Raw genomic sequence first — 71,840 nt, forward strand, 5'->3', positions numbered from 1 at the left:
TTGTTTCGATGCCGGAGCAGGGATGTAAGTTAGACAAGAATATCTCCAGTTGAGCAATTGAGGTGTTGTGTTGCTGGATGTAATAATGAACATAGTGGTCGTCATTTATTCCCGCCATCTGAGCCACTGAAGATGCAGTGGATTACATTTGTTTGTGAAGGGAATGCACCTTCTTATCTACATAAATGCGTCTATGTTCACGCAAATCATTCGTGATCCAGCTTCACCTACAGCAGAAGTGAATATAAGGTTTGTTTTTTTTTTATGAATTTCTGCAATCACCTTTCCTAATAACGTGCTAGTTAGCAAGTTTAGCTGCTAAACCATGGCTAAATGCGGCTAAAGTAAACAGGCTCGTCACTCCACAGAGAGAAGAGAGGGGCGGGGCAAGCAGAGCTCATTAACATTTAAAGCAGCCTCAACCAGAACAGGATGATTTTAGCAGAGCTGATTTTGGCAAGGTAAAAAGGGTGTTGTTTTACACAACCATTGAGAATTTTTAACCAAAGTATATTATAGACTTTTCATTAAGACCATAAAGAATCATATCAACTTGTGGAAAATGGGCATCCGATGACCCCTTTAAAGTCAGCATTTTCAGTCAGCATTTTTCTATTTTCTAAATGCTGTACATATATGACATGATAACCTTTCTTCCTGTTTAACACTGTAAAACTGCTTTGATACAATCGATATTGTATATATAAGCACTATATAGAAAAAAGTAAGATGGATTTGTGACATCTGCAAAAAATGAAAGTTCTTAGAGGTTTTGTCTTTGAAATAACATCCATTGATGAATTGTTGCACTGTCCGAGGAGTAATGTGTATTAAGAAAGTAAATCACATCTAGAATCACATGTTGATTTGATGTTGACTTGAAACAGTGACGATTTTGTTGGCCTTGCTGAATATGCATGCAGGCCTTATAAACTGCTATAGTAGTATATTCTGGCTGCAGCCTCTCATTTCAGGAGCGGGACAAGGACCAAAAGGCCTTGAGTGTAACCCAGATTTTAATGGTGGATGGTAAAAATAAAACAACGTATGTGCACCAGACACCAGAACAAGGACAGCTGATTTAACTCTCTCCTTCCTCGCTGTGCTACACACTGTACCATCACACATGTGCATGGTATTAGTCTTTGCAGTTAATGTGTTTATCATAAATGTTTTTTTTATTCATTTGTTTAATGTTACAAATAAAGTAGCTGTTTTTAAAACAGTTTTGATGTGAAACTAGAGAATTTCACTTGCACAGTGAATTTTACAACTCTGCTGCCATCTGCTGGTGTCCATTATGAGGCTTTTAGAAGGGCACGGAAGTAATTGTGATGAAACACTTGATTTAATGGCATTAAAGTTTTAACTAAAGAAGGTAACAACATATGTACAAGGCAGTACAAGGCAATGAATTCATTAACTTACTGTATAAAACACATGTGACTGCAGTCCCTTGTGTTTATTGTGCTTTTGTGATGTCCCAGTTTCACATTTCAGAACGATAATCTTGTAAATATGATCTATTGTGTTCTGAAATCTTTATTCAGCCTATAATATATTAATTTATTTATACAACCTTTATGGGTTGTCTAAATTGGGATTCTGGAAATGTCATTTTGCCTTTGTTTTCTCTTGTATTTTTATTATTTTTTCACTGTAAATTATATGATGACTTCTTGTTCACCTTCATAAAACTGTAAATTTAACTGTATTTTACTATAAAACTTAAATGTAAGGTTAGATCTATTACAATTAATCACCATATACTGTAAGAAAATTATTGTTAACCAATTAACAGGTTTTTACTGTAGCATTTTTACAGTTTTTACCATTAAAATCACAATAATGTTTTTTACAGTGTGGATTTAGTCATAGCTTGGATGATATAAAAGCTCTGTTAGTGACAAAGTCAAAACCTGAAGTCCAAAGTTTACATACACCTTGCAGAATCTGCAAAATGTTAATTATTTTACCAAAATAGGAGGGATCATAAAAAATGCATGTTATTTTTTATTTAGTACTGACCTGAATAAGATATTTCACATCGAAGACATTTACATATAGTCCACAAATGAAAATAACTGTTGAATTTATAAAAATTACCCTGTTTAAAAGTTTACATACGGTTGATTCTTAATACTGTGTTGTTACCTGAATGATCCACAGCTATTTTTGTTGTTGTTTTTGTTTGTTTAGTTGTTCACGAGTCCCTTGTTTGTCCTGAACAGTTAAACTGCCCGTTGTTTTTCAGAAAAATCCTTCAGTTCCCAAAAATGATTTGGTTTTGCTGCATTTTTGTGTATTTGAACCCTTTCCAACAATGACTGTATGATTTTGAGATCCATCTTTTCACACTTAGGACAACTCAGGGACTCATTCAATTATTCCAGAAGGTTCAAACACTCACTGATGCTTCAGAAGGAAACACTATGCATTAAGAGTCAGGGGGTAAACTTTTGAACAGAATGCAGATACATTTTTCTTATTTTGCCAAAATAACATATTTTTGTTTATTACTGCCCTTCAGAAGCTACAGAAGATACTTGCATGTTCCCCAGATGAAATGAGATTTTACCCTGATCTTCACAATTTTTCACCCCTCAGCTCTTCATGCCTTGTGTTTGTTGTTGTTGTTGTTGTTATTTTTACCATGTTTGGTATATTTTGAAATTATTATATATTGTTCAAAATATATATATTTTTTTTTTGCCATATGGGGATATTCTGAGAAAGATTATTTTGGTTTGTTCACTCTTGCATCTGTTAAATTCCTTAAAACATCCCATACTGAAGGAGGGACTCGAGTCATGGCTAGAGACTTTGAGATGGTCCATTAAGTATCTACTCAAAACACCCTTCAAATCACCTAGCAAACATATATTGAAAAATGCTCAGAACACTGTAGCAACAACATACTGTAGCTGCGTTCTAGATTTGTAGTGGTAAGCATTTCATAGGCAACAGTACATACAGTGCCTTGTAAAAGTGTTCATATCCCTTCATTTTTTTCACATTTTGTAATGTTGCAGCCTTATGTTAAATTGCTTTAAATGACTTTTTTCCCTACATCAATCAGTGCCCATTGACAAAGTGTTCAGAATTATCACAACTTTGTTTTATTACAAATTGTAAAAAAAAAAAAAAAAAACTGGAATAAGTACATTGCATAAGTATTCATGTTAAATTCAGGTTGGATAAAACTGACTTTTTCCCTACAGTTTTCTATAAGCCATACACCAATGATGACAAAGGAAAAACCTGAATTATCAACCTTTGCCCAGATTTATTACAAATGAAAAAAAAAAAAATGCTTTTTTCATACATGATGCTTGGAATTGAGGTTCATCAGACCAGAAAATCTTGTTTCTCACAGTCTGAGGGTCCTTTAAAGGAGGAGTCCACTTCCAAAACAAAGATTCACATATAAGGTACTCCGTGTCATCCGAGATGTTCATGTCTTTCTTTCTTCAGATGTAAAGAAATTATGTTTTTTGACGAAAACATTTCAGCATTTTTCTCCATATAATGTAATGATATGATGCCCTGATTTTGAACTTCCAAAATGCAGTTTAAATGCGGCTTCAAACAATCCCAGCCGAGAAAGAAGGGTCTTATCTAACGAAACAATCTGTTATTTTCATTTCAAAAATACTATTAAAATACTTCTATTCTCAAACGCTCGTCTTGCCTTGTAGTCCTTGAACTCTGTGTATTCTTCCTCAAGGCAGTTAGGGTATGTCGAAAAACTCAGACTGCATTTTCTCCCTCAACTTCAAAAATCATCTTACATCACAGCAGAAGTTACGACCCAGTCTTTGCAATGTGAACATGCAAAGAAGATCAAACAGCCTTAACAAAAAAAAAGGTAAAACAGCAATATAGGACGAACTGCAATATATAGCGATATATCGTGAACAGGGACAAATGTAGTCCAGGCAGAGTAAGATAAGACGAGCTTTCGGCATTAAAAAGTATATAAATTGTATTATTATTTATTAAAATAACCAATCATTAGGCTGGGATCGTTTGAAGCCCCATTTAAACTGCGTTTTGGAAGTTCAAACTTGGGGCACCATATCAGTCCATTATATTGGGAAAAATGCTGAAATGTTTTCCTCAAAAAACATAATTTCTTTACGACTGAAGAAAGACATGGACATCGTGGATGAAAATTATCTGTAAATTGTTGTTCTGGAAGTGGAGTTCTCCTTTAAATGCGTTTTTGCAAATTCCAAGTGTGTTTTCATGTGTCTTCACTGAGGAGAGGATTGTGTCTTGCCACACTGCCATAAAACCCAGATCAGTGGAGTGTTGCAGTGATGTTCGTCCTTCTGTAGGTTTCTCCTATCTCCACATATGATCATGGAGCTCAACTAGAGTGACCATCAGCTTCTTGTTCACCAGTCTAACCAAGGCCCATCTCTATCGAATGCTCAGTTCGGCCAGGAAGCCAGCTCTAGGAAGAGTCCTGGTTGTTTCAAACTTCTTCTATTAAGGGTAATGGAGACTACATGCTTCTGTGAACATTTAATGCAGCAGAATTGTTTATGAACTCTTCCCTAGATGTGTGGTTGATGCAGTCCTGTTTCTGAGCTCTACAGGCAGATTTTTTTTTTTTTTTTTACCGCAGGGCTTGGTTTTTGCTTTGATATGCATTTTTTGAATTCACCACAGGTTAACTACATTTGAGGTGTAGTAACATCTACAAGTGATATGAATGCTTCTAAGCTAAATTTTAACTGTCCCAGATAAGGGTAAAAATACTTATGCAATAGAATGAATTAAGTTTTTTATTTTTGATAAATTTGCAAACATGTTGTTTTTTTGCTTCGCCATTATGGTGTATAGAGTGAAGACTGATGTGAAAAAAAGCAGTTTAACATAAAGCAGCAACATAAAACTTGAAAAACAAAATAAATGAAGGAGTACAAATACTTTAGCAAGGTACTGCATATTTTTGTCATAAATTTAGTCAGTATTGAATATCAAGCAAAGGAGAATTTATTCCAAATCAAGACTGTTTCTCTTATTCTTCAGAAGACTGATAAACTGATCCAGGGTCATTTTGAACACATCTATCATGCTTGTGCAGTGAAGGAAGGCCTGTGCTTTCTGCAGGGGCTCTAATGAGGACGCAGAGACGGGGAGCCGTGCTTACCAGAGGCAAATTAATATATGTAATCTGTTATGCAGCGCAATGTGACAAGACAAGGACATGTAGTGCTCTAATTAAAGTGACCTTTTCCCACAACTCCTTGAAGCACAGGTCATCTCTCATTAATGCCTGCTCTGGCACTGAGCTGTAATTCACTACACATCCAGAAAAAGATTTTTTTTTCCCTCATGCCTCTGTCATCTATTACACGCATGTACTAAGGCAGGAATATATAATAGGAGAATGCAGCGGTGCAGCCACATATTACATTTTTTTCCATTTAGTTCTTTCATAAATAAACATTTCATTTAAAGCAAAAGGAAAAAAAAAAACTTATTTGAAAATCAGATAGAAAGACAGGACTCTGTACTTGAGTTTTTTTTTTTTCATAAGGACATTTCATGAAGCATTTCAAGTGACTATCAAATCAGAGATCACAGTACAATGCAACACTATACTGCAATATTATATTATTATAATATTGATTATATAACCATATATTTAAGGTTTATAGCATAATAAGCTATATTTAAGCTGAATACAAGAGACTCAGTTAAGAAATTCTCAATGCTTAAGATAGCGGACCTTCACTGTTGAGCAAAACAGAGCTCCAGTGATAACATATTTTGCAGGCTAAACCAAAAGTTAGCATCATCTGGGGTTTCCTTAATAAAGAGCCTATAGGATTTTTCCATTGCTTTTTGGAATACAGTCAAAAATAAGCTCTGTCACCAACAAAGGTTGGTATGTTTCTTAGATATTTAGTTCAAGATAATGTAACTTTTATGAATTTTGATATCTCAATACATCTTTAAAAATAAAAGGCTAAAGTTTATTTATGATTTAATGCCATACCAACACCAATGGCTATATTCATGGCAAAATAAGCAGTATTATTATTACAATATCCTTCAATCCATTGCTTACAATAGTTTAAAAAAAAAAACAACCTACAAAATATACATATATGTACTAACTATAATATCAACAGTAATGACAGTTATATAGAATTTTTCAATTTAATGCATGATCAATTTGGCATCTTGTATATGGGCCATTCTACAGAACTGTTCCAAATTCCAGAGTTGGAAATGTCTTTAAAATGTGTCTTTTCCCACAAATATTGTATGTATGCAAACTGAATAATATCCAAGGTACAATTAATTCTCATATTGTATTTTCAGAAAGTTATTTGTCCTCTCTCCAAATTTGTCACTACTGAAACAATAATATATAATTTAATAAGAAACATTATATTGACATTAAGTTTTTGCTTACATCTTCCTTGCAAATTTCTAATAAAAATTGTTGAGAGGTAACTTTAGTAATTTTTAACAATATTTAAAGTGTAATTTATGAAATGTGTTGTATTTTGAATCTGATTATTTGTAAAAGGCAAAAAGTTGATCATACTAATTTAAAACTGAAAGAATTCATTAGTTTGAATATACATTGAACCAAAAACCAACAACATCTTAGTTGATAATTCGGTATACTTTATTTTTGACAAAACGCATTTTCAGTAGTGACAGTAATGCTTTGGTAGCGACGACATCGCATTACAGAATTTTAACTTGCATACTAAAACATACTAAAATACAAAAAAAATTGCATAACTGTACCAAAAATTTTGTTTATTTCCCCCAAATATGAGGATTATGTGTTCCCTTTTGTCACTACCAAAACAAGACACATAAATATTTTCTGTTCATAAATGTAAAGGGGTAGTTAAAATCAGTCTCAGCCAATGGACTAAAACATACACTGTTTTGGTAGTGGCATGAAAATGCGGGACATTTTTTATTTATTTTTATTTTTTTTACATAAAGTTCCATAAGTTACAAAGATTTATTTATTTATTTTAAGTTCACCTTTTTAAAAAAAAAAATTGAAAAGATATTTTTAAAATCAACAATGGAAGAAAATGCCAAAAAAAATGTTTGCACAAGGAGTCTGACAACAGCCAGTGCTCCACACAGAGATCCGATCTCACCATCATCCAGTCTGTCTCTGGAATGACGTGAAGAAACAGAATAACTGAAACACACTAAATCCAAAAGAACTGTTTCAACATCTCCAAGATGTTTCAAATAACCTACCTGCAAAGCTACCTGAAAAACTCTGCACAAGTGCACATAGGGCAAAAGCTACTTTAAATGCAAAGGATGGTCACATCAAAGGCTGATTTATTTTAGTTAATAGAAGTTCATTGATAAAGAAAATCTATTTATGACATTGTTTTTGACAGCATCCTCATTTTATGTGCCTAACTATCTAAAAATGTTAACAGTACTGTAGCTTTGTAGGTATAGGTCTCTTAAAGCATCTTGGAGATGTTGCCACAGTTCTTCTGGATTTAGTCTGTCTCCGTTTTTTCTGTTTCTTAAAACAGACTGGATTGAATGATGGAGAGATCAGATCTCTGTTTGCACAAGGAGTCTGACAACAGCCTGTGCTCTATACAAAAATCTCACAGAATTATCATAATTAATGGCAAAATGAATGTTTAGAAATGTAAACTGATATTTCCTACTGACACACTACAGCAAAAGACCGACTTTAACTGACTTTAAACCATTTTTAGCTGATAAAAATAATAGTGGCCTAAGACTTTTGCACAGTACTGTATATATATATATATATATATAGTTCAAATTTAGCAGTTAGGGTTTAGGACATCCACCTCTCAAATGCAAGTACCCACTAAATGATGATTTTCTAAATATTAAGCTTACTGATAATTATATATAATAATTAACATGATTTTGTACTGGACTCATCTCATAAAGGATGTATGCCATTTAACAACAACATACTGATTCGCCATGGGTTTTATACAAACTACCGTTTAATGTCACCAAAAGATTATGACAAATCTTTCAATATTTCTTTAAAATCTATTCAAGTTGTAGTGTTTGAGCTAAAATAAGGCTGTAAAATTGGACCAAGTAGATGAGTTTTCCTGTTTGGTGTGATGATGTTTAATGTCCCTAATAGCCTTGGTATGCCATTTAGACACTTGTTAGCAACTACCTTTTTCAAGACTAGAAAAAAAAAATGTAACAAGTGTAGTACTGATGTATTTTATGTTGTAGAATAATACTTGAAAATGTAGATGAAAATGTTTTGAGCTTGCGTTAAACACAGACCTTATTTCAGGCATTTAACAACAACAAAAAAAACTTCAAAAATAACCTGAGTCAATTGGGTTTTTCATTGCTGCAGCACTCTTTTAAAGCCAATTTGCCATTTCCATGGTAACAGTGACTTCTCTAAATAGATCTCAGTTCAGGAATGTTGGAAGTGTAGCACTGAATTGAGAATTTGGTAATTAAAGACATTTTTTCCTAAATAAAGCTGAAATAACGCTAACATTTCTGAAGCTGCAGAACTCACTGAAGGTCTGCAAGAAATTAACAGTTTCTCAGGATTTTACTTTCAACCTGATTTTATTCTACAGAATTGTTTATTGTCAGTTAAATCACACAAGTAACACAGATTTGCTTAAGAACATCCATCTTTATTTAGAAATGTAGATGATCTGAATGTAAAATGTAATGTACATCTCTCAATACAAAAAGGTATAGTAAAATAAACAACAATCTTTAAAATGCAGAATTTGAACAGCACACAAGAAAACCTCCGCAGGGTCTCAAAGGCCTGATGCCTGGATGAGCAACCAGCTTCAGTGATGGTTGGGAGGCAAGAGATCCGGCAGAACCTCTGAGCCACTGTGTCAAGATTATAAAGAAAATCCCCACATCCACCCACCAGCGCAGTCTTTGATATTAAATCGACTGGCTTCTTTACGCATTAGTTACTGCAATGGAGTTCGCTAATCAGAGGTGCGTTGGAATATTTTGGCATGTTTATGCCTCCCATCTAAATGTGCTCAGCTGAATTGCTATATGGTCCACATCAATATCTGATCAACATAAATTCCCAAGTGCAAATCCCCTGTATCTTTATTCTCAGTACAGCTGTTTTCAGAAGAAAAATACACAGTGTGAAAGTCACAAAAGTTTGCATCATAGTCAAGCCGTTATTGCTTACAATGAACACTTTTGTGCTCTAGTTAGTCGAAGAGCTTACAGTACCAGGGCATGTTTTCCATCCAATGAAATATCAACTTAAGATGAGCTCTAGCAGAGAGATCTAGAAAGTAGGAGCAGGTTTGAATGAGGATGGAGGTGAAGAAGTTTTACCCTGTCTTCTAGGGGTCGCTACGGGCTTTGTCTTGTCCCTGAAAGTCACCTGTGCTTGGACTGAGCTCGGCTCTGTAAGCTGTGGAAATGGGCTTCCCTCAGGACACGGTTGATTTGCTGGTAGGACAGCAGGTCCACGGGGTCTGACTGCTTAGAGGCACTGTGGGGACTGCAGGGCCCGAGGCCGTTGGGGGGCCCGATAACGTCCACTCCATAATGGCTACTGCTGCTGCTCCCTGCGGCGTGATCTGGACTGCTGATCCAACTGCTCTCGCTACTGGAAGACTGCAAAGGACCGTAAGATTGGGTTAGAAACATCGATCTTCACATTAGCGACGAAGCATTGTAGCAGCTAATGGAAGCAGAATATGGATGTTTCAAGTATTTGTTAAAGAAGTTCACTTCCAAAACAGAAATTTGCAGATAATTTAATCACCCCCTCGTCACCCAAGATGTTCATGTCTTTCTTTTTTTAGTCATAAAGAAATTAAGTTTCTGGAGTAAAACATTTCAGAAATGTTCTCCATATAGTGGACGTCTATGGTGCCAGATAGTTTGAACTTCCAAAATGTAGTTTAAATGCAGCTTCAACGGGCTCTGATTGATCCCAAACGAGGAAGAAGGGTCTTATTGAGCATAATAAATGGTTATTTTCTAAAAAACAATAAATAAATAAATAAATAAATAAATAAATAATATACTTTTTATCCTCAAATGCATGTCTTGTTTAGTTCTGCATGTACTCTGTGTATTCCGGTTCAATACAGTTAGGGTACGTTGAAAAACCCCCATCTCATTTTCTCCTCCAACTTCAAAATCATCCTGCATCGCTGTTTTACCTTTTTTAATTTATTTATTTATTTTTTTTATAAGGGGCGTTTGACCTTTTCACACTCACTTTATAAGCACTGTAGATTTTAGAGTTGGAGGAGAAAATGAGATGGGAGTTTTTCGACCTACATATTGACACGAATTACACACAGCAGAGATAGACAAGACGAGCATTTTAGTTTAAAAACAGGGCTCGAAATAGCGAACATTTTGGTCGCATATGCTTTCAGATTTTAATCTGTGCGACGTCAAAATATATTTGGGAGCATTTGTGCGAGTAATTGTTGTTATGCGACATGTTTTCATTTCTTTACAAAACTTTCGCTAATTATTGCACAGTGAGCTGATACAGTGAGCTGTTCTATCCAACATACATAACCAATTACACTTCATCCTTACATTCTTAACTTTAATAAAGATTTAAGATATTAGCTGTCAATCACTCACACTGCGCTCCTCTGGATATAAATCAATTCCTGCGCTATAGCCTATTCAAATTTAACGGAGTTCACCTCAACGAAAGCAACAGATATGCGCTGCAAGTTATTCATTATCAGCTAATTTCAAGATCAATGACTGCAAAAGGAGAGGGCGCAGCATCAGCACTGGAAAGATGGATTACTTTCAGTTTTATTTGTGGCAGTTTGCGTGTCGAATTCCTGAAGAGATACTCATCCGCGGCGATGTCTGTTGCATTAGCACTGTCATTTCTGACTATCATGCCATATAGCCTATAAAACGCTCTCACACGTTTATTATTTTAATAATTTGGGGCATATGTGGTTTCAACAACCAGATGCATTTACACTTGTCCAGTTTCGCCTGGAATGTGGCCCAGACCACCTCCTGAAGTGGTTTGAGGGATCGGATTTAAATGTGTCTCGAAAGCATTTCAGAGGGCATTTCTGGTCTTTTCACGGTCGGATAGCTATCCGATCTGAGAAAACACATGAAGTAAACAGGCCCATAAAGTAGGCCTACCGTGCTGCAGCGCACATTCTATCAGTTGAAGTTTTACCAAGTAAAAAAAGTTAATTTTGAGCCCTGAAAAAGTATATAAACAAAAATAACTGATCATTTCGCTAGATAAGACCCTTCTTTTTCAGCTGGGAACATTTAGAGCCCTTTGAAGCTGCATTTAAACTGCATTTTGGAAGTTCGACTCACGGGCACCGTAGAAGTTCACTATATGGAGATAATTCCTGAAATGTTTTCCTTACGAAACATAATTTCTTTACGACTGAAGACAGAAAGACATGAACATCTTGGATACCGGGGGGGGGGGCAGTAAATTATCTGTAAATTTTTGTGCTGGAAGTGAACTTGTCCTTTAAAGCTACGACACACATGCAACTCCAAATGTGTCTGGTTTGCTGTCTATGCAATAGAAACTTGTCTTAGAGAAAACAGAGAAGGCCTGTGGTGAAAAAGAGAAGACAAAAACACCCACAATGCACTAGGCTCAATAAAAGTAACCATGAGGGGGGATACAAAAATGCAGAAGTATGATCTGTAATTGCTTGTTTCTACATTTGGATCTTTAAGAAAACATATTCCCAAACTTTTTTTGTTAGCCGAACCCCTTAATAATTATAAAATATTTACTTAATATAGCTCTGAGAGAAGTTAATATTTCAATAATACCTCAATAACATATAAATTAATCATTTATATGTTGGTTATTGTATATAGAAATGTATCACTATTTTAAATTACAATTGTACTGTAAAATAAAAATATGTATTTGATAATTATAATGATTCATACATTTTATAGCATATGATTATATTATATTTTATATGTTATATTATATTATATATTTTATAAGTTACAATAATAATATTTATGTCTTAAATTTTTCACCTTCCAAACCCGTTAAAGGCCTCAAGCTTTTAGAACTTCGAATCCTCAAGTGTATCTTAGTGCAATACTGATAAAACAGCTAAAAACTATCCAGAAAATGGAAATTATTTGAATGTGAAAAAAGTGAACCTAGTATACATTGAGTCCCCAAATGCATGTGAAACTTAGCAATGCAGTAAATAAGTATTTTTTTTCCATTCATATGATTTAAAGGGAACCCTGGGCATTAAGACTTGTGTGGCTTAACGTAAATTATGTCTCTTACTGAAATATGTAGTAGAAAACCCATGATAGATTAACGTTATTTAAAAAAAAAAATCAACATCGTTATATACTTATTTTGGACTATGGTGGGTGCCATTATTTTGATCACTTAAACGGTTGCACTTGGTGGGCTACTGGCGATATCTGTTGCCATTTTTACCACAACACAACTCTGAATACACCCAGGGTTCCATTTTGCTACTAGCTTTTCTATTTAGAGTTTGAGACACCCTGTTACAGAGGAATATGCAGGTGTTACATGAAGGTGCGCCTCAATTTGCGTACTTGTGCACTATTCTATACCCTTTTTTAGTATAAATAGTGTGGTTTGTGTTTTCACACTTAAAATTCCAAAAAGCGTACACTTCAAATGCCCGGATGATGCACTTAATCAACCGAAAATACAAAGTGTGTTATGTTGGACACTTCATGCACTCAGCTGTCACAGGTTTAATTACATATTGGCTAAATTGGCACAGAGGCTATCAGACTCTGACGTTGGATAACAAAATAACATTAGTTAGTACATAGTGCATAGAATGTGTGTCATTTGGGACACACCTAAAGACTAAAACCAATTTACTCTTACCTCACTATGACTGGCTAAATAATACTAAAAACAGCCATAAGATAAAACATTCAGATGGGTGCAGTGAAATGATAAGAAGTGTAGCGATGTTATGTTGACTGCATTTTCTACCTCAGACTCCCATGATTCTCTACCCGTCTCAGAGCTCTGAAGGGCTGAACTCAGTCGTTTGGCCTGAGGCATCTGACCATCTTCATCATCCCCTTCAGCACGCTGACGTTTCCTTCATTGTATCATTACAGGTTAAAGACTGTCAATGTAATAGTAACTAAAGCAGTATCATGACACTTACAGAGCTGATAATTTACACATTAGGACCTTAATCATTGTGTTGTGCCCTTTATTAGACATGTTTGTATAGTTCACATTTCATGACATATTCTATGTGTTTGCACACATAATATTTAGATGCAAATTACACTTCTTTATGTTCTAAGTTGTATGCTACAATCTAGCACACTTCATCTGTCTGTAAACCAAAAACTGTCCGTCTGGGATTAAGTCATGTTGTTTTATTTTAATGAAAGAACACATCAACAATCTGTTGACTCACCTGTTTTCTGTTAGCATTTCCGTGAATCCCACAGCAGATGATAAAGGTCTTGAATGTTTGAGTGTTTTATTGAGCAGCATTCGCTACTGGATCAGCTGCGTTACACTGATCAACTGCCTGCTGTGTCATGCTACACTAAACACATCAACACATCTCTGCTAACAGCATAACACACGAAATATTCTCATACCCGTCCGACTGAAAACGCTTTTATGAATCGCTAACTATTAATCAAAAGTTAGAAAGTAAGTGGAAATCGTAATTATTTAATTCTACAGTAATAAATGTATCAAACCTAAACTCATCCGGCTAGTCTCTATCATAGCTGTATGCTAACTGACACTTCACTAGCTGAAAATTCACACGTTCTGTTCTACAAATATGACGCTCTATTCTTCTTCTAGACGTATTTTCATGAACGTAACAGATATAATAACGTTCTCTGTAAATATAAGCCGGTTATTCGTCAATTTAATGAGTCTGTGCGACACCAAACAAACCACCGCGGTTGCTGTTATTTACATGCTAGAACGCATGCGCAGGACTCGGACTGTAAACACGAGGGCGGTGCGGGATTGGCTGATCATGTGAAGACGTCACGTCCGATGCCCACAAGCGCTTCTGCTCATCCTGAGCTAATTTATTCCGTTCAGTTGTTCACAAGAAAATATGTTTGTCTTTTATTTGGTGTTTCAGCCATTCAGTTAGACTGCTATATAAGAAATATTTTACAAACTTCGCAGTAGAGAATGTTGTTTAGCGTTTGGGATATTTGTATTTATTTTATTTGTATATATAAATTTGCTAGGGCGAGATAAGTAATACTAAACTAAAGACTAAAGACTCGAAGAAATACATGTTTGTCTGATATTTATTCATTTATTTATTTATTTATTTATCAGGGCAAGATTGATTCAACATAATGAATTTCTGTGGCTAGATACGTAATATTACGCAAAGACATAAGAAAATACATGCTTGTCTGATTTATTTATTTATTTATTTAGGGCAAGATTGATTTCAACATAATGAACCACTTGTTACAGAAAATAATAATACTTTGCTAGAGCGAAATAAGTACCTAATATTACACAAAGACATAAAGAATTACATGCTTGCTTGCTTGATTTATTTATTTATTTTTGAGCGCAAGATTGATTCATTATAATGAATTATTCATTTTTATAGAAATCATAATAATAATAATAATTTTCTATGGCAAGATATTTTGAGGCCAAGATTAATTCAACATAATGAATTAGTTCTTTTTACAAAATAATAATAATAATAATAAGAAGAAGAAGAAGAAGAAGAATTTGCTAGAGCGAGATATGTTACACAAAGACATGAAGAAATACGTGCATGTCTGATTTTTTTATTTTATTTATATATTGTAATTTATTTATTTTTTAGGGCAAGATTGATTTCAACATAATGAACTACTTTTTACAGAAAATAATAATAATTTGCTAGAGCGAAATAAGTACCTAATATTACACAAAGACATTAATAAATACATGCGTGTCTTATTTATTTATTTATTTATTTATTTATTTATTTTTGAGGGCAAGATTGATTCATTATAATGAATTACTTATTTTTATGGAAAAAAATTGCTAGGGCGAGATAAGTAATATTACACAAAGACATGAAGAAATACGTGTATGTCAAATTTTTTAAATTGTATTATTTATTTTTTTTTTTTGGGCAAGATTGATTCAACATTCAGAAAAAAATAATTATTTGTTATGGTGAGATAATATTACAAAAAGACAAAGAAATATATATATGTGTGTGTATATATATATATATATATATATATATATATATATATATATATATATATATATATATATTTATATATATATTTTGTTGTTATTGTTGTTACTTTTAGATTTTATTCGAACGGAAATGCTATTAGGCCTGCTTTATTTACGTTGAACACTTTGAATATGGGTTGCCATACCTGTAAAAAAGTAAAAGATTTCATGGATGAATTTGCTAAAAAGTGTTTTCCTAGCAACTGCCTAGTGCGTTTGGAATTTATGAATCCTACTATGGCTACTCTGACAAAGGCCTGGCTTATGAATATTAATGTGAGCCGCCTGACGTTGCTTGGTAACCTTTCTTGGGTGTCCAGTTACGTAACCTAAGTAATATTCAAGAGTCCGCCCTGCCTTAGTATGGGGGTTTATTAATTTACCAGCTGACTGAGCCGCGCACGGTCGGTCTGGCCAATCAGTTACGCCTACTGGCCTGACGACACACCACCTCATTAATATTCATGAAGCAGCCCTGACCATAGTAGGAATGTTAAATTCTCATCCCGGAAGTTTGTGGCTTTAGCGCACCACCACCACCTCCGCAGATGACACACGCAGAGGAGGAGGTGACGGGGATTAGAGAGGAGCCTCATCATTAAACGATAATATCAGGAAAAATGGGAAATACGGACTCAAAGCTACATTTCAGGAAGGCGGTGATACAGCTGACCACAAAAACACAGGTTTGTGTCTTTGGTGTTATTCGAGGCTGTAATTAGGAGCGCCCGTGTGTTTCCAGATGGAGACTGCGCCGACCAGACCTCTGCAACACCTCACAGGCAGATCACACATAATCAGTGAAATAAAATCTTAATTTAGTTTTCATATATGTGCGTATGGGTGCGCTGCTCACTAGTATTTAAATCAGAATAATGATGCTTGCATTTGCCCATAATAAGACAGCAGTGCAGGTGTCATGTGTTTATGTGCATATGTAAATATGTTTTATGTTGCTCATTCATATGGAACGTCCTCATTTTTATTAAACGAATTGTAATGTTAAAGTAATATTTTACTGGAATGTTATATATTTAGTTATTTTATTTTTAAAATCTAATTGATAAAGATAAAAGATAAATTTGCATAGAGCTAAACTGCATGAGAACATATTAATATTACTGTATTTTAGTGTAGATTTTCTTTCAGTCGTTTTAAGAATAAACCTCTCGAAACAAATGAAAACTAAAGTTGTGTATCTTGTTTTAATACAATTTATTTTAGTTTTTTTTTTTTTTGTTAGTTTGCTTGCTTGCTTTGTTTGTTTTTTGTTTTAAGTTTTTGTTTTGTGTAGAAATGATGACGTATGTTAGATCCCGCCCCTCCTGACGTGATGTCTTCTATTTTTTAAATTGTCAAGTCATCCAAAGATATTTTAATAATCATTTTATAGGGGCTATTGAAGTATACAATGGAATATTTTTTTCATTCAAAATATTCTATGTAGTCATTCAATTCTTCAGCTCATAAAACTGCATGTATAATAATTATATTTAAAAAAAAAAAATAGTAAAATGTTGTATAAAATACTTTTTAGAGGATAATACCATGTCACTTCACAGGATGCTGCTGTCACTGCTTGACATGTCTAAACTAATTTTTTTAAACTGGATTTTACATGTAAATGTAAAGTGATCGACTGTTTCGTGTTCTTTGCACTTAACATGATTGCATTGTTATTTTTAATTGTTAATCAAATATTAATGCAGTTTATAAATTCAGTGTTTGGATTAGCCCAGCTGTTGCTTCAGTCTGTTATGTGTGTGTGTTAAAAGAATTTACATATATATTAAAATCTTATCCTCCTCATCCACACCTAGCCTGTGGAAGCCACAGATGACGCATTTTGGGATCAGTTCTGGGCTGATACTGCTACCACCGTGCAGGATGTGTTTGCCCTACTGCCCGCTGCTGAGATCCGAGCCGTCCGGGAGGAATCGCCCTCCAATCTGGCGACACTGTGTTACAAGGTAGCGTTCAGTATGACGCCTGTTACATATGTAATTAACATTCAGTCATTAGAAAATGTGGCTCATCAATAATAGGCAGTGATTGTGTAAATGTGAAGTTGCTGGTGGGACAGGAAAACAGCTGGCGCTTTCCCCTTCCTGTCTCAATCCCTGGACTTCCTGTTTGAGACTGCCCATCAGAAAGAAAACATGATTAGAAGTCTTCATAGACTTCAAGTGCACATCCTGCCAGAGGAATTTACAAGAGAGAAAGAGAGAGAAGTGTTGCTTTATTGTGTACTGAAGGAGTAAAGGCATGACATCAAACCATAAGTAAAGAGATTATATGATGTAACATTATTTAAAAATGATTTAACTTGTGTGCACATGTAGTGTGTTTAGTTTCACAATGGCCCCAAATATATTTCACACTTATCTGAATGTCTGAATAATAAAAGATAACAAAGGACATCAAAGGGAATGGCATTCTATATTTGTAGATTTTCTTTCAGTCGTTTTAAGAATAAACCTCTCGAAACAAATGAAAACTAAAGTTGAGTATCTTGTTTTAATACAATTTATTTTAGTTTTTTTGTTAGTTTGATTGCTTGCTTTTGTTTGTGTTTGACATCAAAGGAAAGGCATTTATTTTAAAGAATAATAACACACTTTTTCAAACAAAACATTTGGCAAAAAGACGTTTTAGAGATATATGGTTTAGTATACATTGCCGTTCAAACATTTGGGGTTAACAAAATATGTATTCAGTACATGTTAAGTGACAGTAAAGACATTTATAAAGTTATAAAATATTTCTGTTTCAAATAAATGCCTTTTCTGTTTATCAAAGAATCCTTAAAAAGCACCGTATTTTTTCACTAAAATATAAAGCTGCACAAGTATTTTTAACAGTGACAATAATCAGAAATGTTTCTTGAGCAGCAAATCAGCATATTATAATGATTTCTGAAGGATCACGAGACACTGAAGACAGGAGTAATGATACTTTAAACTTTGCGATTTAATTTTCAAATATATTTAAATATGTAACAGTTATTTTAAATTATAAAAATATTTCACAGTATTACTGTTTTACTGTATTTATGATTACATAAATGAAGATTTGGTGAGCAAAAGGCACATTTTAAAAACATTAAAAAAAAATTAAAAAATAAAATTCTTAGCAACCCCAAACTTTTGAATGTAGAACACTATTCAGAATGATGTGCCTCATTGTATTTTGTTTGTAGATCATATTCATAGTTATTATGACAAATTTTTGTCATAATTACATTTTTTAAAAGGAAAAGAAAATCTGCTCATCAAGCCAAAGTGATTGTTTCAAAGCACAGCAAAATATAAAAATATTCTGAAATATTTTTTATATTTAAACTAACTGTTTCTATTTGAATATATTTTAAAATGTAATTTATCCCTGTGATTTCAAAAATTTTAGCATCATCTCTCCAGTCACATTATCCTTCAGATATCATTCTAATATTCTGATTTACTTCTCAAAAGATACTAATTATTGTTGTTATTATTATGTTTAAACCAGCAGAGTAGATTTTTTAGGTTTCTTTGATGAATAGACAGTTCAGAAGAACAGCATTTATTATTGTTAAATAAAATTTCAATAATTTCTATAATGAATATATATATATATATATATATTACTATATTACTATATTACTATATTACTTTAATGTTTGTATAAGAAGTAAATAAACTTCAAACATTCTGATAAATTTTTTTTTTTTTTTTTAGTTTGACCATTTAACTATAAGTTTTGATGCCACTGTATGTATGTGGATGTTTTGGTGCACATGTTCATACTATTGTTTGTATATTTTGTCATTAATGTATCTGTATATTCCCACAGGCGGTGGAGAAGTTAGTTCAGGGAGCCGAGTCTGGCTGCCCCACAGAGAGGGAGAAACAGATTGTGCTGAACTGCACTCGTATGCTCTCTCGAATCCTGCCCTACATTTTTGAGGACCAGGACTGGAGAGGGTTCTTCTGGTCTACCATCCCTGGTGCTGGCAGAGCGGGGGTGAGGAGTATGCACGAAATAATAATCATTAAGTGCTATGAACTCATCTTCTTGTTTGGAATTTACAGAAACTGACTGACATTCAGTCAGTGTGACTTCAAGGTTGTGTTTAAGTGTATTTAAAAATAGCTGTGTAGGATTATGAAACACACTCGAATGAAAGTCCTTCAGCAAAAGTGATACATCAACACAAGCACGTTTGTTCATTTGTATCATGAGTTTTGTCCTAGTTGTGGTTGGTCATTGCTCTAAGAGAAATCCAACTTTCTACATAGTTAGATTTTAAATATTATCATCAAATAATCTTTATAATCAAATAAAATATGAATTATAGGTAAAAAAAAAAAAACCATAAAAATGTAATTAAAAGTAATATTAAGTCAAAGTAAATAAGTTCAACTACAGTTTTGATTTTTTTTGTGATTTTTTTTTTTTTGTGTGTGTCTGTCTCTGCGTAGATGGATGATATGGAGGATGAAGATGAAGGCGCCCGTCCACTGGCAGAGTCTCTCTTATTGGCTCTGGCTGACTTGCTCTTCTGTCCAGACTTCACTGTTCAGAGCCACAAGAAAGGAAGACCTGTGAGTTTACTACTGTTTGTCTGTCAAAATGGATAGTAACAGAAGGATACTTAAGATTGTACAACACTCTTAAAAATAAAGGTGCCTTAAAAGGTTCTTCACAGCGATGCCATAGAAGAACTAATTTTGGTTCCCCAAAAAAAACAATTCAGTCAAAGGTTCTTTAAAGAACCATCTCTTTCTTGCCTTTTTATAATCTAAAAAAAACTTCTTTTGCCACAAAGAACATTTTATGAAACCGCAAGGTTCTTCAGATGTTAAAGGTTCTTTATGGAACCATTTCAACAAAAAAGGTTCCTCTAAGGCATCATAAAGCACCTTTATTTCTTAAGTGAATTTACTTTTTTAGAGAGTGAAACCTTGATGGTATTGCTGCTAAAGCAAAGCTTCAGTAAAAGAAACCTATACATTTTATTAATGTTTTTAAAAGTATTTTTAAATTGACCTTATTAAAAATGTTTTATTCCAAAAATATCCACTTTTTAAGGCTCAAGCACTAAAAGTGGGTAGGCACTGTTGTAGTGTTGAGTCCATGGCAGCTGAAAAAAAACATTAAAAAATATATATTATATAAATATTTTATATAAATAAAAAATGTTACTTGAACAGCAAATCAGCATAATAGAATCATTTCTGACCGATCGTGTCAAAAATTTCTGCATTTTTCCCCGATTTTGAACTTCCAAAATGCAATTTAAGTGTGGCTTCAAATGATCCCAAATGAGGTTGTAAACGATCCCAGCCGAGGAAGAAGGGTCTTATCTAGTGAAACGATTGGTTATTTTAAGAAAAATAATACAATTTATATACTTTTTAATGCCAAACGCTCGTCTTGTCTTACTCTGCCTTGACTGTTTTTGTTCCTGTTCATGACAGTTAGGGTATGTCAAAAAAACTCCCATCTCATGTTCTCCCTCAACTTCAAAATCATCCTAAATCGCTGTTTTACCTTTTTTGTTTGATCTTCTTTGCATGTTTACTTTGCAAAGACTGGGTCGAAACTTCTGTAGCGATGTAGGATGATTTTGAAATGATTTTTGAAGCTGAGGGAGAAAATACGGTCAGAGTTTTTCGACATACCCTAACTGTCTTAAGCCAGAATACACAAAGTTCAAGGACTGCAAGGCAAGACGAGCGTTTAAGAATAAAAAGTATTTGAATTGTATTTTTTTTGTGTGTGTAAATAACCGCTAGATAAGACCCTTCTTCCTCGGCTGGGATCGTTTGAAGCTGCATTTAAACTGCATTTTGGAAGTTCAAACTCGGGGCACCATATCAGTCCATTGTATGGAGAAAAATGCTGAAATGTTTCCTCAAAAAATATAATTTCTTTGAGACTGAAGAAAGAAAGACATGAACATCGTGAATGACAAGGGGGTGAGTAAATTATTTGTAAATTGTTGTTCTGGAAGTGGACTTCTCCTTTAAGAGACTTCTGTAACAGTACTAATGAACTGAATGTGGTTTAAAAAAAAACGGTAGCAAGTTTTGCATATTTAACTAATAAAGTTCAACTAATTGGAATTATACTTATTCCACAGCTAGCCATATTTTAACAGTGTCCATACTTTATAATGAGCAGATTGTGCTGTTTTAAACATTTTGAATAACTGTTAAAACAATTTAAATAAATGCATTTTCATAATATGATTATTTAAATACAATCAAATACATGCAAATATGTTATTTTTTCTTGAGTGTAGACATCTTCTTCCTTTTTCATTTATGACTGACAAATATGCGTCATTAGTTTATGTTAAATCTGTATAATCTAAATGGATATGCAATTTAAATCCATACATTTTTAATTTAGGCCTAAATATATTTGAGTATACAGTGATTGGCTTGAGACTCTGTGTGCCGCCGGACAATCAGTGTTGTCATTACATCATCGTCATCATCCTGCTCTGGGCTGCGTTTCCCAAAAGCATCGTAAAGCTAGATTGCAGATGCATTGCCACCAATGGTCTCTACGAACAACTTAGCTTACTACAGCGCTTTTGAGAAAAGCAGCCCTTTATCATTTGTCTAGCCTTTATTATGGGAATTGCTGTGTGTGGATGTGACCAGTCTTTAGAAATCACACCAAATAGAATGAAATTGCGGTTTTGTCAAATTAGGCATACATATTAACTGAATAAAATAAACGTATCAGGGTTACTCAATCTCAGACGGTAACAGGTTAACAGCTTTATTAATAATTTACAATATGTCAGCAATGTAATGAAAGTTACATCTTAGTTAATTTGTCCTGTAGTCTGACTGTAAATTCAGTCTCAGGCTGAGTTTCTGTTTCTTATGTACAGGACTCGGTTGAGGACATGCAGTCACTGGACAGCTGTGAATATATCTGGGAGGCTGGAGTGGGTTTCGCTCAGTCGCCTCCGCTCAACTACATCCACGATATCAACAGGTGAGAGGGACGGGACGTGAGGTAGTCTTCGTTCCCACAGCCACATGTGTGTTTATTGGCGTTTCCATGGTGACCTTTTAATCAGTAACCACACAAGACGTTTAAAGGCCCGCACCTGTTTTTCCACCTCAGTTGATATTCGGATCAGTTATTTAAAGATCAGATTAGTCAAAAGAGTAGTTTATATGTGTTTACCGGTGCATGTTTGTCTATGTGTGTGTGTGGTGTGTTTATAGGACTGAGCTGTTGAGGTTACTGCTCACCTGTTTCTCAGAGGCCATGTACCTGCCGCCCACATCGGATAACAGTATTCTTAACCCCTGGGTCACCTTCTTCTGTTCCACTGAAAACAGGTAAGTCTCTGTATGACATGCAAAAGATGTTTGCACAAACACAACACTCCCCAATTAAACACCCAGAGACTTACTAGTGGTGTTTACTAAGTTAAACCCCTAGTCCTGAGTATTAAACACTAGTGTGTAAAGGTCAGTGCGGGCTCTTTTCATTTGGGCCTGGAGGAAACCGTCTAGCAAACAGCCAGCACATCATAGCAACCGTGTAGCAGTACACCAAAAACCATTTGGAACACACTAGTAACAATATGTTAACAAAACTTCACCTCAGCCACACAAAAAAGAAAAAAAAAAGCGTAAATCAGGATACGTTTAGGATTACATGTTGCGAAGGAAAATGACTTGAGATATCGGGTCTTGTTTTTTTGTAAAATGTATTTTTAAAAAAATAATAATAATAATCTGCCAGGGCAAATAAGCTTAATTCTCAACCCAAAGGCAGGTGTTTTGTCTTGTTTTAAACTAAAACTCAACAAAACAAAAAAGTTAATTTTTATATATTTTTTAGAAGGCAAACCTGTAAAGTTTTGTCATATTTCATCTCTTCCTTCACTGCAAAAACTGAAAAATGATTTTCTTACTTAATATAGTTGTCTTGTTTTTTACGTGTCTAAACATTGAAAACATGATACATTTACTTGAAAAGAAAAATGATTTGAATTAAGTCTTGTTTTCTAAAAAATATATCAAAATTGTGTTAGATTTTGCTTAAAACAAGTAACAAAAATCTGCCAATGAGGTAAGAAAAATCGTCTTAATTCAAAAGGGAAAACAAGATGATTTTTTTCTTGTCCCATTGGCAGATTTTTTTTTCCTTTTCATTTTAAGCAAATACTTTGATACCTTTATATACTTATATCTTCTGTCATTTTGCTTCTCAAGTAAAAGTATTTAAATTACAATGTTAGGATATTTGGAATGGAAAACAAATATATATATATATATATATATATAATAATATTATATGTATATATATATATATATATATATATATATATATACACTACTGTTCAAAAGTTTGGGGTCAGTAAGACTTGTAATAGTCTTTAAAGAAGTCTCTTATGCTCATCAAAGCTGCATTTATTTGATTAAAAATATAGAAAAAAACAGTAATATTGCAAAATGTTTTTACAACATAAAATAATGTTTTTTGTTTTAACATACTTTAAAATAGAATTTATTCCTGTGATGAAAAGCTGAATTTTTATCAGCTGTTACTCCAGTCTTAAGTGTCACATGATCCTTCAGAAATCATTCTAATATGTGGATTTATTATTAGAATGATCAATGTTGGATAATATCAACAGTTGTGCTGCCAAATATTTTTTGGAACCTGTGATTTTTTTTTTTTTCAGGATTCTTTCATGAATAACAAGTTTAAAAAGTACAGTTAAAAAGTACATAAATATTTTATAACAATGTAAATTATTTATTATTAACTTTTAATAAACTTTTAATTATTAACTTAATACATCCTTGGTGAATAAAAGTATTAATTTCTTAAAAAAAAAAAAAGAAAGAAAAGAAACAATAAAAATGTACTTGACCCCAAACTTTTGAACGGTAGTGTATATATATATATATATATATATATAAAAAATATTATTATTATTATTAATTTTTTTTTATATTGTTTTTTTTTTTTGTTAAATATATATAAACATATTTTTGTGCAGTGTTACCATTAAATGTTTTATTCCATAGATTTTTACCTTTTAACTAACATTCAAATAATAATATGCATATGAACGGATGTCATAGTTAAGAAGATCTGAACTAAAGGTCTTACAATTATTTTTAGGCACGTAGGAATTAGGAACATAACACTTGTACGTTGACTTGACACAAAATGTTCAATGTATGATTTAAAAAAATAATTACAATATAAATTTGTGTTTTTGCTTAAAACAAGAAAAAATAATGGCAACCTAACTATCACAAGATTTATTACCCTGTTGGAAGATATTTTGTCATGTTTTAATTTAACATGACAATTTTAATACATTTTTAATTTTAATACATTTTTCAGGAAACTTAATTTATTATCTTATACTACCAGTCAAAAGTTTTTAAACAGTAAGATTTTTAATGTTTTTTAATGACTTGTCATCCGCTTACCAATTTTTAAATATTCTTTTTAAATATTCTAAATAACTGCTTTCTTTTTAAATATATTCTAAAATGTAATTTATTCCTGTGATCAAAGCTAAATTTTCAGCATCATTACTCCAGTCTTCAGTGTCACATTGAAGTGAAATCATTCTAATATGCTGATTTGCTGTTCAAGAAACTTTTTTTTTATTATTATTATCAATATTTAAAACAGCTGAGTACATTTTTTCAGGATTCTTTGATGAAGAGAAAGCTTTGTAAAGCTTTTGTAACATTGCATACTTGAGTGTGCAAGATTCAAGAGTCATTTTTTTTTTTGTAGAAATTAATACTTTTTTTTTTTTAGCAAGGATGCTTTAAATTGATCAAAAGTGATGATAAAAACATTTATAATTATTCTTTTCAGATAAATGCTGTTCTTCTGAACTTTGAATTCATCAAAGAAACCTGAAAAAATTCTACTCAGCTGTTTTCAACATGTAATAATAATAAACGTTTTTGAGCAGCAAATCAGAATATTAAAATGATTTCTGAAGGATCATGTGACTGCAGTAATGATGCTAAAAATTTGGCTTTGAATTCACAGGAATGAGTTACATTTTTAAATATATTCAAATAGAAAACAGTCATTTTAAATAGTAAAAAATATGTCAAAATGTTACTGTTTTTTGCTGTACTTTGGATCAAATAAATGTTGATAATTCTTTAAAAAACATTCAAAATCTTTTGACTGGTAGTGTGTGTCATTTTGATTTTCAAGTAAATGTATCTTGATTTAAGAATGTTTAGATATTTGTACTGGATAATAAGATAAAAACAGTAAAACATAGCAAGTAAACGCATAGCAATACCTAGCAACACCATTCCAAACCTCCAGAACACCGTAGCTACCACATAACATCACCAGTGCAACCATCCGAGCATTATGGCGTGGAATATTGCACCAGCAGAAACCACTCGCATTGTCTTCAGCAATATCAAAAAGTGTTGTAAACATTGACAGTGTCTCCTCCTTACAGACATGCTTTGCCTCTCTTCACCTCCCTGCTGAACGTGGTGTGTGCATATGACCCGGTGGGTTATGGGATTCCCTACAACCACCTGCTCTTCTCTGACTACCGTGAGCAGCTGGTGGAGCAGGCCGTGCAAATCCTCATAGTGACTCTGGAGCATGAGGGCGGACAGCCGTACCGCCCACCCTCCCCTTCCAGCATGGAAGACCAGGATGTAAGCACACCACACCTTATAATGTACACAACATCCAACATCACATGCAGTAAAGGTCAATAAAGTCAAAGAATCCACTAAAACTGGAATAGACAGTATGAATTGGGTAATGGTCATTGTTTCTGCTATACCTTCTCTTTTTCCTGTAGTCTGTTGGCCCAAATAACCTGTTCGTGAATTACCTGTCCAGAATTCACAGGGAGGAGGTACAGAGAACCTTTATCTTAGTATGTGTCAAGAAAATACAAACGAACTGCATTCTACCCTTTATGTTCGAGCTGTTTACCTTGTGTCTGCAGGATTACGACTTTGTGCTGAAAGGTTTGGCGCGCCTGCTGACCAACCCACTCACTCAAACATACCTGCCCAACTCAACCAAAAAGATCCAGTTTCACCAGGAACTGCTTGTCCTCTTCTGGAAACTCTGTGACTTCAACAAAGTAAGAGATTAAGCCATTAAATACAGTCATCGCCAAATAATGACGTGAATAATTCATACATAATTCCAGTCTTTTCTTTTACAGAAATTCCTGTTCTTTGTGCTGAAGAGCAGTGACGTGTTGGACATATTAGTGCCTATTCTGTATTACCTGAACGATGCCCGAGCTGACCAATGTAAGTGTCCTGAGTGGAAGAATTTAAGGAATAATTCACCCAAAAATTTAAATTCGGTCATCATTTACTCAACCTTAATGTCTTTGCAAACCCATAAGACTTCCATTCATCTTCAGAGAACAGTCCTTCTCTCATTTTTGCCTGTCCATTTAAGGTCTACGCAACCAAAATGTATAAATCAACACTGTAGAAGTATTTAATGTGAATCCCATGATTTAATCTTAATTTTTCTGAAGAGATACGATTGTTTTATACAGATTTTTAGGCTTTTATTCACATACAGTGCCCTCCACTAATATTGGCACCCTTGGTAAATATGAGCAAAGACGGCTATGAAAATAAATCTGCTTTATTTATCTTTATGATCTTACATTCAAAAAATTCACAAATGCTAACCTTTCATTGAAGTAAAACAATTAAAGGTGGGGGGAAACTTACGTTATGAAATTATATTTTTCTCATATGCATGTTGGGCACAATTATTGGCACCCTTAGAAATTATAATGAGTAAAATATCTCTGAAGTATATTCCCATTCATATTTGCATTTATTTAGCACACTAGAATGACTAGGATTATGATATTGTCCAGCAATAACTTCCTGTTTCACAGAATTATAAATATGAGGAGCACAAAGGCCAAATTTCCTTAATCATCCATCACAAGGAATGAAACCAAATAATATAGTTCTGATGTGCAGAACAAGATTGTTGAGCTTCACAAAATAGAAAGTGGCTGTAAGAAAAGAGCTAAAGCATTGAAAATCCCAATTTCCATCATCAGGACAATAATTAAGAATTCCAGTCATCTAAAAATGTTTCAAATCTGCCTGGAAAAGGATGTGTGTCTATATCGTCCTAATGCATGGTGAGGAGGAGAGTTTAAGTGTCCAAAGACTCTCCAAGGATCACAGATGGAGAACTGCAGAGATAAGTTGAGTCTTGGGCTCAAAAGACTAAAAAAAAATTCAAACAGCCCCTGCGTCACCAAATGTTGTTCAGGAGGGTTTTGAATTTCAAATGGGACTGGCTTCTGTGGTCAGATGAAACTAAAAAAAAGCTTTCTGGCAGCAAACACTCAAGATAGGTTTGGTACAAAAAGTACCCCATGCTCACGGTTAAATATACTGCTGGATCTTTAATGTTGTGGGCTTATTTTCCTGCCAGAGGTCCTGGACATCTTGTTCAGATACATGGCATCATGAATTCTAGCAAATACCAACGGATAAAAAATGTAAACCTGACTGCATCTGTTAGAAGTCCTATAATGAGCTATAATGAGTTGGATCTTCCATCAGGACAGTGATCCAAATCAAACATCAAAATCAACACAAAAATGTGTCACTGAGCATAAAATGAAGCTTTTGCCATGGCCCTCCCAGTTGCCTAACCTCAACCCTATAGAAAATGTGTGAGGTGAACTGAAGAGAAGAAGCACCAGCATGGAGCTGGGAAACTAAAGGATCTGAAGAGTTTCTGTATGAAGGAATGGTCTCTGATCTCTTGTCAGGTGTTCTCCAAACTCTCCAGGCATTAAAGGAGAAAACTCAGAGCTGTCATCCTGAATAAAGGACGTTGCAATAATTGGGTGCCAATAATTGTGGTCAACATGAACTAAAGAAAAACATTTATTTCATAATAAGATTTTCCCCCTGATTTCCACAGTTTTACTTAAATGATAGGTTAGAATTTTGTGAATTTTTTTAATTAAATATTAAAAAGATAAATCAAATCAAATCAAATCACCTTTATTTATATACCGCCTTTAACAATACAGAATTGTGACAAGGCGGCTGTACAGTATTAAATAGGAAATAGTACATCAACAATGCAAAAGGCAACAGTAAACACTCAATTTTCAGGTAAAGGTAGTTAATCAAATACAACAAAAAATAAATAAATAAATAAATAAATAAAATACAATATTATACAACAAAATAAAAAACAATATTTCAACAATATTAACAATAAACAATGCAGATTTATTCTCACAGCCACCTTTGCTCATATTTACCAAGGGTGCCAATATTAGTGGAGGGCACTGTAAACATTGATCAACGCACACTCATAGAGCACATCAAATATGGTAAATGGAAGATCAACTTAATTTGTTCTTGCGAAAGTTAACACGTCCTTGTTTGATACGTGAGAATAAACCTGGTTCTTGCGCATCAAGCACGCTTATTTGAGCTTCCATTTACCATATTTATTCATCTGTTTATTCCTATTTTATGCGTGAATGAAATCCGTTCATCATATAAAAGCAGAAATTTTGGAATAAACCACTCGACTTGTTAATTACTTTGACAATGTCTTAAAGGGGTCATGACATGAGAAATCAAATTTGGCTTAATCCTTTGGCATATAAAAGCTCTTTGTACCATTAAAACATCCTGCAAGCTTCATAGCTTAAAACATCCTCCTCATTATAAACAAAGCATTTATTTAATCAAGGTCCAAAATGTCTCGTTTGGATCTAGGGTGCAAGGTTACGTCAACCAGACGCAAATATTTACATAAACACTGCCTCCAGAGCAAGACATCGACAAATAGCTGTCTTCTCATCCGTAGGCCCCGCCCACTGGTGTTCAATATTTTAATGGATGATCGCTTGAACACGCTGAATGTGAGTGTCGCGTCGCATCAAAAGCAATTGGAAATTACAATCACTGCCGCTGTCTTGTCTACATTGGATACAGTATACAGATGCGCGTTCGCTTTCCGACACAGTTCATGAGCTTGAGTCTATCGCCAATAGGACAAATGGAGTAAAAGAATGTTCGCTTTTGGCTTTTGGCGCGTTTGGCTTAAACAGCTGGTTCACATCTTTGTACAGACATCAGAAGGATCCCAGTGTAAGAAACAAATGGATAGTTTATTTTTCAATGGCATCTTGGATCATGTCAGAGGATTGTTCGGACTTCGGAGTATGTTGTTTTGTAAACAAGGCATGGTAGAGAGTTCACAAAGAAACATTTGTTAAAAGATGAAGCGGTACTAGATCTGACTGCAGCTGCATCACAAACTGTAAGTAAATTACTTCATAATGCTTTGTCTAGAAATGACCGTTTTATTTTGATCATGTTGTCAAAACACTCATGCTCAACACACATGCAATAGAGAGGGGGATTTGATACTGTTTCCTATGCGTTTGCCAATCATAACAGTGGCCGATTAGTGAGGACACTTCAAGCATGTAGTGCTGAAACCCTGTTGTTGTTAGAATGGTCATGGGTCAAAACTGATCATGCAGACCAAACCGTAAGTTGTAGAGACTTGAAACTTGGAGGGATGGTAGTACTCACACCACCTACAATGTGACCAAGGCTCACCCCAATCGGCCTCATGAGGGCGCTACAGCGATCAAAAGTACGAAATCGCTCATAACTGCTAAATCGTCAGTCATAGGTTCAAGTGTCTTATGCCATTGGAATCTTTGGCCCACGCTGGATATAATGCACACAAATTCAATTGTGATACTGGCAAAATTGTTGAGTGTTTTGCATTTTTTGAAAAACCTACTTTTGCGAAGTAGTCCTAGGTTTTTTGCCCGATCGGAACCAGTGATTCTCTGGAGAGTAAATATCAATAATGATAAAACAAAAGTTAAACTTTAGACTCACAGTCACAAAGACACGCTAAAACATTTGAAAGGGGCAGGGCCACTTTGCCTATAACCGTCAAACTCAAAACACTTATGTAAGAGCTCAGTCTGAGGTCACAGGAAAGAAATTGTAGAGCCTGGCCACAAAGTGCCACAAGTGTCTACAAGAACATTTGTGTATCTCAAAAAATATGGCCACCATTGGCCGATGAAGTTTGAGCACCTGTTGGACAAGGTTAATGGAGGCCCCATGGCCCCAAAGGTCTGAGAGTAATTTTAAAGAAATCGGCCACTGGGAGGCGATTTTTCAAGGGTGTAAACTATTGTACGTTGTGCAATATTCATATCATACGATAGAACTCCTCCTTCCGGACAACTTTGCCTCTAGAACCACTGCTGGCAATCAAATTGTTTGTTAAATGATTGAGAAGATGTAAAAAAAAAAAAAAAAAAAAAACTACTACTACTTTTGTGAACTAGTCGTAAGTTTTTTGCTCAGTCTGGAAAAAAAAACACTGCAATACAATTCTCTGGACTCTCTAGGCCAATAATTATCTAAAATTATTGAAATTTACCCTTTGGGAAGCTATGACGGGGTTACTTTATTAACATTATAAGTAAACCTTACGGAACATATTAAAATAACAAAAAAATCCATGTCATGACTTCTTTTTTAACATTTTTATTTTTTGGCATTTTTAGCCTTTATTATGATAGGACAGATCAGAATGGACAGGAAACAAAGTGGGAAAGAGATAGGGGTCAGGATCGGGAAAGGTCCTCGAGTCGGGATTCGAACATGGGACGTCCGTAGCGCAAAGGCGCTGTATATCGGCGAACTGCCCCCAAGGCTATCGCGCCGACCACGTCATGACTTCTTTAAAGGGGTCATTGGATGCCCATTTTCCACAAGTTGATATGATTCTTTAGGGTTTTAATGAAAAGTCTATAATATAATTCGGTTAAAAATTCTCAATGGTAGTGTAAAACAACACCCTTTTTACCTTGCCAAAATCATCTCTGCAAAAATCATCCCATTCTGGTCGAGGCTGCTTAAAATGCAAATGAACTCTGCTCGCCCCACCCCTCTCTTCTCTCTGTGGTGTGACGAGCCTGTTTACTTTAGCCGCGTTTAGCTGCTCGGCATCTGAGAACGGCTCGATTTGAAAAAGGGAATATTATTTTTACAGATTAATTAAATTTTTATCATTATAGGGTAGATTTGTACATACACTGCCAACACACAATAATGTTCAAACAACATGTAAAAGTGCACAGAAATCTCCCAGGTTTCAAAAAAAAAAAAAAATCTTCACTTATTTAAAAGATTAACTAAAGTCTTACGAAGAAGGGGGAGTGAACTATCCCTTTAAGGGTGACACTACAACCCCCCACCCCAAAAGTCCATTTATAATGTTTTTTTTTTACATGAAAAACTAATAATTTAGTTTTTATGAATATTTTTCAGTCTTGCAGAAACCTTGGAATTAAACAGCCTGTTTTTGCTACTGTACCTTTTAAGATCTCAATGTAAATGACATGTAAATTCTGACATTAGCTCTTGATGTTATTCTGAATGTTGAACTTCAGCACGGGTCGGTCTCATGCACATCGGCGTCTTCATTCTGCTGCTGCTGAGTGGAGAGAGGAACTTCGGTGTGCGTCTGAACAAGCCGTACTCGCTTCATGTCCCTATGGACATCCCTTTGTTCACGGGCACACATGCCGACCTGCTCATCGTGGTGAGATGCGTGTCTGCTTCAGTTTTACAGTTCACAAGTTATTTTTATTTCTGATTCTAAAATAGAAACATATAAGTTGTTTTAAATCTCTAAAAAATGGTTATGTCTGAAGGTATTCCACAAGATAATAACCAGTGGCCATCAGCGTTTACAGCCTCTCTATGACTGCCTGCTCACTATTGTGGTGAATGGTAAGTATTAAGAGTGTCTGGGTTTGCACAGGGCTTTACTTGGATTCAGATTTAATCTGTTGTTACACCAGAAAAACTGTATGTGACACTTTTCATGTGGTAAGAGACAAAATGATTTATTCCACTTAGGGCAAGGCCATTTTCATCAAAGAGAATCGGTTTCCTGAGATCAAAAAGGGCTTTATGTAAAATAGAATAAGTCAGATTAATGTTGAATAAATGCTTACTGTAAAAACTCCAGAATGTTTAATCTGTGTAGTTTGGTTCCTGACAAGCGTGTGTTCTTTGTGTCCTCTGTCACATAATACCTTGTCCTTGTTTAGTGTCTCCCTACCTGAAAAGTCTTTCTATGGTTGCGGCCAACAAGCTCCTTCATCTCCTGGAGGCGTTCTCCACAAACTGGTTCCTGTTTTCTGCACCTCAGAACCACCATCTGGTCTTCTTCTTGCTGGAGGCCTTCAATAATATCATTCAGTACCAGTTTGACGGTAAGATCGACACTCTTGTTCATCTTTGCCAGATAAATTCTGATTTTGAAGGAGTCTTTTAGACATTTTCTCCACAGCCAAACTCCACATCCATGTGGTACTTCTGTAAATTACTGATGAAACTCTGCATGTGACAAGTATTTGACTATTTTAACTTTTTTTTTTCTTGAGGACAATTTTTATAAGCACCTTATTAAATGTGTTTGTTGTCTTTTATGTCAGATAATTAAAATTAGGCAATTAATTCAGTCAATCAGAATACTGTTAACAATAACTTTTTATCAATGTCAAGGAAACCTGTCTTTACACTACAGAAGTGGAAAAGAAGCTGCATAATCCAAACAATGCCTGTGATTGGGCATTGCATGCATAAGCTCAATGGATAAGTAATTTGTTATAATAAGCAACGCTGCAAAAATGGGTAAAAAGAATTGATGCAATGTAAGCAGATCTAAATGCAGTGTCGCAAATGTCACTTACATTTTCACATTTCACTTTAATCACAAAAGCCATAATAGATTTAGTTTAAAGATTAACATAAAACACATTTTATTCCTGAGTACCAATGGAGTAGTCAAGTCAAGTAACCTTTATTTATGTAGTGCTTTTAACAATCTAGATTGTGTCAAAGCAGCTTTAAAGTATCACAAAAAATAGTATGTCAACAATGCAAAAGGACAATAGTACACACTCAATTGTCAGTTAAAGTTAGTTCATCATTGAATTCAGTGATGTCATCATCCAGCTCAGTTCAGTTCAAAATGTATCTGTGCAATCAAGTCGACGATATTGCTGAAAAATTAGGAATCCCCAACTAAGCAAGCCAGAGGCAACTGTGGCAAGAAACCAAAACTCCATTGGGGACAGAAACGGAGGAAAAAACCTTAGGAGAAACCAGGCTCAATCGGAGGACCAGTTCTCCTCTGGCCAGACGAACCAGCAGTTTTTTTCCATGCTGCAGCGAAGTCAGATCGTGCAGAGAACTCATCTGGTTCCCCAAGTCTTGTGCCGATGACCGTCTAGGTGACAAAGTCTTCACTGGGGATCTGTCTCTGGGGGTCATTTAGTTAACGTGGTCTTCGCTGACATTCAGGGCTGTTGAAGTCACCTCTAGGTGCTGATCCACCATCTGATCTGGAAACAGACTGGATCTGGTTGCCTATGGTGACCTCAGAATGAGAAAGAAACATACAAATATTAGCCTAGATGCCATTCTTCTTACGATGTAGGAAGTACACCGTGTGTTATGGGAAGTGTTCCCGGTTCCGGTTGACCTAATTAATGCAGCCTAACAATCCTTTAACGGATTTAACCATTAGTGTAGTTAGTGTTAAATGTGTTAGTGTGTTATGTGTAAGCCAGGTTAAAGAGATGGGTCTTTAATCTAAATTTAAACTGACAGAGTGAACAGAATATTAGGTAGATTGTTCCAGAGTTTGAACAGGAAAAGGATCTACTGCCCATAGTTGATTTTGATATTTTATGTATTATCAAATGGCCAGAGTTTTGAGAACACAGTGGATGTGAAGGACTGTAATGTGATAAGAGCTCGCTCAAGTACTGTGGTGCTAAACCATTCAGGGCTATAAGTAATTAGCAAGATTTTAAAATCTATACAATGTTTAATCGGGAGCCAGTGCAGTGCTGACAGAACTGGGCTAATATGGTTATACTTCCTGGTTCTAGTAAGACCTCTAGCTGCTGCATTTTGGACCAGCTAGAGTTTGTAGATTAAGCGTACAGAGCAACCACACAATAAGGTACTGCAGTTATCTAATCTTGAGGTCATGAACATACGAATTAAAATTTCTGCATTTGACATTGAGAGCGTAGGTTGTAATTTAGATATATTTTTGAGATGGAAAAATGCGGTTTTACGCATGCTAGAAACATGGCTTTCAAAGGAAGGATTGCTGTCAAATAGCACACCTAGGTTTCTAACTGATGACGAAGACTTGACAGAGTAGCCTCGAGTGTTAGACAGAATTTTTGGCTTTTTGGCCTCGATAATTACCACCTCTGTTTTTCCAGAATTTAGCAGTAAGAAATTACTAGTCATCCAGTTTTTATATCAACTATGCGTTCTGTTAGTTTTGCTAATTGGTATGTTTCGTCAGGCCACAAAGAAATATAGAGCTAAGTATCATCAGCGTAACAGTGAAAGCTAACACCGTGTTTCCTGATGATGTCTCCCAAGAGTAACATGTAAAGCATAAAAAGTAATGGCCCTAGTACTGAGCCTTGAGGTACTTCATACTGCACTTGTGATCGATATGATACCTCATCATTCACTGCTACGAAGTGATGGCGGTCAGATAAGTCAGATAAGATGAGTCTTATATCACTGGGACTGCTCCATCTTATCTTAGTATCAAACTATGTAAAAATCCAGTATCATACTGGGCCTTATTTATAAACCATTCGTCACCGAAATGATGGGAACTACCAAACACATTTGCGAAACTGTTGCTGCCCCAGAAGAACAAACTGCATCCACTGTTCACGTAATGCTGAGTTATTTGGGAAGCAAAACAAGGTAATCTTTCCCTCACATCCAAAAACACGTTGGGCACGCTCTTGCTCTCGCTCTGGTTGCTGTGCGTGCGCACACAATCTTCTGGGAGAAGTGCCATACTTCTCACTGCCATACTTCTCTCTCAAGATACTTCTCATCTTACATAATTCTGCCATTTGTGACGTCATGAAGAGCCACGCTCAAAAAAGCTTTCCGAAACTTATACGAACCCGGAAGAAGTATATTTGGCACAAAAATACTCAGTCAAGTCGAAAATCGTTTTTTGAAACCATGAGAATTCAATTCTTTATCAATGTAAATAACTCAGAATGCATTAAGACAGCATTAGACCCCCCAAAACAAAGCTGAATTTTCTGCTTCTTTATCTTGAATTTGGTCCATTTTGGTGTCATTTTTGCCTCAAGCCTCTAATTTACGAACCTTGTCCTCTACTCTGATCATGTTTTAATCAGGTAACTGTAATTTGGTGTACGCCATCATTCGGAAGCGCAACGTCTTCCATCAGCTGGCCAACCTGCCCTCCGACCCTACCACCATTCAGAAGGCCTTGCAGAGGAAGAGGAAATCTCCAGATGCTATTTCTCGCACCAGCTCTCAGGAGACGGTGTCTATGGAGGGCTCACGGCCAGCTGTGCCAGCTGAGCCCGGCACTCTGAAGGCCAGTCTGGTGGCCATGCCAGGTAGCTTTGCTCATTTGTGTTAGTAATGGTAAAGACAGTGGCACGTTGTGTGAGTTGCTTTGAAAGACAGGCTGACTCTCTTTAGGCATCGATAAACTGACGGAGAAGTCGCAGGTTTCTGAAGACGGTACTATGGTAGCTGTGCCACAGATAGAATCCCCACAAACCCCTGAACACAGTGCTGCTGCTGGAACCAGCGACACAGAGTCCATCTCAGGAAGAGACAATGAGGTTAGAGGAGCAGGTACATAATCACATCCACGGCTAGCTCTTCAAATGAAGGTGATAACAGTGATGCTTCTGCCTAGGATGTCTTCTACACTGAAGCAGAGATGGCAAGGAGACGCCTGTCCAGCTCATCCTCATCTGCCATCAGCCACTGGAATCCTAAACCAGACTGGGTAAGAAGACCTTCATCACCACAGCCATTCTGATCAATGTCCTACAAGGGTCATTTTTAAACCTTAAGAAACTGTTTACCCATACATAAAAATGGTGATTATTTACATTCCGAACCCGTATGTTCCATGGAACAATGAAAGGAACACCTTGAAATAAGTAAATAAAGATTCTTCAGATTTTCTCCTGTTGTTTTCCGTGGAAAAAATAACACTATACAGGTTTGGAACAACATGAGGGTGAGTAAATAATGACAGATTTATCCTTTTTTGGGTAATCTTAGTCCTATAGCATAATCCTGTTATCTTATTCCATGTTTTGAACAATCACTTTACTCTGCCTCCTGGGTTGGGTTTTGAAACTTCACACTTTACATTTATAAACCCTAAATGTTCTTATTTGCATATGTAACATCTTAATAACCAGTGTTGGGGAAAGTTACTTTTAAAAGTAATGCATTTCAATATCGCGTTACTTCAAAAAAATATAACTAATTACATTACTTAGTTACTTGTTATGAAAAGTAATGTGTTACGTTACTTTTGCATTACTTTTTAAATCTGTGCAGGGCTTGCTTGTTTGTTTTTAAAACAGTCATGTGAAAAAGTTAGGACACCCTACTGAATTTCATGGTTTTCTGTATCAGGACATAATAAAAATTATCTGGTGCTTGGCAGGTCTTACAATTTGAAAAATAAATCCTCAGATCAACATCATCACATGGCATATCACAGAGTGTCATTATTTATTTAACAAAAATACAGCCAAGAGGAAAAGGCCATGTGTAACAAAGTTAGGACACACAATGAGTCAATTGCCTGCAGATCCACTTTTAGTAGCAATAACTTAAAGCATTCATTTTCTGTGTGACTTTATCAGTCTCTCACATTGTTCTGGAGGAATTTGGACCACTCTTCTTTTCAACATTGCGCCAGTTTATTGAGGTTTGTGGACATTTGCTTATGCACAGCTCTCACCACAGCATTTGAGTCAGAATGAGCTCTGGATGTGGACTGGGCTATTGCTACACCTTGATTCTTTTCTTTTCAGCCATTCTGTTGTAGATTTGCTGGTGTGCTTGGGATCATTGTCCTGCTGCATGACCCAATTTTGGCCCAACTTTAGATGTCGGACAGATGCCCTCACATTTGACTCTAGAATACTTTGACATACAGAGGAGTTCATGGCCAACTCAATGACTGTGAGGTGCCCAGGTCCTGTGGCTACAAAACAAGCCCAAAATGATCAGCCCTTCTCCAGCATGCTTGTCTTTTGGTATGAGGTGTTTGTGTTAATATGCTCTTTAGGTTTTCACCAAACTTGGCGCTGTGCATTATGGCCAAACATCTCCACACCGGTCTCGTCTGTTCAAAGGACATTATTCTAGAAGACTTGTGTTTTGTTCAGATGCAACTTTGCAGACCTAAACTGTGCAGCAATGGGTTTTTTTTTTAAATACAAGAGGCTTTCTTCTGCCAAGCCTTCCAAACATGCCATTTTGTCCCATATTTTTCTAATGGTATTGTCATGAACTTTATCATTTAACATGTTAACTGTAGAGTCTGAGGTGTAGTTCTTGGATTGTCTGCCATTTTCTCTGAACTTTACACGCTCTGATCTTGGAATGAATTTTCTGGGACGTCCACTTCTGGAAGGAGAGGTGTCTGTTTTAAATGTCTTCCACTTGTGAATAAACTTCAAAATGTTTGGAAATGGCCGTATTACTCTTCTCAGATTGATGGCAGCAACAATTGCTTCTCTAAGATGATTGCTGATGTCTTACCTTCTTGGCATTGTGTTAACACACACCTGAAGGCTCCAAACCAGCAAACTGCCAAAGCTTATGCTTTTATAGAGGCACTCAGACTTGCTGATGATCAGTTAATCAAAGGTGTTTGATTAGCAGTGCTTGACTGTTATTTACCCTCTTAATTCCAATGTTAACAGTAAGGGCGTCCTAACTTTGTCACACATGGCTTTTCCATTTTGGCTTTATTTTTGTTCAGTAAATAATGAACAAAAAATTTTAAAGACCAGCCAAGGACCAGTTTTTTTTAATGGTGTCCTGATACGTAAAACCATGGAATTCAATAGGGTGTCCTAACTTTTTCACATGGCTGTATAAAAAAGTTCTATTTTTGGCCAACGTAAAAGCCCTTTCACACCAAAAGTGAAATGAGTAAGCCTCAGGCTGAAGGAAAAGTAAATTTGTGTCTGTACAGTAGAACGCACTCTCCAACAATAAAAAATTTTTGCTTGTTAGTGTGATTGAATTGGATCATCAAAGGTCAGCAGCAAAGACACTGGTTAATAAAATGGGATTAAATACATGAAGGATATTGCAGGTTTGCGTCATGTTCTGAATTTGTATTTCTCTGTTTTTATTCATTTTAAGGAATACTGAATCTGTTTTGTTTTTTTTGTGAGTGAGATGAATTACTGCATGTTCACATTTATTCTACAATGAAAGTGACATCTTACTCCTTACTCTCTCAGCATGGAGACAGGAGAGCTGTCAGTCAATAAATAGGAAAACAAATTAACTGGCATTACTTAGTTGAAAAGTAACCCAGATTTTTTTCGTATAAATTCAAAAAGTAATGCTTTACTTTACTAGCCACCTTGGCTCATATTTACCAAGGGTGCCAATATTAGTGGAGGGCACTGTATATAATATTTTTTATATATTTTTTTTCCTTTTTTTTTTTTAATGTAACTTCTGTGACATATGCAGGATTTGTCCAATCATTTAGTTCTCATGAAACTCACGATTATCTGCCTCTGTTTTTAATTAAAATTTTATCTCCTAATCCAATTAGCAACCGTCTGATAGAACCGAGTAGCCCTACATTTTTTCTTTTACGATAACCTGTTAAAGTCAGGTGAACATCACAATATATAAGAAAATATCTTTACTTTCATTGCGTCTTTAAGAACAACCCTAAATTAACATACTGAACTATGAAGAAAGCCCACAAAAGCACTCTTCACCTGTTGCCCTGACTCATAAAACAGGTCCTGTCCTGGAAGAGCAAACTCCCACTGCAGACCATCATGCGCTTGTTGCAAGTGCTGGTGCCACAGGTGGAAAAAATCTGCATTGACAAGTAAGAGGAGAGTTTTTTCATTGATAGATGCATGTAGTTTGATTTGCTGCTGTGAAATGTTACTTTATGTGCTTGAATTAGGGGTCTGACGGATGAATCCGAGATCCTAAAGTTTCTTCAGCATGGCACTCTAGTGGGTCTGCTGCCTGTGCCCCATCCCATTCTCATCAGGAAATACCAGGCCAATGCAGGAACTGCCATGTGGTTTCGCACATACATGTGGGGGGTCATTTACCTGCGGTTAGTATGACATTAACATTTGTGCTCGGTTTTCTTAGTTTGTTGTTTTAACATTGTATCCATGATTCATTAGGTGTGTGCGAGGCACTGTATTTTCTATTTGATTTTGGGGTAAAATATCACCAGCTTATGTTTTTGGCGTGTTTAGCTCAATTCAGCTAGATAAATAAAATATGTTTGTGAGTTCGGCATTGTTCTGTCTTTTCACTGTAGTAATGTGGATCCGCCCATCTGGTATGACACCGACGTGCGTCTCTTTGAGATCCAGAGGATGTAAGAATGAGCTGTAACCTGTCGGTCAGTGAGAACCCGCAGACTTCATCTTGCCTTGTCATTTTGCTTTAACCCGTTCCACTTCCCCAGAGAAGAGGCGACACATCATAGACTGTGAGACTCCACGAGAAGTGCCCAAAGCTGCCGGGCGGCCTATCAGCGGTCTGTTTGCTCTGGCTGGTGTACAGATGATAAAGCGTCTAAATATAAACCATGCGCTCCGATAGTAAAAGCATACTGTGGTCATCAGCTTAGGCAGCCCAGACATGTGAAACTCTCTCACTGTGGTTTTTATAGGAACAAGGTGCTTGTTATAAGAAGGAATGCGATTTATAGTATCAAAAACCTTGTGAAACATTTGTTAGATTAGACATTGACAAAGACCTCTAGATTGTATTATCATCACCACAAGAGGACAATCTTGCTAAATCCTCATTTTTGTTATCTGTAAGAACATGCGTTTATATGCAGTTGAAGTCAAAATTTACATACGGCTTGCAGAATCTGCAAGATGTTAATTATTTTACCAAAATAAGAGGGATAATACAAAATGCATGTTATTTTTTATTTAGTACTGACCTGAATAAGACATTTCACATAAAAGACATTTACAAATAGTCCACAATGGAAAATAATAGTTTAATCATTTATAAAAATGACCCTGTTCAAAAGTTTACATACACTTGATTCTTAATACTGTGTTGTTACCTGAATTTTTTGTTTAGTTCATGAGTCCCTTGTTTGTCCTGAACAGTCAAAAATATCCGTCAGGTCCCACAAATTCTTTGGTTTTTCAGCATTTTTTGTGTATTTGAACCCTTTTCCAACAGTGATTTTGAAATTCATTTTTTCACACTGAGGATAACTGAGGGACTCTTATGCATATATTACAGAAGGTTCAAATGCTCAGTGATGCTTCAGAAGGAAACACAATGCATTAAGAGCCGGAGGGGGTGAAACCTTTTTAAATTGAAAGATCAGGGTAAATTTAACTTATTTTGTCTTCTGGAGAATATGTAAGTATCTTCTGTAGCTTTTGAAGGGCAGTACTAAATGAAAAAAAAAAAAAGATATTTAGGCAAAACAAGAAAAATGTACAAATTTTCACCCCCCGGTAATGCATTGTGTTTCCTTTTGGAGCATCAGTGAGCATTTGAACCTTCTGTAATCGTTATCAAAATCATACAGTCAATGTTGAAAAGGGTTCAAATACACAAAAAATGCTGAAAAACAAGAATTTGTGGGACCTGGTGGATTTTTCTGAAGAACAGCAGGCAGTTTAATTGTTCAGGAACTCATGAATATCTATCACAAAAAAACAGCTGTGGGCAACAAAACAGTATTAAGAATGAAGTGTATGTAAACTTTTGAACAGGGTTATTTTTATAAGTTCAGCTATTGTTTTCTCTTGTGGGCTATATGTAAACGTCTTTTGTGTGAAATATCTTATTCAGGTCAGTACTAAACAACAATAATACCATGCATTTTGCATTCTGTATGGTGTATGTAAACTTGTCAACTGTACATACTCCCAAATTTCATTATATTTGTGTCAGGTATGAAGAATAACTGGAAGGAAAATGAACAGAAAATCAGTAACTGGTTTAGATTAATTCCACCAGTATTCATATACATCATGAAAATGTTGAAAAAAAAAAATTGTTTCCGAAGTATTATATAGCAGTTGTTTGATGGTATATCAATATCTCTATTTTTGTCTGCATATCAGTTTTGCTAATGAGATAAATGAATGTAAATAGAGCTTGATGTTTTAAGTAGAAACGCTGTCTATGTATATGAAAAATCTGAAACTATCTAATGTTGTCAAAAGGCAGAGCAGTTAGCATATGGTTACTGAATTTCCTGTGTTCATGATATTGTTTAAAGTGCCGATGACTGTAACCAGAATGTTTTTCTTCATTTGTGGCAGTATTTATAAGAGAGCTTGTGAAACAGATCAAGACATTGCGTTTGTACATGTATTTTAATGTTTGTGTATTTGTGCAAAACTTGTCCAAATATATTGAGAGGATATAGAGTACAAAAACACACTTGTCATTGTGTCACGTTTCCTGCACAGACTTTATTTATCCTTAAGGAACAAAAGCATAAAAAAGAGAAGAGGGAGTAGAGCAATGTTTGCTCGTTTTAATCTGGGTACACAGTGACCAGAATAAACAGAAATTGGAAATTCACAGGTGTGAATGAAATGGCGGATCTCTGGTATTACTTCCAGAGGATTTTTATTTTTATTTTTTTTTTTTGCATTTCTAACAGTCGTATGCCTGTAACAGAATTAGGCCATATTTCAGATGATATTTTGACATCATTCACATATTTAAAAAAAAATTCAGTTAAGCATGGTCTAGATCTCCACACACACTCACACTAACATATACACATCATTGTATTTTACAATAAAAATATAGTATAAAATAATACAAATTTCTTTCAGATAAACAAAAATATACTATAAAAATATATATATATTTATTTTACAAAGATATGTGCATAAACGTATACAGTTCCTGAGTGGTCAGTCGATTTATGAAGCGAGGCACACCTCAAACAGACTAGCCACTGAATGCATACGGTAGAAGATCCCAAACGGCATTCCAATATTCACAACTGCTGCCCACGTTTGGAATTCATAAATGTCTGATCCAACAGTGTTGTCAAACTGAGGCCGGGCTCCAAAGGCAGGCATGATCCAGAGCTGTAAAACAGAAATGTACAGAATTAGAATTAATGCTGATTTCTGACCCTCATGTGTTAAGAGACAAAAAAATCTAGGAGGCATACACACATAGGATGCACTCAAATTGGAACAAAACTTGGATTTGGAGTTGTTTGACAATGTCAGGCTTGTCAATAGTTAACCACAGAATTATGCCAAATAGGAATTATCGTAAATAATTAATGTGGTTGCTCCACTTCTAAATTTAAAGAAAGACAAATCTGATGCATGTGTATTGCATGTTAATGAAACCGTTAACCAACCATTAAAAAAAATACATGCAAGAATGTATCTTGTGTGCATGCCTTCTAACTAGGGTTGCAAAGTGGTGGAAAATGTTAGGGTTTTAAAAAGTAAAGAAAAATCCTTTGAAGATTCCAAACATTCTGGAATGTTGTCAGAAATTAGTTCGAAATTTTCCACTTCTTTGCAACCCCATCCCTAACTCAATAAAGAATATGGAGTCAGGTACGTACAATGACATTGCAGAACAGCAGGAAGGCGCAGATCTCCTTAAGGATCCTCCTCTTCCAGGAGAGTCGTCCCTGAAGCAAAGTCAATGGGAGGGGTAGTGTGTGAGCTGGGACAATAGAGCTGCTCCGTCTTTCTGTGTCTCTTTCTCTTACGGCCATGACGTTGGCGAAGATGGTGGCTGTCTCCGTCTCTTTGAACGGCTCCCGGTGGAGACCCTTGATGAGGAAGGCGTTCTGTAGGCACAACTGGATCACAGTCAGAACAGAATTGGTCAGGTCCAGCCCATTTATGTGCCCCTGGACCCCTGATGCCAGAACAGCTACTATGGTGAAGTAACAGATGAGGAACTGGCCTAGGGACGCTCCCACAAGCAGTCCCACATCTAGACTCCGTGTTGGGTTCTTCCCAGACACCTGCTCCCTCTTATCCATCCGGAAGATTATACAACCGATCAGAGTCGCGATGGACATCAGAAGGATAGCGACTATGTTCATGATGTAATGCATTGTCAGAGCTTGCTCCTTCTTTTTTGGGTCCTCCTTAGCCACGTCCAATTCGTACACCACAAACGTAGCCAGGCCCGCCACCAGAACCAACAAGCCAGCGATTGGACCGATTAGAACGTCCCACAGGCTAAAGCGCAGATTGTGGCTATGGTGTTCGTCCATCTGGCGGCCAACGTTTTTCCACATGACATAGGCCATGGCTGATGCGAAGAGGCTGTACTCGATGTTGAAGGGGTACAGGTAGTAGTAGACCTTCTCAAAGACGTCGCACATGTTATGGCTACACTTGCAATCACTCTCTGCAGCACGACCTGATATAAGACAACAGAGAACGTCAATGAGATGTTCTACTAAACCTTCAAATTAAGCACATGGACACAGGGTGTTTGATGGCTGATGCTTAGAAACCTAGCATGGCTAATATAGGATCGGCTTGATTTCTAACGTCTAACCAGAAAATACACAAGTACATCAGTACACAAGTCTCAAAAGTGCAGTAGCCCCTCACTGCAGAACACAAGATCCAAGGGGCACAGTTGGATCCACATCTAGGGGGTGGAGATGGGTAGGTTTAGTGGTGGATATGGGTAGGGTGAGGGTTAGGGTTAGGGTTAATCTGGATCCAGCCTTGCCCCCTGGATCTTGTGTTCTGCAGTGAGAACCATCTCCAAAAGTGTGCAATATGATTTGTTGATGTTAAGCACCTTTTGACATGACATAAATTTTGTGCCCGTTGTTTGAGGAACTGTTGTATGATGGCTCGGCTGGAGCCACAGTTTGATGGAGCGACTCTTCTGTCACTGCAGTCATCCACACTATGAGGTTCGTAGACAACGTCAACATCAGACCACAACTGCAATGGAAGAGTAAATATTACTATACGGTAATGGAAGCAGCGCTGTTTCAAAGAAGTGTACACTCAACACAAGAGTCAATGCACATGCCGGTATCCTATCAGTCTTTCAGTCCGGCAAACATGTCCTTGAGCTAACTTAAAAATGTATGCTCATTGCTTCACACTGAGATGTAATACATCTCTACAGTCAGCAGGCTAGTAGTGGTTACAAATGTGTGATCATTTGCCTACATCTCTCAGACTTTCCTATTAATTTCCTTTCCTGACTAGAAAAGACAAGAAAATAAAACCAGATAACGACCAAAGTCTAACCACCTAAAACTCACCGTGTGATGATTTGCTGTATCTGCACACAGTCTTTTGCATGAACCCAGAGGACGTATGTCTGGAATAAGGAAGAGAATATATTTAAACGATCTAGACATAAAAGAACAAATAACCTAAAACCATTCTTTATCGTTTTAACCTACCTGCACAATGACAAACAGAGCTTGCACAACAGGGAAGGCTATTTTCACAGGCGACTCGCAGTGTATATGACCCACATAATAAATAATCTTGAAAATATCCATGAGTACACTGCAGATGCCAAACAAAACCAGTCCACCTGATGAAGACACGAGCAGAATATAAGCACTTAAAACTAGACTGCACGCCATCATAGTGAGAACCCAAATTTTCTTTCTGAAATTGGAATTTGATTCAAAGCCATTTGTTTTCAACCCCTTCAGGATTTAATCATGAGAATGAAGACTCACCTCTCAGCCAAACTGGTCCAGCATGGCTGTCTTTGTAGAGCACTGCACGGTACACCCTCGACGTATGGACTTTGTAGTAAACCATCCATATGGTGGTGAGAATGACAAGCAAGATGAGGAAAATCAGAAGATGGGACGAGCTGATCTGGACCTTGTTGAAGACACTTCCACTCACCATGGCAATTCCCAGGAGCAGGATATTTAAGGAGATGAATCCAGACAGAAGCCATCCCCAGTTGCGGCCCTTCTCCACTGTTTTGAACTTATCATGGGCATGTACCGGGATGACCGTCTCTCCGTGGGAACTAACTTGGATGGTGGATATCTGGTTCTCGATGGCTTCTAGGTCTTGCTTTGTCGTCATGTTGCTTGTGCTAGAAGAGCTGTCCGCAAGAAAACACAAGTCAGTTCGTAAGTGGAGCTTACTCTAAGAGTCCAAGCCTGAGTTGTGAAGTATGAAGCATGTGAAGATCTTCTACAAGTTCTCAAGCAAAATAATTAGGAGTCTAGTTTCCTCAAGATGTATAAATACTTAAACCCGCATAAGTTTCCAGCCAATGAGGTGTCTTCTCTTCCGCTTACGTCTAGCCCTGCGTCTGTCCCACATCTGAAGGGGACCTGCATCCTCAAATCTGACTTGACATTATTGAAAATCTAAAAGATTTCACCTTTGCTTACACTGGACCAAAGCCAACCAATAGCTCCCAGCTATTGTGATAACAGTGTTTAACAAGAGGGCTACCTGCACAGTCTCTACACTGTGTTCGGTGACGAAAAAAATTTGAACTACTGATCGGACACCCCCAGCACTCTGAGTCATCAACAAATATTGCGCTGTTATTTACTTCAATCACATCTGTTTTCAAAATATTAAGCCTTTATTTACTCAGCTTATATCAGTTTTCAGAATCATTGTGATATTCGGCCTCACCCAATTTCACTGTAAATGTCTGAGGACAATTGAATTGTGCATTGTTTCTTTTGTGTCCTATGAGAGCAGTGTATTAATGGTGATTATTAATGTTAAGACAAGCAATATTAAAAAAGGACTTTTATGCAAAGCGACAGTATTAGCAGTTCCGCAAAGCAGAATTTCAAAAGTAAACACAGGACAAAAGACTATACTTTTGCATTTACTCAATAAGCAGATGCTTTTAAAGTAACACTATACAGTACAACACAATTGATACTGATATGCATGTTGGTTAGTGTACTTACCATGAGTAGGAGCCGCTGGCCTTCTGAGGAGCGAGCCACCTCATGGCATATATATTCACTTGGCGACAAAGATTTACAGCAGTAACACTAACGGACCTGTCAGAAACAACACACAGTACACAAATAATTAGAACAAACTGTATGAACAAATTGACATCTACCATACACTGTGCAATGATAGGCATCATAAATCCTCCAACATCAGTCGAGGTGTGTATCATAATGACACTGTGATGGGACATCATGATTTATATATAACCCCTATAAATAAAATTGGTGCAATTACTAATCCAGGTTTTAATGATAATTAAATGAGTGATAATTTACAGAGGAAATATAAAAAATACTGATTCACCACATTTAAATGTACTGTGACAACTTTCATGTGAAGATAATAAGATGATAACAGGCCTTAGTAGTCAATAAGTAGTTCACATTAAATCATGAATATACAGATGACGAAAGTATTTGGTCACCACAGCAGCAGTTAAAGATATGATAACAAATATTCATATAAAAGCAATAAGGCACAAATGTACTTTTCAGGCTAAACGTGTGTGTCTATTGTTTAAAATTAAGATAGAAATTATTCTGACACAATGGTTGGATTCAGTACTTAAGTTTTTTTTGCAGATATCACTTGATTTGATGTTTTATTTGTATTTTTTTAAAGTGTAGCTTCAGTGTCCTAATGCGTTTTGAAGGCACTCTGAATGTCTATTAGGCATTGAATGACATAATACTGTTTCTTCATGCTGTTCGTGTGTGTATGGTGTTGTAATTATGTATTATTTTGAATCCCAACTGGGAAAAAGACTGTGTTTTGTAAGAACTGAGCTAAAGCCCCACCCTTATGACATGTATAGGTTACGCCATGTATATATAACCACCATTAATAAAATTTATGCTATTATTAATCCAGGTTTTAATGAGTGATCATTTAAAGAAGCAAAAAAAAAAAAAAATACTGATTCACCACATTTAAATGTACTGTGACAACTTTCATGTGAAGATAATAAGATGATAACAGGCCTTAGTAATCAATAAGTAGTTCACATTAAATCATGAATATACAGATGACTTCAAAAGTATTTGGTCACCAAAGCAGCAGTTAAAGATATGATAACAAATGTTCATATAAAAGCAATAAGGCACAAATGTACTTTTCAGGCTAAACGTGTGTGTGTTTATTGTTTAAAATGAAGATAGAAATTATTCTGACACAGTGGTTGGATTCAGTACTTATGTTTGTTTTTTTTGTTTTTTGTTTTTTGCAGATATCACTTGATTTGATGTTTTATTTGTATTTTTTTTAAAGTGTAACTTCAGTGTCCTAATGTGTTTTGAAGGCACTCTGAATGTCTATTAGGCATTAAATGACATAATACTGTTTCTTCATGCTGTTCGTGTGTATGGTTTTGTAATTATGTATTATTTTGAATCCCAGCTGGGAAAAAGATTGTGTTTTGTAAGAACTGAGCTGAAGCCCCATTCTTATGACATGTATAGGTTACGCCATGTATATATAACCACCATTAATAAAATGTATGCAATTATTAATCCAGGTTTTAATGAGTGATCATTTAAAGAAGCAAAAAAAAAAAAAAAAAAAAATAAATACTGATACACCACATTTAAAAGTACTGTGACAACTTTCAGGTGAAGATAATAAGATAATAACAGGCTTTATTAATTAGTAGTTCATATTAAATCACGAATATACAGTGACTCTTAAACTATTTGGCCACCAAAACAGCAATTAAAGATATAATAACATATATAAGGACCGAGCTGAAGCCACACCCTCACGAGCAGCAACGCGTCCGAGGTGTCCTTGGAAACTCCAAGAGCCTCAAGTGCGCTGCAGCCGGTCAGGGGTTTACACCTAATGCAAAGAGCCCGTGAAAGAGTGATGGAGGCTGAGGTTCGAGATCACCATGAATGACAAATACCACAAGGCAGCTCGGGATGGCTACCTTGACTTGTTGAAAGAAGCGACGCGGAAGGACCTGAACGCTCCGGATGAAGATGGCATGACACCAACCCTATGGGCCGCTTACCACGGCAACCTCGAGGCGCTGCGGCTCATTGTAGGGAGAGGGTAAGACTGCGCTTCGTTTGATCAAATACATGAACTGGTTTTAGGTTTAACGGAAGTTTAACCCGTATGTTTGCATGTACGCCTCATGTGAAATAGCTTACGCAGGAACCGGCATGACGCGGAGCTCTGCTCACCGTTACTGTATGTCATCACACTACAGGGCTGGTGTCGTGACGGCTAATGCTTTAGAGGGCTCATGATTTTGTAAGGTTAATTGGGCGTGGAACGTGCTGTCCTTAGTTCCATAGACTACTTCCTTAAACCCTTTCTCGTGATGTTTATGGTGGTGTTATGTAATATGTCTCAAGTTTGCAGAGGACCATATTACGTCATATTAACATAATATATATTAACATAACATGTTTAAATTGACTCAAAAATGTACTTATGGTAACATGGTCAAAAATAATATAAAGCACTAAATCAACAATGATTTTGGTTACATCAACGAAAGACATTTTTGAGAGTCAGAACATGTAGAAAGAAATCACCTGAACATTTTTATATGTCTATCAGCATAAAACCAAATTCTTATTGAAACAACTACTATTTATAGTGGTATTTGAAGATGTTTTTTGGGGTTTTTCTACATTTTTGCGCTTTTTTTAGAGCATGCCATTAGCAACAACACCAAGGTCATAGGTTTAGTTCCCTGTTAATGCATGGACTGATTAAAAATGTATACCTTGAATGCACCTTAAGACAGATATACTCCCCTTGCTACTTCTACTACTTCTTTGTGGCCCTTATTCATTTGCAGTGTCATTTGAGTTGTTTTATCACTAACAACGCATAAACAATTCCACATTATGTGATCTACAGCCGCTCTGTTAATGCAGATGACAGAAGACAGATAAAAGCGACCACACAAAAGCTTTCATCAGAGCTGACCTGGTTTTCTCTGTGGACTTCGAGGCCCTTTATAAAAGCTCTTAATTGTCAGAAGTTCTTCCACTGCTTAGCAGTCATGATTGGATAGTAGGACTGTTTGAACCATTGAAAGCCACTGGCTATCGTGTGATCTCCTCTGCATAAAGCAAAGCAAGCATCGCATTTCTATGGTTAGAGCCAACTTATACTCATGTACACATAGGGATTCAGTAATTAATCCATTAATATGGGAGTTTCTCTTCTGAAGTAATAAAATCAGATGCACAGCATGGCACTGACTGGTCCCTGAAGCATGATTTCCCACGATAATGGCCGCTGTTTGTAAAAATGAGGTAATTAGTGCATTGCAGTACACGAGAACAGGCTCTGACCTGTCATGAATCATGCTATTAGCAGTTGTTAAGAAGTAGGGATAGTAAAATGATGGAAAAAATAGCAACCACAGTTGCTGAAAATAGACATTTATGGGTGGTGACGATCATATAGCAGTCATTTGTTAAGTCATGTTAGGAGATGCAATATTATATGATACTCCTCTTTCACCAATTTTATAATGTTCTGCCACTCATATGTCCTATTATCTAAAAGTATTATGTGGTAAAAATGACAGTTATAAAATGACATGTTCTAAGAAATGTCTGATTGTGTTGCATAACGATCTACAAGGGTATTTCATTTTATAGAGCAATAAATAAAGTAAGTTTATTAGATGGAAGTGTTGGCATGCCAAAAATCAAGGTCAGGCAGGTTAGCGGGTCATAATCCAAATTTTGGCTTGACCCGATACCGCACACGGCTCCCTTTGCTACCTGTGAAAACCTTGCAGCTTTTCTCATCCATAATGCATCACTGCAAGGCTTCACCTGTCACCCATCAAATATTAAATAGGCTCAGCTAGCACTAGATGCACAAAACAGAAAGATATAGCTTGACTGTAAAGTCAAGTGCTGCGCAAATCATATAAATGATATAGTATTACACATAGTTTTGTCATGTATTAATATATCACATTTGTCATTTTTACTATATTGTGTGTATACATTTTAAAATATTTTTGAAATGTTTTTAAGTGTGCATTCATATTATTCTCAACAGTTAAATTAAAGAAGAATAAACTCTAAAACCACAATTTTTCAATGAAGTTTATGTCATCCTGTAGGTGGAGCTATACTGCGGAAAAGTAAAGTTAAGTGAAACGATGTTTCAGTCTTGAGTTTAGTTTCAATGCGATCCAACTGTCATATCGTAATGCATCACAATTGTATTAAGTCAGCACAAAGCAAGTAACATCAATACTGAGCTCTAATGGAGAGAATTGGATGCAAATTTGCTTTTTATACAGCTCTGTGTGTGTTTGTAGATACCTCAACGCCATATTACAACAAACAAGATTTAAATGAAAAGCATTTTCTAGAATGAATATTGAATAGTCATATTATGAACAGTCACTATGTAGTTTTGAGGCAGTCATAGATTAGAAGATTCTGTCATACTTCTGATTTAATGTCAAATTATCATTTTTGATGAGGTCCGTGGTTACAGTCTGAACACAGGAATTTAGTGTGACATCACCTATGCAACCCTATCATTCTTGCTAGTAAGGAGACACCCAATGAGCTCCCTCTTATTCAGGCAGGTTATCAAATTACAGATCCAGTGCTTTGGATCGGCATTAGGAGAAATAAACCTGGATTACTGCTTATGTAAGAAAACTTATATAAGTAGGAAAAATAAGAGATCAAAGAGGTTATATAATACACCTGTTTGTCCTTCTCATGATTTTAGATATCAGATGTTTCAGTTTTATAGACTTATCCATTATTTACTGGCTTTCACGGATGACAAGCCAGTGCTGAAAACATAATCAAAAAATCATGGGATTGCCAATATGGTCTCAGCTATTCTTGGGATATAAAACACGTGATAATGACAGCTTAGACAAGCCATATCCAGTTTCACCTAACACATGAAAGTGTGAATTATATATTATATATAGGCCATAGAGACTAAGTAGTGGTTTCACAGAGGTCACCGTTAAATGCCACATTTGATATGGATCTATCACGGATCTTCTTTCAGCGGGAACCCAGACAAGTGTGACATATGGGGGAACACGCCACTCCACCTGGCTGCCTCCAATGGCCATCTCAACTGCCTGTCCTTCCTGGTGTCGTTTGGTGCCAACGTGTGGTGCCTGGACAACGACTACCACACGCCGCTGGACATGGCTGCCACCAAGAACCACATGGACTGTGTGCGCTATCTAGACTCCATCGCTGCCAAGCAGACAGCCCTCAACCCCAAGCTAGTAAGCAAACTGAAGGACCGGGCTTTCCGCGATGCTGAACGCCGCATCAAGGAATGCGTTAAAATGCAGCAGAAGCACCGGCGACGCATGGAGCGTAAATTTCAGAGGGAGGCAACGGAAGCGTCGGTCTCTGATGCCATGAGCTTCTCCAGCTATGCCAGCAGCACCTTGAGTCGCAAACTACGCCACTTTAACACTGCCACAAATGTGCCATACTCCCAGGTCAGATTTTCTCCAATTGCTCTACAGTTCTCAACTCTGGCCCGTGAGATCCAGATTTTCTTGGAGAGTTTAGCTCCAACCTTGATCAAACTCACCTGCCTGTTACTTTCTAGTGATCCTAAAGACATTGATTACCTTGTCCAGGTGTGTTTGATTAGGGTTGGAGCTGAATTCTGCTGGAAAATAGATCTTGCGGGCCAGAGTTAAGAATCCCTGCTCTACCACATTCACTAAAGCTGTTTTTTGTACCATTTTTCGTCTCTAGGCTACTCTCCACGCCACAGCCAGGGGCAAAACGAAGATCCAGAAGAAGCTTGAGAAGAAGAAGCAAGGTGACGGGACATTCAAGATTTATGAAGATGGCAGGAAGAGTGTCCGCTCTTTATCTGGCCTACAACTAGGCAACGACGTCATGTTTCTGAAGCAGGGGACGTACGTCAACCCTAAGGACCGATCTCGTCGTAACATACGTGACATGTTCCCTAGTGACAACGAGGATGCCGTCTCACGTGCCATCAGCGAACCTGACCTGCACGGTCATGATGTGGACTACTCAGAGATCAGCACAGACTCGGGCCATGACTCGCTCTTCAACCGTCCTGGCCTGGGCACTATGGTTTTTCGCCGCAACTATGTGAGCGGTGGACTTTTTGGCATTGGTAGCAGAGATGAAGGCAGCCTAGCTGGCAGTGACCGGGTCGACAACGTGCGACTCCACAGCCGGATGCATCGCGTACCCAATCTGGATGACGACAGCATTGGCAGTGCCCGTAGCCTGCAAGAGAGGAACATGCAGGAGCTGCCATGGGAAGAGGTGGAGTTGGGGTTGGATGATGATGATGAGCCCGACACTAGCCCTCTGGAAGTATTTCTAGCCACGCAAAGCATGAACGAGTTCATTCCTATCTTCAAAAGAGAAAAGATTGACCTGGATGCCCTGTTACTGTGCTCAGATGATGACCTTAAGAGCATTCACATCCCCTTGGGGCCCCGCAAGAAGATCATAGACACCTGTCAGCGCCGATTGGAGACCATTGAAGACCCAGGCTGTATAGAAGACACTGAGTTGTGAGGCTCTGCCCTTAATGTCTGTTTTTACCTCAGTGAATGTTGATGAATAAGCAAAAGTTTACAGAACTGCTGTATCATTTACTTAACGGCCACTTTCCTGGAGAGTTTTTTCCTGGAAGTTTCTAGTGACTTTAATTAGCTGACTCAGGTGTGTTTAATTGTGGAAATTATGAAATGGGCCAGAGTTGAGAATCCCTGCTCTACCACATTCACTAAAGCTGCTTTTTATACACTTTTATCATTTTTTCATCTCAAGGCTACTCTCCACGCAACAGCCAAGGGCAAAACTAAGATCCAGAAGAAGCTTGAGAAGAATAAGCAAGGTGATGGGACATTTAAGATTAACGAAGATGGCAGGAAGATTGTCCGCTCTTTATCTGGCTTGCAACTAGGCAACAACATCATGTTTCTAAAGCAGGGTACGTACGTCGACCCTAAGGACCAGTCTCGTCGCAACAAACGTGACATGTTCCCTAGTGACAACGAGGATGCCGTCCTCCGTGCCATGCACCAGATATGCTAAAGAAACAGAAGCCTAAATCAGGAGTGTATGATCCTGCTCCTTAACGGCCACGTTCCCGGAGAGTTTTTTTCTGGAAGTTTCTAGTGACCTTAATTAGCTGACTCAAGTGTGTTTAATTGTGGAAATCATGAAATGGAAACAACCTGTGGTGTCAAGTAGTAACAGAATAACTTGTAATGATGAAGTTATAACTCTTGTAATAATGTAATAAAATTTTTATAGTAAAGGTTTATAGAGGGCAAATGTTGAAATAGCCGACATATCACCTCTCTAATAGCTGACTATATTACCTCTTCCAGCGACACAAACAACGCAATATGCATAAAAATGGTAATTCAGTTCAAATTTAATGGTTATCACATGTCATGTGGCAAATGCAGAGAGTGGAAATGAGTTCACGTCTCATTACACGCACTCTTAACCTTAATTTCTGCCCCCATGGGGCGTGTATCTCAGTGCCTGTGCTTTCTGCACATTTCTAGACAAAATGTCATTTGAGACATAACTTGTGTATATAATTTGTCAAATGGTTGATATTACCTTTTTAGACAAACAAAGTTCAGTATGTTCTACACAACATGGTGGTAATTGTACCATTACTATTCTTGTTAATACACAGATACATGATGTAGGCGATGGCAGCTTTGGCTATTTGTTGGACAGAAAAATTGTGAGCTGTAAATGCTGAAATGTACAGTAAATCTGACGTCAGTGTTGCTGTTGTGGGGACTGTGTGTAGGAAAAGTGCACCCTCACATTATGTTACACATAATGTTTACATGTATCTGGCCATAACGCGTTTTTTGAAACATGACTAATTAGATGAGTTGTGTGATGCATGGTTGAGTTAGCGTACACAGAGAACCCTTTGTTGATCCTGGAGCTTTAACTTGCAGAGCGTAGCGCTCATTAACACTTAGTCATTTCATTTATCACAACAGTAGTTTCTGGTTGAGCTGAAGTATATTGTCAGTAAACAGTATGGTTCATGCACAGGTCTGAAGTACAGCAGGTTCTTTTTACATGAAGTCTTCCTTTAGTATTTATGAACGCAAACAGTTTTGTAATGCATACATCAGCTTCAATCATAATGATATTTGTTGGTATGTAATTATTAAAATCATAATCTTGAATTTTGTTTTTGCAAAATGTGTGTTTGTGTGTCTAATCATTTGTTTTGATTACTGTGTTGCATTTAAAAGTGGAAAATGGTTTGGTATGTGCTGCATCTACTTTTGCCCTCCCTCTCCTTGTAGATAGAGGTCAGAAAACTTTTGTGTATGTGCGATCTCTTATGAACAGGGCTGTTCAAAGATGAACAACACCCGCGGGGATCCCTTCGGATATGATAGTACTTATGCTAAATATCCTGTCTGACATCATAGGACAAAGGCCCTGTATGATTCATCAGAACTAACTAGAATACGCAAAGAAATGTGCACATCCTCAAGATGAAAGCTCCACCTTAAAATGAACCACAGCTAGCAAGGTCATGAGGGAAGACTATAACACTCAACTCACATGCTTCTCTCACATGTCAGGTCAGCAGGACAACCTCTAAATCTACACCAAAGTCAATATAGAAATTCTGCTGGCTGCATTACAGTCATATAGATGTCGCCATTTTCAGTCCTTCCTTAGTGAAAAATAAATGTACTAAAATGTATTTGAAATACATTTATTTCATGCTAAGTATACTACAAATGCATCTGCATATTTTTTTCTTTAATAAAAATACACTGCAATTGTTCTTTTGGTACACTAAACTGGTATACTTAAAGTCTGCTAAATTGAAACAACTAAATTTGTACTTAATGCACTTTAATTGTGTGAAAGTAGTGCTGACTGGTTTGGTAGTCTAACTAAAGATACTGAAGTATATTTGATTGTGCTAAAGTGGAACAAGTATACTTTAGGTAAACGTAAAATATTTGGCATTTAAAGGCCAAAATTATTCAAAGATCATACAATCTTCATCAGTAGTTACATTAAAACATTATGTATATGCATAATAATATTAAGAAATGTGCATTGTGCGCAAGTAGTACTCCAAATAAAGTTTAATATAAATTTTTATATCAGCAAGTCTTGAGCAATATGTCAATAAATATGTTAATAGGTTTAAACTATACTTAGTATGAAATAAATGCATTTTAAATGTATTACTTTTTTACTATCATGGTCCTGCACATTTCCCCACAGCACTGCATATTTTGTACCTTTATGTCTTTCTTATTTAAGAGAGCAAATCCAGATCATCAACTCATTAGGAGAGTGCTTTACAAACTGTTAAATTAAAAGTCAGATCAAAGAGACATACTAATGTGCAGTGCTGTGGTTCCCCAAGACCAGGAACCACTCAAAAAGCCAAAATCACAAAAATCTAGACGTTTAATAACTCAAGAAGCACAAACAGTTTTTTGACTGTTGAACAATAAAGTGTGAATAATAAAGGATGGTAACACTTTATTTTTGATAGACATTCTACTAACAGAAAGTAACTTTGCAACTGCATGAAAACTAGTCATTAGAGTATTAGTAGACTCTCTGCTTAATGTCTTCTAATACTCTTCTAAACTTTGCAAGTATATGTCAACATATTTTACTAACCCTAAACGTAACCTAAAGTCTGCTCTGAGAGTTAGTAGACATGTAGTTGCAAATTAATCAGAATGAATTGACATGTAGTTGCAAAGTTACTTATAGTTAGTAGAATGTCAAAAGTGGACTATTAAAATAAAGTGTAACCTAAAGGCTTTGTTGTGAGCAGAGTTAGTCTTGTTATCTAACAAGACGCCAAGAATCCAGCGTTACTCTTTGAAGTTGTAACCTTCAAATCTGACGTTTAATTACTGTACTTGTTTGTCACCGTGGAGAGATTTCTTTGATATCTGAAAGCTGAATATTTTGACAACAAACTTCATGTGGGGAAGACTGACAATTGCACGTAGTATTATTTATTTATTCATCAGATGCGTGTTTGTGTTAAACTCATTGAATTTAAACTCTGAATTAAAAAGAGCAGTGCAAAAATAACATATCCAAAATCTCAGATAACCATGCTTTTAATGTTTTATTAGGAGGAATATGATTATGTGATATGAAACTCAGCAATTTTTCAATTAATGTCATTTTGTGATTAATTCATCAAGGATGTTTATGCTGTTAACCTTAAGGCATTTTTATTTATATCATCACATCCCCCATCACATTAGCTTATACTAAACCTTTCATGCATTAAAATCAGTTTCGTCATAAGCAGGATTTACGAAATGCACTCCAGACTGAGTTAGAGTTATCGAGTTCACCATCTCTGTCCCATACAGTCCTGGTTCCTCAGGCATCATATTCGGTTTGTCAAAAATGGGGTTGTCAAAGCCATGGTCCAAGGGGCCACCAAGCTCCCCAATGTCACTACTGTTCTTCCATTTGCTGAATGAGGGGATGCTAGGCATTTTGGGTAACCTAACAATGCCACGATGGTAAAGCATAACAACAACTGCAAGTAAACCCACTCCAAGCAGGGAGCCCAGCACTGCACCCACCACTACCCCTGTATTGTTTCCAGCCGCTTCGCTGCTGCTCGCCCCTGATGACGCCTCGAACTCTGCACTGGTGATGCCGATGTTCAAGCCCTGGTTGTGCACATCCTGCATCACGTCACGAGCGAGAGCTTCAGCCAGCTTTCCGGCTTCCTGACCTGTTTTCTGGTCCAGAAGCAACACCTGAATCTCCTGAGTGGTTCCGAAAGGAATCACTCGCAGCAGCCTCTGCTCTTTTGACACTTTCGACAAGGCCATCTGTATAGATTCATATTTGTGCTGGATGAGAAAGAGGTGCTCCAGCCGTTGACGATACGACTCGAAGTTGAACTTCGAAGAGAACTGAACGTTCACGATGGCACCGCAAACATTGCAGCAGTGTCCCACCGGGTGCAGGGGTTTCTTGCACTCCAACGGATCGCATTTCACATTTGAACAGATCTTGTCTCGATTTCCAGAGTTATCACAGATGCATCCCGTGGTATCATCACAGCCTGAACCACCAACTCTAAGGGATGAGGAGCCATGGAACTGCAGCTTGCCAGAATTAGATGACAGGTACTGAGAAAACTCAGAGTTGCTGGTGAACTTTTTCCCAAGTACAGACACACTCTTCACAGGCACGTCTTGACCAGATGAAACGTCCACACGGAATGAGGTAGTCTCTCGAAATACCACGTCGTCATACTGGCACGGGACACTCTCCTCGTGGACTGAAAACTGATATGTACCGCTGTGCAGGTCGTCGATAGTGGTCGCAGCCACCCACAGCGATGGGTCGAACCATTTCAGAGATTCAGAGTCTTTAAAGTTTGCTGTGACCCCAGATCCACAACCAGGATCTCCACCTTCTCTTACAGTAAACCCAGCACCAGATGCCAGAATCAGTTCTCCATCCACTGGCAAGCTCATTCCAGTGATAGTGTGAGCCGTTTCTACATACACTGATACTTTCTGCTGAGCTGAAAACACCACTTGGTCATTACCGCAGGGCACAGAGCCTTTATCCCAGTTGGTAGCATTATCATAATTGGTGTCTGGAATCCATTGCTTGTAGAGCGCGTTAGCAAACGGCAAAATGCAAAGGAAAAGAAAGATGTTGTGTCGACGAGCCATGGTGAAAAGAATGGGTAGAAGAAAAACAGAATGACCTTTGGTCTGTCACTAACGGTGCGACTGTCACATGCTCACGCTATAACTTAGTGAAAAATTCACAGAAGCTGTTTTGTCAGTAAAACATCTACTACAATGACAATAAAGGCATGCATTAAGACTACTGTAAAATATTTAATAGGTCAACTGTTAGACGCTCTTTTGCGTATTTTCACGAAAAACATAGGATAGGAAATAAAAGTGCATTGTTATATTACCTCCCCCCTCTCTTTCTCTCCTTCATGTTTCTTCTTAAATGTAGTTGTGCCATGTTGGCAGAATACCTTGTTACTGCAGTGTATATAGTGGTATTGAAAGGCGCTGTTAGCTATTTCCAACATTTGGCTAATTAGACTAGCCCTATCATTTTAACAACATGCCCTCTTTCCAAAACCTCGCCTTTCAAAGGCATAACATTCAATTGTTACCAAAGTCAAAACAGGCAAAATGACTTACAATTACGCAGTTCTTCAAGTTACTCTAGTAATACCTAGGTACTAAAATGTGTCTCATGATGTTTTTCATGTTAACTATATTTTGTAGCATAACTCATCTGAAAAAAAGGTTATAAAAACCTTCCTGAGATTTACATATGATTCCATTTGTGACCCTGGACCACAAAGCCAGTCATAAGGGTCCATTTTTTTAAATTTAGATTTATACATCATCTGAAAGTTATTTGGCCAAGACACAACTATTTGAAAATCTAGAATGTGAGGGTGCAAAAAAAATCTAAATATTGAGAAAATCTCCTTCTTAGCAATGCATATTACTAATTAACATGATGATGGAACATGATCTTTACTTAATGTTCTAATTTTGGCATACAAGAAAAATCCACAATTTTGACTCATAAAATGTATTTTTGGCTATTGCTATAAATATACCCGTGCTACTTATGACTGGTTTTGTGGTCCAGGGTCACACATAGTCATCATTATTTGAGCCACCATGCGCCCCCTAAAGGAGGATTGTTAAAATAAACTATTTATAACGTTTGATTCTCATAGAGTGGACACGTGTGTTTACATACACGTCAGCAGGAAATAAGACTACCTGCACCAACATGAGCAGACAGGTGAGTTGTCAGCTATATTTCCTTTATAGTAATCTGTTATGAGAGACCTTTCAATGACGACGTTTAGAATTTTGCGTTTTCAGTCATGTTTAAGTGCAGCTGTTTGCATGACTTGTGGATGAAGGAAAAATACAAAAATAACGGTTGCATTATACATATAATTCAGAATCACTTTGAATATTGTAGTGTTAAAACTTAAACTGATAAAGTATTTGTTTTAAAGGACTCTGAGGGTGAAGTGCCTTTATTCCATGAAGATGAAAATGCATTTACAGAGAAGAAATCAAAAATCAAGTGAGTGATTTGGGAAAACAAATGGATTAGCTGTTTGACATTAAGTGACATTGAAAACTTTGCTAATCTAGATCTCATATTACACTGAGCAATCATTTTTCAGTCGATAATAATACTTTGTTCTTCTCAGACACCCTTTGGCATGTTTCTTTCATCTTTTCTTCCGCACAAGTGCCATCCTGATCTACCTCTTTTGTGAGTTTCTTAGCCGAAGTTTTATTGCCAACATGGTCGCCATCATTTTACTTCTGTCATGTGACTTCTGGACAGTAAAGGTGAGAGGAGTCAACAAGAAATCTTGCTTAATGCGCGTTCTGGTCTTATTTTGAACTAAAAATGTTCGTAAGAATTAATCAAAACGACTTGCTCCATCAAAGAATTAACTTTACATTTAGGCATGGAAAGTGCCAACAATAGCCAAACATGTCTCAAGTACTCTTCCATAACTGCCTGTCTTCCTGTTTAAGTCTCATCCAGTATGTTTTCTCATTTAAATCCATATTTACACCAGATTATAGAAGAAGAAGAAAGAGCATTTCTTTTTGACTTAAAGAATGTATGTTGAATCAGTTCTTCTCTATGTGGCACATTTCTAAATGTTTCTGTATTTTTTTCTAATATAAGAATGTGACAGGGCGACTGTTGGTGGGTTTGAGATGGTGGAATCAGGTTGATGAAAACGGTCACAGTCATTGGATGTTCGAATCCAGATCAGTGAGTCTCACCACCCCCGACTTTACAATACAGCAGGACATTAAATATATTTGCAACTGTGGAAGGCAACCATATGATAAAAATCAAGTTTATGATTGTGTCTAACAATACTGAGGTAATGTACAACTTTAATTTATAGCTGCAGCTAACTTTTATCGCTGTTCGATCAAAGTTTAATGATCATGTTTTGTCACTGTTAGTGAATGCATAACACTTTCAGTTGTGTAATTACTTTGAAGAGTGAAATTTCCTCTTTAAAGTCACGGTGTTCAAATATCAAAAGAATAGTTCAATAAACCATGAAATTCTGTCATCATTTACTAACCCTCATGTTGTTCCAGACCCATATTGTCTTCCTTTGTTTCATGGAATACTAAAGGAGAATTTTGAAGGATTTTAACTAGATAGCACACGTAGGTTTGCAAGATTCCTGTTAGAGAGCACTTAATCTGCTGTGTACAAACATCTGATGAACATCTATAAGATGTCAGTTTTACATGCATTCTAAATCATGAATATCTTAAAGACATTTTCCAAACGTTTATTTGACTTCTGACTGGAAACGTCCCATAGATGTATTGCAGATGAGCAAACACTCTCAAAAATACATCACAGATCAAGTAGATGTCTCCAGGACGTACGTGTCCTGTCAAGGTCAAGACTCTCAAGCACCAAACCAAAAAAAAAAGTGTTCCGTCACATGATACTTTGTGTGAACAACAGAAGCTGTAATGCATATTTACTGTACATAGTAAAATATTAAATGTAATCCACTGCACATCTCAAATTTTATTCTCCATTTCAACATCCTTATGAATATTATGGTGGAATTGTGTCCTTTTTTTGAACTTTTAAAATGTGTTTATTTTATGAAAAAGAGCTGTGTTAAGATTTTTCAAAATCTCTCTTTTCGTGTTCCACTGAAAAAAACAAAAAACAAAACAACATACACATGAGAAACTATGTTAAGGAGAATGAATAATGAGAAAATGTTTATTTTGACTTAACTATTTCTTTAATACCTATCTATTTGATCTGTTTCCTCACAGAAAACCAGTAAAAATGTGGTCTCAAACTCTGATTCACGCATTTTCTGGATTGGTCTGATCATGTGTCCAGTGTTTTGGGTTTTCTTTCTGTTTAGCTCACTTTTTTCCTTCAACATAAAGTGGTTGGTGAGTTTCACAGTTCTTTCAAATGCATTATTTTGCTGCATAAAACATCTGAGCTTCCTGATGTATGTGTGCATGTGCAGGTGGTTGTGATCATGGGAGTTGTGCTGCAGTGGGCTAACCTGTATGGATATGTGCGATGCAAAGTAGGTGGTGCAACCAAACTGAAGAACATGGCGAGTAATTACTTTGGCCTTAAGCTCTTCAAAAAGGTAACACTGAGTTCTAGAGAAACACAAGTCTATATAATAAACTTCTTAATATTTTATGTAACTGTTTTTTTTTTTTTTTTTTCTCATACAGGTAGTAAACAAACCAGAGGGACCCTAATTTGACTGTGGATCAGACTTCATTTAATTGGCTAGAATGGATTGTTTCAGTCTGATCATTATCATTTTTTATGGTAAATTATTCTTTCCTGTTCATGTGTCTCCTTTCTGCTTAGTTTAGTCAAACTTTGTGTTTCCTTATTAGTAGATAATCTGATTTTCTTTGAGATAAATAATTTGTATAAAAGGTTTACATTAAAATCTTTTCAGATAATGCTATGCCAGGCTGAAAAATGAGTCTTAATAATAATTACCATTGTAAAGCATTGTAAAGTCTCCTTTAGTCTAGCATGAGACGTTTGCTCGCCGTTTGCTATTCTTCAGTTGGTCGCCAGGGGTCTCTGTTACTCTACATTGAATGTGATTCCTATAAACATTACTTGGGAATGAAAGTATTAATATCTCAAGTACTTGAAGTGAGAATAGTAGCAGTGTTTAATACAGTTTTGTACACACTATCAACATAATGCATTTTAACATTTACAATCATTGCATTTATTTTATTATTAGAATAATAATTCTAAATAATTTTGTTGTTTTACTGTAACTAATTATTTTCATTATATCTACCCTGCTGAAAAAAATGCACACCATCACAACATTTGTAATGGTTGTAATGAGACTTTAATTGGTTTTAATGTAAACTGTAATTAAAATGGTGGCTTGTTAAAACCACTGTAATGGAAAACCCTGGTTTTAATTTTTAAAAGTTAATGTAATGTTTGTAATGGTATTTGTAGTGGAAACCATTAGAATTTCTGTGATGGCTTCTTTTTTTTTTTTTTTTTTTTTTTTTTTTTTTTTTTTAATCGCATACAAAATAAAAGAGTTTGCCTAATATTGTGTGTGTACTGTGTCTAATGTATGGTCACATTCTATTGGTGGCTTGTTAAAACCACTAAATCCTAATGAAATATGTCCCAAAACACACTACATAAATCCTTTTTTTTTAAATGGTTTTAATTTTTAAAAGTTAATGTAATGTTTGTAATGGTATTTGTAGTGGAAACCATTAGAATTTCTGTGGTGGTGTTTGTTACAGACCATAAGCGGAGTTTGACCAAGTGGGTAATAACATCTGTCCACAGTAAAGTATAGCAAATCACAACTTTTATTTGATGGCTGCAATATAACATTTAGAAATAGGTCAAAGTATACAGGCTGTTATGAGAGGATGTGAACCAACAAATATCATGAGAAACCAATTAAAAGTGGTTTTATTGTAAGTAATTGTGTTAGTAGAGCTAAATCAAAAGCGTGCTGCCCTTGTCTTGGCCATTGTGCCTTTGGCACTTATTTTTTTGGTCCAGACAAGACAAATCTATAAAGATGCAATGCTATTGGATGCCATTGCCAGCTTAATTTAACATGATAATTCAGATGCTAGGTCTAGCTCGGCCAAATTATTTCTTAGTTTGCATTAATTTTAACACTTTACCAGTGTTTCACACAGAGATAGAATGTCTTAGCTGACCCTCACGACTTTTTCCAAAACAAAAACATCCAAAAACACCAAAAGAGAGTGGCGTCTTAAACCTTCCTTGAAAATCAGCAGTCCTAAAGTGGGCCAAGTGTTGACATGCTGATTCTCTACCCCAAGCACTCACCCTTATTGTCCCTGCGTTCTGTCTGGGTCATGTGACCACACCAAACACATACAAAATAATTAATAGATGACAACAAAATTAAGCTGTTTTCATCAGAGTGGAAACTAGATATAAACCCATATTGACAATATTACAACTGAGACAAAACAAATAAATGCTACGCTATGATAACTGAGATCTGATATCCTGGATATGCAAAACCATTGAATTTTTTTTATTCTGTTTGACTGGTTTGACAAACACAGTGTTGATGTGTATATGTGCCAGAGCATCAACATTCATTAATATTCTTGGCGCATTTTCGCAGAATAGGAAAGACTACACATTTGAACCATTTATGTCTTCTAAATTATATTTTTCAGCTCAAAGCTGACAAACATGAAGTAACTTGAATGGTCTTTGCATGAAAAGTCTAAAAATGCAAAAACATACCGACTTGTGTAAGAAATTTGGTTCACCGTGTACTTAACATCGATTTATTTTTATTTTAGTCTGATTTCTATGCTTTAATTCTTTAAATCCCTAATTCTTTAAATTCTAACTACAATTCAGCATTTGCTTCCAAGCTCTGTCAAATCTAGAAGCTGAATTGAAATTTGAAAGGCATTCTCACTTTAGTTGTGAATGGCTCTCAGCCCTGCTGGATGGAGGTCAAACTAATATCCGCTCCAGCATTACTTATCACCACACCCATTGTCAAGAGAAAATCACGTGTTTGTTAATATCAACAGCTTCTGCTAAAACACCTGCTATCATGGTATCAACACTGTTGTCTAATCAGATCACAATAGCACTTTAATCGCCTTACCCACCACAGCATGCAATGGTGCGATTACCTTTTATCTTTTGTATCTCATTTATATCTGTCATATCTGTTTAAATAAGACTGTGTCTATTATGGTGAGATCTTTCACTATCTAGTCACTAGTCGATCTGGTCACTAGTCATGCTGATAACAGTCATGAGACAGACACCAATTAAGCCTCAACAGTTATTTTGAGACCATAAACAGTGATCTTAACAACTGGAGAATCTAGACCTTTCACTGCTTTTCCATAGTGTCAACAAGTTTATAGTACATCATTAATTGTTATTGGACTGTAAGAAGGAAGCTCTGCTGTCTTCCAGTGGCATAAGTCATGTGTCCATTTTAGATGTTCATGCTCAGTAAAGCCAAAGATGCTACTTTATTAAAGACAGGTCCCACCAATTGGTTTTTAAACCATGCTACATCACAGGATTTACTCTATTACCGTTTTAATTTCAAATAGTGCATTAAGTAAAAATGAAAATATTAAAGAAAGTTTTAGGACAGTATGGGTTATTTAGGGATGACAAACCAACCCATTTGCTGCCTGCAATAATATTCAGTATTGTACATTTCACTTGCATTGCATGGGTGATCATTATCAATATAAAAAAAAAAAAAAAAAAAAAAAAAAAAAAAAACAACAAACAAGCAATCAGTTTTCTTTAAAAACATTTCAATGTACTGGGTCATTCATCTTAATCATTAATCTTAATGTTGATTAATTGTTGCTTAGCAAATTGTCAGAATTCCTACAAACATCATGGCAATCATTTGCCTTTCTACCTCTAATCAGGCTTAAGTTATCAGACAGCAGATATAAGTAATGAAAACATATTACTTACTTGTCTTCCGTGTCCCGACAAGTGTAAAAATACACACCTAGGCAGGATAGAGGCCTTCTTATAGGTGAGTTTTAGACTTTGTTAGCCACCTTTGACCCTTGGGTCAGTCCGAATTCTTAGAATACGAACATGAAATCCCTTTCAGCAATCTCTGAATACCTCTTTGGCAAACAGTGACATTCCCATAAATGATCTCATTGGGTAGCTCACTTTACTCTTTTACAACACAGGTTGTTTATATGACCTTGAATACACTCCTTGTCCATTTTTCTTCAATCCATAATAGTCAACTCTCATTTTTGCAAAAGAATTACTAACTTGCGTCATAAAGGCAATAACCCTTAAAACGCATCATACTTTCTTTTATCAACGGCCAGTACTGATCTACAGATCCACCTTAAAGTCTGGACTGGTCTAACAGCTTTGACTTTTCTTTGTCAGAATCTCAAATTCAATCGCTATAGAATTATCTGCACTAAGAGTTTACACAATAAGGAAAACACACAAAGAAAATCGACTTATTTAATTCGACTTGTTCAAAATTGACGAACTAGCTAGATAATATTCAGCAGTTATCGAGCTTATGAACGCCAGAGGACGATGGGCTCCCATCAAGGTTTGTTCTTTTCAAATTTTTCTTTGGGTTGCTCACCTGTGGCTTTAAGACATTCATTTTCTGAAAAGCTGCTTTGGATAGTGAAAGGCATAATGCAAATAAAATGTCTTGGTTTGCCAAGTAATCACTGTTTATTCCAATGTGTGCAGACATTGCTGCCTAGTCTGCAGACTTATCACTTACAATAAATTAAAATGTAATGCACAGGGTTTATAGGGATTTCAATAAAATCGTTTGATCTGTTACTGTAGGTAATTTATAACTGATAATTTCGATATCTTATCGCGTTTACAGATCAGAGATGATACGGATTATCTTTAGTCAATCTTATAGGATTTCTGAGGGTGTGTCAGATTTGGAAAAGTAAATGCGCTTATCTGTAGTGCATTCTTATCTTTCGGTTCAGGTTATCATTATGTTGATGGGCTGTGCATTGGTGAGGTCACATGGTAAGATGGTGCGAGGGGAGTTGAAATACATTTTACGAGACCGACGTGAAATTAGTTATGAAACAACCTTGACTTTTTGAAATGTTGGAGGTCTGGGGCATGTTAGTATGCTATTCATCGAGCGTGTGTACACTGTTAAGCTTTGTGTACACAGTGTAAACACAGTGACATAACACACTTAATGAATACTAAAGTTGTTTGCACAAATTTACAGGTGCATTTACTATCATTTTTTATTGATGTTAAGTGTGCAAACAATTTATTTCTGAAAAATTACAGGATAGCGCTATTGCTTGTGTACAGTACATTTCCTAGAGGAGACGCCATGTTTAGGAGGGTGCTTCATTCAGGGTCTTAGAGGGTCAATTTTGATATAAATTTCCAAATGTGTAAATTCTGACTGCATAATTGTTTTGGTAGGAATGTGTTTGCCCTCTCCCTTATTGATGAAGTGTAGTGGGTAAGATTCAGGGCTGGTTGCTGGTTTGATCTTTGGGTAACACTATATTTTATGAACCAATTCTTACTGACTAGTTGCTTATTAACATGCAGATGCAAAATTCAACAGTGGTTCTAACAAACACTTTTTAGTTAACTTTACTTAATGGTAAAAATCTAGTAATCTGTAATATTCACATACTATTCCTTGGTTACTCAGAAAACTCAAGTTAAGATTAATTGATTTGTTTGAGAGGCATCTTTTTCAAGAGCAAAAAAATAAACATTTTCAGCCAATAACAGGTGACTATTTATCCATTTTGCCTGTTCGTTAACATAACAGCAGCATTTTGGGGACTGAAAACGCAAAATTTTGAAAACGGTTTTCAAAGTGCAAGTTTTTAAAAACGCCACCTTTATCATTTCCGTGTAAACGCCCACACTGTAAAAAATAAATTGTTAAGAAAAGTTTCAAAAAATAAGGCAACTTAATGCAGTAAGACTTTTGAGTTCTCTCAACAATAGTTTTTTTTAGTTTTTCTCAGTAAAGATACTTTGTTTAGCCAACATAAATTTGTTTGTTCATGCAGTGTCTTATTTTGCTAATAGAAAAAGTCTTGTAACAGCAATTGAAACAACAATTACTGTCATTTAGGTAATTCATTTTTTAAGTGTCAATTTAGTCAACTTCGTCCAATATGTAGACAACATTGTCATTGTAAAACATCTTACAAGACTGAGATATCCAGCAGATAGATATAAGTGGTTGAACATACTCTAGGCCTCAAAACTAGACACACAAACCTCAAGAACGGTTGCAATCAACAAATGTTAAAAAGATGAGCTCGTTACATCACAGTGCAACAAATAACTAACAATAATGACAAAACAACAACAAAAAGCTTAAATCAAGTCAGCAAACAGCAAAACAATAATCCTATAACAGTAAATGCAGAATTTATTTGTGCTGCAGTGCATGCTGGGAACTCACAAAGCCTTTACATTTCAACATTATAAAATTCTTTGTTCAGACACCTGTGTTTGACTAGTTGGGACAACATTTGGGGTAATTTTGTTTGTTTTGTTTTATGTTGTAAAACAGCATCTTTTAGTATTTGAGACTCAAAATGTTTCGTAAACTGGAAAATATGCATTTTTTACAGTAAAATACAGGAATCTTTGAAAATGGTGGTGTCATGCGCGTACGCAGTTCGTGTTAGGGTGGCCGTACACGGTGCGAATTCGGACAGTCGGAAGACTGTATGGCCACGCACACATCACGAGTGACTTTGTTTACGGACGCAGTGGTACACGGCACGATTTTAAAACGCGCCAAAAACATGGACTCCGAGGAAGAGATCCTTTTCTTTGTGGCAGCAATGGCTTGCGAAAAAACAAAAAAGAAAATAAAACGAAGGTCATGGCAAAGAGTTTGGCTGAAGGGCAGAGAACAACATCTCGGACGACCCTGTCATGATAAATGCTGCTCGATATATCATACAGCGCTCGCTGTTCTTGCCAGAGTTCAGCGAGTGTGTCCTCTTTCTCGACAGTCCAAATTCTCTGTGGCGCTGCCGTGTTCATCTTTCTTCTTCTGTGGTTTTCTTTTCTTAGCTTCTGATTGGTCATTTCCAGTTTGCTCAACAAATCGGCTCGTTCAACAGCACACACGTCACGCTTTCAATCCGACAGCTCCCGAAGTTTTTTGACTTGTGAGGTCGGGAAGTGCTCGTAAGGCACTCTGCTCGTCTCGTAATGTCTCACACACCATACGAGCCCCGACTATACGAGAAGAGACGATTTCCTCGATAACCAAAAAAATCGCATGCGAGCTCGTACGACCTCAAAAATCGCACCGTGTACGCCTGCCTTTAGGTATGTAGATATGTGCAGGACGTGTCGATTTTAAACGCGAACAAACAAGGCGCCAACTACTGGTCTGGCATATGTTCGTGGATATGTGTAAATGCAAATCATTTTAAAAACATGTATACATGAAACTTTTTAAAAATGCAGGGGAAAAACTTTTTTTGACTACATCATTGTTATATAAACGTAGCCTTAGTTACTGTTTCTATATCAAACAAACAATGCCGCTCTCACACTACACGTTTTTGCACAGTGAAGAATACAAGGCGGAACAAAGAGGAAACTGACAACACGTCAACAGACAAGGCAGAGCAGGTTACTTCTGGTATGAAAGAAGGTCACAGCTTTCAAATTTTGTAATTTAATATTGTTTAAACAATAAATACCATTTTGTGGCTCCTTAATGTGTTGTGGCAGATCACTGTATTGCTTCAGATCAATCGACACATGAACCGATTGATCGACACATGAATCTCTGTTTGAAAACCTGCAATTGCAGTTATTTTTGGAATTACCATTCTTGTAATTAGATGCACATTTTAAACTGGAATGTAATTAAATTTCAGTCACATGTGTTTCATAAACACATGATCCTTTCTGGATTACAATCCACCATCAAATTGCTAAATTTAATTATTCCAGCTGCTTTGAGAAAAGGCAATAAACAATCCAGCACCTGCAGCATCCTCATATGCGAGATAATGTGGCAATATAGCCTGGACGCCTTCTTTATTTTTACAGATGTGACGTTATAACGCCGCGTCATGCTCGAATTTCCCACAAAAGCCTACCCGTACCACTCAAATTAGAAAACATTATTATAAGATAACCGTTATTCAAATATTGATTTCAGATCATTTTTAACCAAAAGGACTGCAGCTTTAAAACATGAAATAAACATGAATGAACATCAGAATGTATTTTATTTCAACCACAGAAAGACATCAATACTCACAATTTTTTCTTGTTAATCTACTCCTGTCTGATTTGTTTGTCGAACGAAATGGCGGATTCAAGCATTATGATGGGTCAGATTGCCTGTTAATCAAGCTTATTGCAAAGGATCAAATTTTAAAAGACGTTTCACTCATTGCCTGCACTTCTGCAGTTATCTTTCTCTATAGTTGCATTCACTCATTTCCCAAAGTCATCTTGAATGTTGAAAAATTGGAGAGAACACATAAGCTGACTTCATACACTCATGTTGACTTTCCTAAAATGGTTTTCAAACTCACACATTTAAGTGACTAGTGTTCCCTTTGGTTGGGCACTTGGAACTTCATTCATTCATATTATTGTAATTCTCTTCCTTCTGATGCAACATGAATTTACAGTTATGTGGCTTCAAGGAAAGGGACATAATAAAAAGGTTGCTTTTAAAAGATGACCTAAATTCTAACTAAATCATTAACTGGTCTGTTTTTAATGTGGAGTAATGATCTTTCACAATTGTATTGCTACATTTGTCATACAGTTGTGGATTAACTAGTTACATGTAACGAAATTACGACCTCCATCTTCATTACAACCTCCTCCTTCATTACAAAATGAATGTATGAATGTTTTTGAAATCAAATACTTACATTGCTACAACAGGAAACACTGGCATCTAACAAAAAAAAGTTAATCTTAAAAAATAAAGCATATGCATAAACCCAAATCACTGTTGAGTACTATGGCAAGGTTAACCTTGTCTGCTTTAAATGTTTTAAGATGATTAACAGCTGAAAACATTCATTAGAAATTTAGAAAAGTAATCAAATGTAATCAGTTACATAATTTTAGTAAAGTAATTTAAATAGTTACACTACTTATTACATTTTAAATAATGTAACTTGTAATCTGTAACCTAGTACTTTTCCAAAGTAGCCATCCCAACACTGATCATAAACACCTTGTGAAGCTTTTAACAGGGATGATATATTCGTTTGATAATATCTTGCAACTGAGTAACACATAGACTTCAACATTCAGCACGCAAAACTCACAAGCGGATACCGTTTTTGGTAACAGTTTATTTTACGGTTTCTTAACTAGCTGCTTATTAGCATGCATATTACTAGAATATTAGCCATTTATTAGTACTAATTAAGCACATATTAGTGCCTTATTCTGCATAACCTTATTCTACATCCCTAACTTAACAGCTACCTTAAATAACTATTAATAAGCAGCAAATTAGAAATTTATTGAGGGAAAAGTTGTTGTTAATCGTGAATAAGTGTTCCCTATTCTAGTGTTAACCAAATGGTATTTATTTTCATTAATTATAACAATAACAGTGGTATTTGCTCATTTTGTTGTGCTACTACTGACACAAGACAGTAAATAAAAAAAGTTGGCAAAAAAGTCAGTAATTCTAAGTAGCTATACTAAGTCAAGAGTAAATCTTAAGTACTCTCTACAGCTTTTTTTTAGTTACTAGAACTCTCATGTAAATGAACTATACTAACTAAGCATTTGTCAGAACAACATGATATTCCTCGTTCACTCTTTTTAAGGCAATCGGTTTGTATGCTTTTTTCAGTAAGCCTAACTAATTAGGTTTTACAGTGTAGTATTTTGGCAACCTTGCTAACTATTAATAAGCAGAAAATTAGGAGTTTATTGAGACAAGTCATAGTCAATAGTTAGTTAATATTGAAAACTGGTCCTCAAGCTAAAATCTGACCAATCTTTGCAAAGAAGGAGCCATGGGTTACCACCATTGTCCCTTTGAGAAAGGTGCTTGCAGAAATGGTGAAATAAAAGATGGATTTTTATGGCTTTTACCCAATGTCTGTTAGCTTTGATGTTGTCTATGATAGTGTACATGACCTCAAGGTAGGGGTCAAGGTAGACGTTAGCTACTGCTGACAGATGACATAAGAACACCATTCTGGGAGTATAAAAGCAATATAAGAGTAGCTGTTTATTCAGGTGAAAAAGAAGAAAAAAATCCAACCCAGTTGATCCAATAACTGGAAAAACAAGCCTGTAGTGATATTACTGAAAAATTACATAATGTTGCTATTTGCATGTTTAATCGCTTTTTCAAAGTGAAATTTTTAGTGCAAAAGTCGGTGACAATAAAACAGTGTTCAATTCCATCTGAAACAGATGAACGTGAATGTGGCAGCGTCTTATCATTACTTATTGCGGCAGTTTGAAAATGAATTATCCAGTGAGTGGTGCGTAAAGGTTAAAGGTTTCGCATTTGTTAAAAGTTTTGCAATCTAAAATGATGTACCATCTACACTAAACCCTACACTGTAAAAAATGCAAGGAATTTGCAGGATTAAAGAGTAAATTTGTGAAATCAATGCATGCTGGGTCATTTTCTTACAAGTGACTGTGAATGAACAGCAGACTGGTAAATTTCTGATCTAGTCATGTCAGAAATGTGACAAATAAAAACCTTTGTTAAAAAGATGACAAT

General features: G+C 36.2%; 6 protein-coding genes across 9 annotated transcripts in view; 3 read left to right on the forward strand and 3 right to left on the reverse strand.

Annotated features, from left to right (window-relative positions):
• Positions 1-9,059: 9,059 nt before the first annotated feature.
• On the reverse strand, positions 9,060-14,014 carry LOC127163483 (protein FAM104A). The gene is made up of 3 exons (XM_051106724.1): positions 13,464-14,014; positions 13,022-13,133; positions 9,060-9,648 (listed from the first exon to the last, which is right to left on the reverse strand). Exons 1-3 carry the CDS (start codon positions 13,541-13,543, stop codon positions 9,409-9,411), a joined length of 432 nt encoding a protein of 143 aa, XP_050962681.1. The 5' UTR covers positions 13,544-14,014; the 3' UTR covers positions 9,060-9,408.
• Positions 14,015-15,798: 1,784 nt separating this feature from the next.
• hid1a (HID1 domain containing a) lies at positions 15,799-40,028 on the forward strand. The gene is made up of 19 exons (XM_051106188.1): positions 15,799-15,969; positions 17,104-17,253; positions 19,115-19,285; positions 19,744-19,866; positions 22,173-22,279; positions 22,516-22,632; positions 25,764-25,971; positions 26,121-26,177; positions 26,271-26,411; positions 26,496-26,586; positions 31,779-31,930; positions 32,043-32,121; positions 32,445-32,609; positions 35,598-35,825; positions 35,911-36,056; positions 36,134-36,226; positions 39,240-39,331; positions 39,413-39,571; positions 39,785-40,028. The coding sequence occupies exons 1-19, from the start codon at positions 15,904-15,906 to the stop codon at positions 39,846-39,848; spliced, it is 2,409 nt and encodes an 802-aa protein (XP_050962145.1). The 5' UTR covers positions 15,799-15,903; the 3' UTR covers positions 39,849-40,028.
• A 2,056-nt stretch (positions 40,029-42,084) lies between these two features.
• otop2 (otopetrin 2) lies at positions 42,085-65,267 on the reverse strand. 2 transcript variants are annotated; one of them, XM_051105548.1, is made up of 8 exons: positions 65,051-65,267; positions 46,394-46,489; positions 45,176-45,558; positions 44,888-45,024; positions 44,744-44,802; positions 44,266-44,414; positions 43,058-43,872; positions 42,085-42,560 (listed from the first exon to the last, which is right to left on the reverse strand). In XM_051105548.1, the coding sequence occupies exons 2-8, from the start codon at positions 46,435-46,437 to the stop codon at positions 42,390-42,392; spliced, it is 1,758 nt and encodes a 585-aa protein (XP_050961505.1). In that variant the 5' UTR covers positions 46,438-46,489; positions 65,051-65,267; the 3' UTR covers positions 42,085-42,389. The 2 variants fall into 2 exon arrangements, with proteins under 2 accessions (XP_050961505.1, XP_050961504.1); XM_051105547.1 differs by lacking the exon at positions 65,051-65,267 and having other exon boundaries at positions 46,394-46,590.
• Positions 48,216-53,375, forward strand: ush1ga (Usher syndrome 1Ga (autosomal recessive)). Its single transcript, XM_051105550.1, has 3 exons — positions 48,216-48,494; positions 51,465-51,915; positions 52,181-53,375. The coding sequence occupies exons 1-3, from the start codon at positions 48,331-48,333 to the stop codon at positions 52,985-52,987; spliced, it is 1,422 nt and encodes a 473-aa protein (XP_050961507.1). The 5' UTR covers positions 48,216-48,330; the 3' UTR covers positions 52,988-53,375.
• The window catches only part of zgc:112148 (uncharacterized protein LOC550424 homolog), a 24,474-nt gene continuing 1,066 nt past the window's right edge, over positions 48,433-71,840 (forward strand). The window contains exons 1-9 of one of the 3 annotated variants that reach the window (XR_007827418.1): positions 48,433-48,494; positions 59,214-59,281; positions 59,505-59,575; positions 59,706-59,850; positions 60,200-60,289; positions 61,339-61,464; positions 61,545-61,673; positions 61,765-61,864; positions 68,676-71,724. Coding sequence is in view for 1 of the 3 variants with exons in the window: in XM_051105553.1 (XP_050961510.1) it covers positions 59,270-59,281; positions 59,505-59,575; positions 59,706-59,850; positions 60,200-60,289; positions 61,339-61,464; positions 61,545-61,673; positions 61,765-61,791 (600 nt within the window). In the remaining 2 variants the exon portion in view is untranslated. Of the gene's footprint in view, positions 48,495-59,213; positions 59,282-59,504; positions 59,576-59,705; positions 59,851-60,199; positions 60,290-61,338; positions 61,465-61,544; positions 61,674-61,764; positions 62,025-68,675; positions 71,725-71,840 lie in introns of those variants that run through there. The other 2 variants (XR_007827417.1, XM_051105553.1) reach the window with 2 other exon arrangements.
• Positions 55,856-58,205, reverse strand: amn (amnion associated transmembrane protein). Its single transcript, XM_051105549.1, has one exon. It carries the CDS (start codon positions 58,165-58,167, stop codon positions 56,740-56,742), a length of 1,428 nt encoding a protein of 475 aa, XP_050961506.1. The 5' UTR covers positions 58,168-58,205; the 3' UTR covers positions 55,856-56,739.

Source organism: Labeo rohita, chromosome 3, assembly GCF_022985175.1.
Source record: "Labeo rohita strain BAU-BD-2019 chromosome 3, IGBB_LRoh.1.0, whole genome shotgun sequence".
Classification (NCBI taxonomy): Eukaryota; Metazoa; Chordata; class Actinopteri; order Cypriniformes; family Cyprinidae; genus Labeo; species Labeo rohita.

Bases quoted from the DNA above. Each gene is read 5' to 3' on its own strand.
- LOC127163483 (XM_051106724.1), bottom strand. From the start codon at position 13,543: ATGCTGCTCAATAAAACACTCAAACATTCAAGACCTTTATCATCTGCT. The intron at 13,134-13,463 runs GTGAGTCAACAG...GATACAATGAAG, and splicing joins GAAATGCTAACAGAAAACAG to GAAACGTCAGCGTGCTGAAG. The intron at 9,649-13,021 runs GTAGAAAATGCA...GGTCCTTTGCAG, and splicing joins GAGAATCATGGGAGTCTGAG to TCTTCCAGTAGCGAGAGCAG.
- hid1a (XM_051106188.1), top strand. From the start codon at position 15,904: ATGGGAAATACGGACTCAAAGCTACATTTCAGGAAGGCGGTGATACAG. The intron at 17,254-19,114 runs GTAGCGTTCAGT...ATATTCCCACAG, and splicing joins TGGCGACACTGTGTTACAAG to GCGGTGGAGAAGTTAGTTCA. The intron at 31,931-32,042 runs GTGAGATGCGTG...TTATGTCTGAAG, and splicing joins ATGCCGACCTGCTCATCGTG to GTATTCCACAAGATAATAAC.
- otop2 (XM_051105547.1), bottom strand. From the start codon at position 46,581: ATGATGCCTATCATTGCACAGTGTATGGTAGATGTCAATTTGTTCATA. The intron at 45,025-45,175 runs GTGAGTCTTCAT...TGTCTTCATCAG, and splicing joins TGGACCAGTTTGGCTGAGAG to GTGGACTGGTTTTGTTTGGC. The intron at 44,415-44,743 runs GTGAGTTTTAGG...CTTCCATTGCAG, and splicing joins ATACAGCAAATCATCACACG to TTGTGGTCTGATGTTGACGT.
- ush1ga (XM_051105550.1), top strand. From the start codon at position 48,331: ATGAATGACAAATACCACAAGGCAGCTCGGGATGGCTACCTTGACTTG. The intron at 48,495-51,464 runs GTAAGACTGCGC...ATCTTCTTTCAG, and splicing joins CGGCTCATTGTAGGGAGAGG to CGGGAACCCAGACAAGTGTG. The intron at 51,916-52,180 runs GTCAGATTTTCT...TTTCGTCTCTAG, and splicing joins CAAATGTGCCATACTCCCAG to GCTACTCTCCACGCCACAGC.
- amn (XM_051105549.1), bottom strand. From the start codon at position 58,167: ATGGCTCGTCGACACAACATCTTTCTTTTCCTTTGCATTTTGCCGTTT.